The 71,453-nt window shown below is 47.1% G+C and overlaps 1 protein-coding gene across 1 annotated transcript; it reads left to right on the top strand.

Annotated features, from left to right (window-relative positions):
• The first annotated feature begins 26,762 nt into the window (after positions 1–26,762).
• LOC128687264 (zinc finger protein 37) lies at positions 26,763–57,888 on the top strand. The gene is made up of 2 exons (XM_053774609.2): positions 26,763–26,821; positions 55,246–57,888. Exon 2 carries the CDS (start codon positions 55,393–55,395, stop codon positions 57,736–57,738), a length of 2,346 nt encoding a protein of 781 aa, XP_053630584.1. The 5' UTR covers positions 26,763–26,821; positions 55,246–55,392; the 3' UTR covers positions 57,739–57,888.
• The last annotated feature ends 13,565 nt before the right edge of the window (positions 57,889–71,453 follow it).

Here is a 71,453-nt window from a genome sequence, read left to right as displayed (position 1 = left end):
TCTGTATATACAAATATATACATCCACGTATATACCCTTGCTAGTCCAAACTATTCCAAAACGGTCACATCCAATTACTAGCAACGGAAATACACACACAAAAAATTCTATGTAAATTCATACACATTACTACAATAATTGGAATGCAATCAGATACACGAGATTTATTAAAAGATCAATAACTCAAGCAATAGTTGAAAAGGAAGTTGTTGTTGTTCCGGCTGTTGTAGCCGGGTAGTGAAGGTACAGCAGCGACTGTTGTAGCCGGGTAGTGAAGGTACAGCAGCGACTGTTGTAGCCGGGTAGTGAAGGTACAGCAGCGACTGTTGTAGCCGGGTAGTGAAGGTACAGCAGCGACTGTTGTAGCCGGGTAGTGAAGGTACAGCAGCGACTGTTGTAGCCGGGTAGTGAAGGTACAGCAGCGACTGTTGTAGCCGGGTAGTGAAGGTACAGCAGCGACTGTTGTAGCCGGGTAGTGAAGGTACAGCAGCGACTGTTGTAGCCAGGTAGTGAAGGTACAGCAGCGGCTGTTGTAGCCGGGTAGTGAAGGTACAGCAGCGACTGTTGTAGAAGGGTAGTGAAGGTACAGCAGCGACTGTTGTAGCCGGGTAGTGAAGGTACAGCAGCGGCTGTTGTAGCCGGGTAGTGAAGGTACAGCAGCGACTGTTGTAGCCGGGTAGTGAAGGTACAGCAGCGACTGTTGTAGCCAGGTAGTGAAGGTACAGCAGCGACTGTTGTAGCCAGGTAGTGAAGGTACAGCAGCGACTGTTGTAGCCAGGTAGTGAAGGTACAGCAGCGGCTGTTGTAGCCGGGTAGTGAAGGTACAGCAGCGACTGTTGTAGCCAGGTAGTGAAGGTACAGCAGCGACTGTTGTAGCCGGGTAGTGAAGGTACAGCAGCGACTGTTGTTGCCGGGTAGTGAAGGTACAGCAGCGACTGTTGTGGCCGGGTAGTGAAGGTACAGCAGCGACTGTTGTAGCCGGGTAGTGAAGGTACAGCAGCGACTGTTGTAGCCGGGTAGTGAAGGTACAGCAGCGACTGTTGTAGCCGGGTAGTGAAGGTACAGCAGCGACTGTTGTAGCCGGGTAGTGAAGGTACAGCAGCGACTGTTGTAGCCGGGTAGTGAAGGTACAGCAGCGACTGTTGTAGCCGGGTAGTGAAGGTACAGCAGCGACTGTTGTAGCCAGGTAGTGAAGGTACAGCAGCGACTGTTGTAGCCGGGTAGTGAAGGTACAGCAGCGACTGTTGTAGCCGGGTAGTGAAGGTACAGCAGCGACTGTTGTAGCCGGGTAGTGAAGGTACAGCAGCGACTGTTGTGGCCGGGTAGTGAAGGTACAGCAGCGACTGTTGTAGCCGGGTAGTGAAGGTACAGCAGCGACTGTTGTAGCCGGGTAGTGAAGGTACAGCAGCGACTGTTGTAGCCGGGTAGTGAAGGTACAGCAACGACTGTTGTAGCCGGGTAGTGAAGGTACAGCAGCGACTGTTGTAGCCGGGTAGTGAAGGTACAGCAGCGACTGTTGTGGCCGGGTAGTGAAGGTACAGCAGCGACTGTTGTAGCCGGATAGTGAAGGTACAGCAGCGACTGTTGTAGCCAGGTAGTGAAGGTACAGCAGCGACTGTTGTAGCCGGGTAGTGAAGGTACAGCAGCGACTGTTGTGGCCGGGTAGTGAAGGTACAGCAGCGACTGTTGTAGCCAGGTAGTGAAGGTACAGCAGCGACTGTTGTAGCCGGGTAGTGAAGGTACAGCAGCGACTGTTGTAGCCGGGTAGTAAAGGTACAGCAGCGACTGTTGTAGCCGGGTAGTGAAGGTACAGCAGCGACTGTTGTAGCCGGGTAGTGAAGGTACAGCAGCGGCTGTTGTGGCCGGGTAGTGAAGGTACAGCAGCGACTGTTGTAGCCAGGTAGTGAAGGTACAGCAGCGACTGTTGTAGCCGGGTAGTGAAGGTACAGCAGCGACTGTTGTAGCCAGGTAGTGAAGGTACAGCAGCGACTGTTGTAGCCAGGTAGTGAAGGTACAGCAGCGACTGTTGTAGCCAGGTAGTGAAGGTACAGCAGCGACTGTTGTAGCCAGGTAGTGAAGGTACAGCAGCGACTGTTGTAGCCAGGTAGTGAAGGTACAGCAGCGACTGTTGTAGCCAGGTAGTGAAGGTACAGCAGCGACTGTTGTAGCCAGGTAGTGAAGGTACAGCAGCGACTGTTGTAGCCAGGTAGTGAAGGTACAGCAGCGACTGTTGTAGCCAGGTAGTGAAGGTACAGCAGCGACTGTTGTAGCCGTGTAGTGAAGGTACAGCAGCGACTGTTGTAGCCGGGTAGTGAAGGTACAGCAGCGACTGTTGTAGCCGGGTAGTGAAGGTACAGCAGCGACTGTTGTAGCCAGGTAGTGAAGGTACAGCAGCGACTGTTGTAGCCAGGTAGTGAAGGTACAGCAGCGACTGCTGTAGCCAGGTAGTGAAGGTACAGCAGCGACTGTTGTAGCCAGGTAGTGAAGGTACAGCAGCGACTGTTGTAGCCGGGTAGTGAAGGTACAGCAGCGACTGTTGTAGCCAGGTAGTGAAGGTACAGCAGCGACTGTTGTAGCCAGGTAGTGAAGGTACAGCAGCGACTGTTGTAGCCAGGTAGTGAAGGTACAGCAGCGACTGTTGTAGCCAGGTAGTGAAGGTACAGCAGCGACTGTTGTAGCCAGGTAGTGAAGGTACAGCAGCGACTGTTGTAGCCAGGTAGTGAAGGTACAGCAGCGACTGTTGTAGCCAGGTAGTGAAGGTACAGCAGCGACTGTTGTAGCCAGGTAGTGAAGGTACAGCAGCGACTGTTGTAGCCGGGTAGTGAAGGTACAGCAGCGACTGTTGTAGCCAGGTAGTGAAGGTACAGCAGCGACTGTTGTAGCCAGGTAGTGAAGGTACAGCAGCGACTGTTGTAGCCAGGTAGTGAAGGTACAGCAGCGACTGTTGTAGCCAGGTAGTGAAGGTACAGCAGCGACTGTTGTAGCCAGGTAGTGAAGGTACAGCAGCGACTGTTGTAGCCGGGTAGTGAAGGTACAGCAGCGACTGTTGTAGCCAGGTAGTGAAGGTACAGCAGCGACTGTTGTAGCCAGGTAGTGAAGGTACAGCAGCGACTGTTGTAGCCAGGTAGTGAAGGTACAGCAGCGACTGTTGTAGCCAGGTAGTGAAGGTACAGCAGCGACTGTTGTAGCCAGGTAGTGAAGGTACAGCAGCGACTGTTGTAGCCAGGTAGTGAAGGTACAGCAGCGACTGTTGTAGCCAGGTAGTGAAGGTACAGCAGCGACTGTTGTAGCCGGGTAGTGAAGGTACAGCAGCGACTGTTGTAGCCAGGTAGTGAAGGTACAGCAGCGACTGTTGTAGCCAGGTAGTGAAGGTACAGCAGCGACTGTTGTAGCCAGGTAGTGAAGGTACAGCAGCGACTGTTGTAGCCAGGTAGTGAAGGTACAGCAGCGACTGTTGTAGCCAGGTAGTGAAGGTACAGCAGCGACTGTTGTAGCCAGGTAGTGAAGGTACAGCAGCGACTGTTGTAGCCAGGTAGTGAAGGTACAGCAGCGACTGTTGTAGCCAGGTAGTGAAGGTACAGCAGCGACTGTTGTAGCCAGGTAGTGAAGGTACAGCAGCGACTGTTGTAGCCAGGTACTGAAGGTACAGGAGCGACTGTTGTAGCCAGGTAGTGAAGGTATAGGAGCGACTGTTGTAGCCGGGTAGTGAAGGTACAGCAGCGACTGTTGTGGCCGGGTAGTGAAGGTACAGCAGCGACTGTTGTAGCCAGGTAGTGAAGGTACAGCAGCGACTGTTGTAGCCGGGTAGTGAAGGTACAGCAGCGACTGTTGTAGCCGGGTAGTGAAGGTACAGCAGCGACTGTTGTAGCCGGGTAGTGAAGGTACAGCAGCGACTGTTGTAGCCGGGTAGTGAAGGTACAGCAGCGGCTGTTGTGGCCGGGTAGTGAAGGTACAGCAGCGACTGTTGTAGCCAGGTAGTGAAGGTACAGCAGCGACTGTTGTAGCCGGGTAGTGAAGGTACAGCAGCGACTGTTGTAGCCGGGTAGTGAAGGTACAGCAGCGGCTGTTGTAGCCGGGTAGTGAAGGTACAGCAGCGGCTGTTGTAGCCGGGTAGTGAAGGTACAGCAGCGACTGTTGTAGCCGGGTAGTGAAGGTACAGCAGCGACTGTTGTAGCCGGGTAGTGAAGGTACAGCAGCGACTGTTGTAGCCGGGTAGTGAAGGTACAGCAGCGACTGTTGTAGCCGGGTAGTGAAGGTACAGCAGCGACTGTTGTAGCCGGGTAGTGAAGGTACAGCAGCGACTGTTGTAGCCGGGTAGTGAAGGTTCAGCAGCGACTGTTGTAGCCGGGTAGTGAAGGTACAGCAGCGACTGTTGTAGCCAGGTAGTGAAGGTACAGCAGCGACTGTTGTAGCCGGGTAGTGAAGGTACAGCAGCGACTGTTGTAGCCGGGTAGTGAAGGTACAGCAGCGACTGTTGTAGCCGGGTAGTGAAGGTACAGCAGCGACTGTTGTAGCCAGGTAGTGAAGGTACAGCAGCGACTGTTGTAGCCGGGTAGTGAAGGTACAGCAGCGACTGTTGTAGCCAGGTAGTGAAGGTACAGCAGCGACTGTTGTAGCAGCGACTGTAGTGAAGGTACAGCAGCGACTGTTGTAGCCGGGTAGTGAAGGTACAGCAGCGACTGTTGTAGCCGGGTAGTGAAGGTACAGCAGCGACTGTTGTAGCCGGGTAGTGAAGGTACAGCAGCGACTGTTGTAGCCGGGTAGTGAAGGTACAGCAGCGACTGTTGTAGCCGGGTAGTGAAGGTACAGCAGCGACTGTTGTAGCCGGGTAGTGAAGGTGCAGTGACTGTTGTAGCCGGGTAGTGAAGGTACAGCAGCGACTGTTGTAGCCGGGTAGTGAAGGTACAGCAGCGACTGTTGTAGCCGGGTAGTGAAGGTACAGCAGCGACTGTTGTAGCCGGGTAGTGAAGGTACAGCAGCGACTGTTGTAGCCGGGTAGTGAAGGTACAGCAGCGACTGTTGTAGCCGGGTAGTGAAGGTACAGCAGCGACTGTTGTAGCCGGGTAGTGAAGGTACAGCAGCGACTGTTGTAGCCGGGTAGTGAAGGTACAGCAGCGACTGTTGTAGCCGGGTAGTGAAGGTACAGCAGCGACTGTTGTAGCCGGGTAGTGAAGGTACAGCAGCGACTGTTGTAGCCGGGTAGTGAAGGTACAGCAGCGACTGTTGTAGCCGGGTAGTGAAGGTACAGCAGCGACTGTTGTAGCCGGGTAGTGAAGGTACAGCAGCGACTGTTGTAGCCGGGTAGTGAAGGTACAGCAGCGACTGTTGTAGCCGGGTAGTGAAGGTACAGCAGCGACTGTTGTAGCCGGGTAGTGAAGGTACAGCAGCGGCTGTTGTAGCCGGGTAGTGAAGGTACAGCAGCGACTGTTGTAGCCGGGTAGTGAAGGTACAGCAGCGACTGTTGTAGCCGGGTAGTGAAGGTACAGCAGCGACTGTTGTAGCCGGGTAGTGAAGGTACAGCAGCGACTGTTGTAGCCGGGTAGTGAAGGTACAGCAGCGACTGTTGTAGCCGGGTAGGTAGTGTTGTAGCCGGGTAGTGAAGGTACAGCAGCGACTGTTGTAGCCGGGTAGTGAAGGTACAGCAGCAGCGGGTAGTGAAGGTACTGTTGTAGCCGGGTAGTGAAGGTACAGCAGCGACTGTTGTAGCCGGGTAGTGAAGGTACAGCAGCGACTGTTGTAGCCGGGTAGTGAAGGTACAGCAGCGACTGTTGTAGCCGGGTAGTGAAGGTACAGCAGCGACTGTTGTAGCCAGGTAGTGAAGGTACAGCAGCGACTGTTGTAGCCGGGTAGTGAAGGTACAGCAGCGACTGTTGTAGCCGGGTAGTGAAGGTACAGCAGCGACTGTTGTAGCCGGGTAGGTACAGCAGCGACTGAAGTGAAGGTACAGCAGCGACTGTTGTAGCCGGGTAGTGAAGGTACAGCAGCGACTGTTGTAGCCGGGTAGTGAAGGTACAGCAGCGACTGTTGTAGCCGGGTAGTGAAGGTACAGCAGCGACTGTTGTAGCCGGGTAGTGAAGGTACAGCAGCGACTGTTGTAGCCGGGTAGTGAAGGTACAGCAGCGACTGTTGTAGCCGGGTAGTGAAGGTACAGCAGCGACTGTTGTAGCAGGGTAGTGAAGGTACAGCAGCGACTGTTGTAGCCGGGTAGTGAAGGTACAGCAGCGACTGTTGTAGCCGGGTAGTGAAGGTACAGCAGCGACTGTTGTAGCCGGGTAGTGAAGGTACAGCAGCGACTGTTGTAGCCGGGTAGTGAAGGTACAGCAGCGACTGTTGTAGCCGGGTAGTGAAGGTACAGCAGCGACTGTTGTAGCCAGGTAGTGAAGGTACAGCAGCGACTGTTGTAGCCAGGTAGTGAAGGTACAGCAGCGACTGTTGTAGCCGGGTAGTGAAGGTACAGCAGCGACTGTTGTAGCCGGGTAGTGAAGGTACAGCAGCGACTGTTGTAGCCAGGTAGTGAAGGTACAGCAGCGACTGTTGTAGCCAGGTAGTGAAGGTACAGCAGCGACTGTTGTAGCCAGGTAGTGAAGGTACAGCAGCGACTGTTGTAGCCGGGTAGTGAAGGTACAGCAGCGACTGTTGTAGCCAGGTAGTGAAGGTACAGCAGCGACTGTTGTAGCCGGGTAGTGAAGGTACAGCAGCGACTGTTGTAGCCGGGTAGTGAAGGTACAGCAGCGACTGTTGTAGCCGGGTAGTGAAGGTACAGCAGCGACTGTTGTAGCCGGGTAGTGAAGGTACAGCAGCGACTGTTGTAGCCAGGTAGTGAAGGTACAGCAGCGACTGTTGTAGCCAGGTAGTGAAGGTACAGCAGCGACTGTTGTAGCCGGGTAGTGAAGGTACAGCAGCGACTGTTGTAGCCAGGTAGTGAAGGTACAGCAGCGACTGTTGTAGCCAGGTAGTGAAGGTACAGCAGCGACTGTTGTAGCCAGGTAGTGAAGGTACAGCAGCGACTGTTGTAGCCAGGTAGTGAAGGTACAGCAGCGACTGTTGTAGCCAGGTAGTGAAGGTACAGCAGCGACTGTTGTAGCCAGGTAGTGAAGGTACAGCAGCGACTGTTGTAGCCAGGTAGTGAAGGTACAGCAGCGACTGTTGTAGCCAGGTAGTGAAGGTACAGCAGCGACTGTTGTAGCCAGGTAGTGAAGGTACAGCAGCGACTGTTGTAGCCAGGTAGTGAAGGTACAGCAGCGACTGTTGTAGCCAGGTAGTGAAGGTACAGCAGCGACTGTTGTAGCCGGGTAGTGAAGGTACAGCAGCGACTGTTGTAGCCAGGTAGTGAAGGTACAGCAGCGACTGTTGTAGCCAGGTAGTGAAGGTACAGCAGCGACTGTTGTAGCCAGGTAGTGAAGGTACAGCAGCGACTGTTGTAGCCAGGTAGTGAAGGTACAGCAGCGACTGTTGTAGCCAGGTAGTGAAGGTACAGCAGCGACTGTTGTAGCCAGGTAGTGAAGGTACAGCAGCGACTGTTGTAGCCAGGTAGTGAAGGTACAGCAGCGACTGTTGTAGCCAGGTAGTGAAGGTACAGCAGCGACTGTTGTAGCCAGGTAGTGAAGGTACAGCAGCGACTGTTGTAGCCAGGTAGTGAAGGTACAGCAGCGACTGTTGTAGCCAGGTAGTGAAGGTACAGCAGCGACTGTTGTAGCCAGGTAGTGAAGGTACAGCAGCGACTGTTGTAGCCAGGTAGTGAAGGTACAGCAGCGACTGTTGTAGCCGGGTAGTGAAGGTACAGCAGCGACTGTTGTAGCCAGGTAGTGAAGGTACAGCAGCGACTGTTGTAGCCAGGTAGTGAAGGTACAGCAGCGACTGTTGTAGCCAGGTAGTGAAGGTACAGCAGCGACTGTTGTAGCCAGGTAGTGAAGGTACAGCAGCGACTGTTGTAGCCAGGTAGTGAAGGTACAGCAGCGACTGTTGTAGCCGGGTAGTGAAGGTACAGCAGCGACTGTTGTAGCCGGTAGTGAAGGTACAGCAGCGACTGTTGTAGCCGGGTAGTGAAGGTACAGCAGCGACTGTTGTAGCCAGGTAGTGAAGGTACAGCAGCGACTGTTGTAGCCGGGTAGTGAAGGTACAGCAGCGACTGTTGTAGCCGGGTAGTGAAGGTACAGCAGCGACTGTTGTAGCCGGGTAGTGAAGGTACAGCAGCGACTGTTGTAGCCAGGTAGTGAAGGTACAGCAGCGACTGTTGTAGCCGGGTAGTGAAGGTACAGCAGCGACTGTTGTAGCCGGGTAGTGAAGGTACAGCAGCGACTGTTGTAGCCGGGTAGTGAAGGTACAGCAGCGACTGTTGTAGCCGGGTAGTGAAGGTACAGCAGCGACTGTTGTAGCCGGGTAGTGAAGGTACAGCAGCGACTGTTGTAGCCAGGTAGTGAAGGTACAGCAGCGACTGTTGTAGCCGGGTAGTGAAGGTACAGCAGCGACTGTTGTAGCCGGGTAGTGAAGGTACAGCAGCGACTGTTGTAGCCGGGTAGTGAAGGTACAGCAGCGACTGTTGTAGCCGGGTAGTGAAGGTACAGCAGCGACTGTTGTAGCCGGGTAGTGAAGGTACAGCAGCGACTGTTGTAGCCGGGTAGTGAAGGTACAGCAGCGACTGTTGTAGCCGGGTAGTGAAGGTACAGCAGCGACTGTTGTAGCCGGGTAGTGAAGGTACAGCAGCGACTGTTGTAGCCGGGTAGTGAAGGTACAGCAGCGACTGTTGTAGCCGGGTAGTGAAGGTACAGCAGCGACTGTTGTAGCCGGGTAGTGAAGGTACAGCAGCGACTGTTGTAGCCGGGTAGTGAAGGTACAGCAGCGACTGTTGTAGCCGGGTAGTGAAGGTACAGCAGCGACTGTTGTAGCCGGGTAGTGAAGGTACAGCAGCGACTGTTGTAGCCGGGTAGTGAAGGTACAGCAGCGACTGTTGTAGCCGGGTAGTGAAGGTACAGCAGCGACTGTTGTAGCCGGGTAGTGAAGGTACAGCAGCGACTGTTGTAGCCGGGTAGTGAAGGTACAGCAGCGACTGTTGTAGCCGGGTAGTGAAGGTACAGCAGCGACTGTTGTAGCCGGGTAGTGAAGGTACAGCAGCGACTGTTGTAGCCGGGTAGTGAAGGTACAGCAGCGACTGTTGTAGCCGGGTAGTGAAGGTACAGCAGCGACTGTTGTAGCCGGGTAGTGAAGGTACAGCAGCGACTGTTGTAGCCGGGTAGTGAAGGTACAGCAGCGACTGTTGTAGCCGGGTAGTGAAGGTACAGCAGCGACTGTTGTAGCCGGGTAGTGAAGGTACAGCAGCGACTGTTGTAGCCGGGTAGTGAAGGTACAGCAGCGACTGTTGTAGCCGGGTAGTGAAGGTACAGCAGCGACTGTTGTAGCCGGGTAGTGAAGGTACAGCAGCGACTGTTGTAGCCGGGTAGTGAAGGTACAGCAGCGACTGTTGTAGCCGGGTAGTGAAGGTACAGCAGCGACTGTTGTAGCCGGGTAGTGAAGGTACAGCAGCGACTGTTGTAGCCGGGTAGTGAAGGTACAGCAGCGACTGTTGTAGCCGGGTAGTGAAGGTACAGCAGCGACTGTTGTAGCCGGGTAGTGAAGGTACAGCAGCGACTGTTGTAGCCGGGTAGTGAAGGTACAGCAGCGACTGTTGTAGCCGGGTAGTGAAGGTACAGCAGCGACTGTTGTAGCCGGGTAGTGAAGGTACAGCAGCGACTGTTGTAGCCGGGTAGTGAAGGTACAGCAGCGACTGTTGTAGCCGGGTAGTGAAGGTACAGCAGCGACTGTTGTAGCCGGGTAGTGAAGGTACAGCAGCGACTGTTGTAGCCGGGTAGTGAAGGTACAGCAGCGACTGTTGTAGCCGGGTAGTGAAGGTACAGCAGCGACTGTTGTAGCCGGGTAGTGAAGGTACAGCAGCGACTGTTGTAGCCGGGTAGTGAAGGTACAGCAGCAGCGACTGTTGTAGCCGGGTAGTGAAGGTACAGCAGCGCCTGTTGTAGCCGGGTAGTGAAGGTACAGCAGCGACTGTTGTAGCCGGGTAGTGAAGGTACAGCAGCGACTGTTGTAGCCGGGTAGTGAAGGTACAGCAGCGACTGTTGTAGCCGGGTAGTGAAGGTACAGCAGCGACTGTTGTAGCCGGGTAGTGAAGGTACAGCAGCGACTGTTGTAGCCGGGTAGTGAAGGTACAGCAGCGACTGTTGTAGCCGGGTAGTGAAGGTACAGCAGCGACTGTTGTAGCCGGGTAGTGAAGGTACAGCAGCGACTGTTGTAGCCGGGTAGTGAAGGTACAGCAGCGACTGTTGTAGCCGGGTAGTGAAGGTACAGCAGCGAGTGTTGTAGCCGGGTAGTGAAGGTACAGCAGCGACTGTTGTAGCCGGGTAGTGAAGGTACAGCAGCGACTGTTGTAGCCGGGTAGTGAAGGTACAGCAGCGACTGTTGTAGCCGGGTAGTGAAGGTACAGCAGCGACTGTTGTAGCCGGGTAGTGAAGGTACAGCAGCGACTGTTGTAGCCGGGTAGTGAAGGTACAGCAGCGACTGTTGTAGCCGGGTAGTGAAGGTACAGCAGCGACTGTTGTAGCCGGGTAGTGAAGGTACAGCAGCGACTGTTGTAGCCGGGTAGTGAAGGTACAGCAGCGACTGTTGTAGCCGGGTAGTGAAGGTACAGCAGCGACTGTTGTAGCCGGGTAGTGAAGGTACAGCAGCGACTGTTGTAGCCGGGTAGTGAAGGTACAGCAGCGACTGTTGTAGCCGGGTAGTGAAGGTACAGCAGCGACTGTTGTAGCCGGGTAGTGAAGGTACAGCAGCGACTGTTGTAGCCGGGTAGTGAAGGTACAGCAGCGACTGTTGTAGCCGGGTAGTGAAGGTACAGCAGCGACTGTTGTAGCCGGGTAGTGAAGGTACAGCAGCGACTGTTGTAGCCGGGTAGTGAAGGTACAGCAGCGACTGTTGTAGCCGGGTAGTGAAGGTACAGCAGCGACTGTTGTAGCCGGGTAGTGAAGGTACAGCAGCGACTGTTGTAGCCGGGTAGTGAAGGTACAGCAGCGACTGTTGTAGCCGGGTAGTGAAGGTACAGCAGCGACTGTTGTAGCCGGGTAGTGAAGGTACAGCAGCGACTGTTGTAGCCGGGTAGTGAAGGTACAGCAGCGACTGTTGTAGCCGGGTAGTGAAGGTACAGCAGCGACTGTTGTAGCCGGGTAGTGAAGGTACAGCAGCGACTGTTGTAGCCGGGTAGTGAAGGTACAGCAGCGACTGTTGTAGCCGGGTAGTGAAGGTACAGCAGCGACTGTTGTAGCCGGGTAGTGAAGGTACAGCAGCGACTGTTGTAGCCGGGTAGTGAAGGTACAGCAGCGACTGTTGTAGCCGGGTAGTGAAGGTACAGCAGCGACTGTTGTAGCCGGGTAGTGAAGGTACAGCAGCGACTGTTGTAGCCGGGTAGTGAAGGTACAGCAGCGACTGTTGTAGCCGGGTAGTGAAGGTACAGCAGCGACTGTTGTAGCCGGGTAGTGAAGGTACAGCAGCGACTGTTGTAGCCGGGTAGTGAAGGTACAGCAGCGACTGTTGTAGCCGGGTAGTGAGCCGGGTAGTGAAGGTACAGCAGCGACTGTTGTAGCCGGGTAGTGAAGGTACAGCAGCGACTGTTGTAGCCGGGTAGTGAAGGTACAGCAGCGACTGTTGTAGCCGGGTAGTGAAGGTACAGCAGCGACTGTTGTAGCCGGGTAGTGAAGGTACAGCAGCGACTGTTGTAGCCGGGTAGTGAAGGTACAGCAGCCGACTGTTGTAGCCGGTAGTGAAGGTACAGCAGCGACTGTTGTAGCCAGGTAGTGAAGGTACAGCAGCGACTGTTGTAGCCGGGTAGTGAAGGTACAGCAGCGACTGTTGTAGCCAGGGTAGTGAAGGTACAGCAGCGACTGTTGTACAGCAGCAGCGACTGTTGTAGCCGGGTGTGAAGGTACAGTGTTGTAGCCGGGTAGTGAAGGTACAGCAGCGACTGTTGTAGCCGGGTAGTGAAGGTACAGCAGCGACTGTTGTAGCCGGGTAGTGAAGGTACAGCAGCGTCTGTTGTAGCCGGGTAGTGAAGGTACAGCAGCGACTGTTGTAGCCTGGTAGGGAAGGTGTTGTAGCCGGCAGCGACTGTTGTAGCCGGGTAGTGAAGGTACAGCAGCGACTGTTGTAGCCGGGTAGTGAAGGTACAGCAGCGACTGTTGTAGCCGGGTAGTGAAGGTACAGCAGCGACTGTTGTAGCCGGGTAGTGAAGGTACAGCAGCGACTGTTGTAGCCGGGTGAGGTAGTGAAGGTACAGCAGCGACTGTTGTAGCCGGGTGAGGTACAGCAGCGACTGTTGTAGCCGGGTAGTGAAGGTACAGCAGCGACTGTTGTAGCCGGGTAGTGAAGGTACAGCAGCGACTGTTGTAGCCGGGTAGGAAGGTACAGCAGCGACTGTAGTGAAGGTACAGCAGCGACTGTTGTAGCCGGGTAGTGAAGGTACAGCAGCGACTGTTGTAGCCGGGTAGTGAAGGTACAGCAGCGACTGTTGTAGCCGTGTAGTGAAGGTACAGCAGCGACTGTTGTAGCCGGGTAGTGAAGGTACAGCAGCGACTGTTGTAGCCGGGTAGTGAAGGTACAGCAGCGACTGTTGTAGCCGGGTAGTGAAGGTACAGCAGCGACTGTTGTAGCCGGGTAGTGAAGGTACAGTAGCGACTGTTGTAGCCGGGTAGTGAAGGTACAGCAGCGACTGTTGTAGCCGGGTAGTGAAGGTACAGCAGCGACTGTTGTAGCCGGGTAGGAAGGTACAGCAGCGACTGTTGTAGCCGGGTAGTGAAGGTACAGCAGCGACTGTTGTAGCCGGGTAGTGAAGGTACAGCAGCGACTGTTGTAGCCGGGTGAGGTAGTGTTGTAGCCGGGTAGTGAAGGTACAGCAGCGACTGTTGTAGCCGGGTAGTGAAGGTACAGCAGCGACTGTTGTAGCCAGGTAGTAGTGAAGGTAGCAGTGAAGGTACAGCAGCGACTGTTGTAGCCAGGGTAGTGAAGGTACAGCAGCGACTGTTGTAGCCAGGGTAGTGAAGGTACAGCAGCGACTGTTGTAGCCGGGTAGTGAAGGTACAGCAGCGACTGTTGTAGCCGGGTAGTGAAGGTACAGCAGCGACTGTTGTAGCCGGGTAGTGAAGGTACAGCAGCGACTGTTGTAGCCGGGTAGTGAAGGTACAGCAGCGACTGTTGTAGCCGGGTAGTGAAGGTACAGCAGCGACTGTTGTAGCCGGGTAGTGAAGGTACAGCAGCGACTGTTGTAGCCGGGTAGTGAAGGTACAGCAGCGACTGTTGTAGCCGGGTAGTGAAGGTACAGCAGCGACTGTTGTAGCCGGGTAGTGAAGGTACAGCAGCGACTGTTGTAGCCGGGTAGTGAAGGTACAGCAGCGACTGTTGTAGCCGGGTAGTGAAGGTACAGCAGCGACTGTTGTAGCCGGGTAGTGAAGGTACAGCAGCGACTGTTGTAGCCGGGTAGTGAAGGTACAGCAGCGACTGTTGTAGCCGGGTAGTGAAGGTACAGCAGCGACTGTTGTAGCCGGGTAGTGAAGGTACAGCAGCGACTGTTGTAGCCGGGTAGTGAAGGTACAGCAGCGACCGGGTAGTGAAGGTACAGCAGCGACTGTTGTAGCCGGGTAGTGAAGGTACAGCAGCGACTGTTGTAGCCGCGTAGTGAAGGTGTTGTAGCCGGGTAGTGAAGGTACAGCAGCGACTGTTGTAGCCGGGTAGTGAAGGTACAGCAGCGACTGTTGTAGCCGGGTAGTGAAGGTACAGCAGCGAGCCGGGTAGTGAAGGTACAGCAGCGACTGTTGTAGCCGGGTAGTGAAGGTACAGCAGCGACTGTTGTAGCCGGGTAGTGAAGGTACAGCAGCGACTGTTGTAGCCGGGTAGTGAAGGTACAGCAGCGACTGTTGTAGCCGGGTAGTGAAGGTACAGCAGCGACTGTTGTAGCCGGGTAGTGAAGGTACAGCAGCGACTGTTGTAGCCGGGTAGTGAAGGTACAGCAGCGACTGTTGTAGCCAGGACTGTTGTAGTAGTGAAGGTACAGCAGCGACTGTTGTAGCCGGGTTGTGAAGGTACAGCAGCGACTGTTGTAGCCGGGTAGTGAAGGTACAGCAGCGACTGTTGTAGCCGGGTAGTGAAGGTACAGCAGCGACTGTTGTAGCCGGGTAGTGAAGGTACAGCAGCGACTGTTGTAGCCGGGTAGTGAAGGTACAGCAGCGACTGTTGTAGCCGGGTAGTGAAGGTACAGCAGCGACTGTTGTAGCCGGGTAGTGAAGGTACAGCAGCGACTGTTGTAGCCAGGGTAGTGAAGGTACAGTAGCGACTGTTGTAGCCGGGTAGTGAAGGTACAGCAGCGACTGTTGTAGCCGGGTAGTGAAGGTACAGCAGCGACTGTTGTAGCCGGGTAGTGAAGGTACAGCAGCGACTGTTGTAGCCGGGTAGTGAAGGTACAGCAGCGACTGTTGTAGCCGGGTAGTGAAGGTACAGCAGCGACTGTTGTAGCCGGGTAGTGAAGGTACAGCAGCGACTGTTGTAGCCGGGTAGTGAAGGTACAGCAGCGACTGTTGTAGCCGGGTAGTGAAGGTACAGCAGCGACTGTTGTAGCCGGGTAGTGAAGGTACAGCAGCGACTGTTGTAGCCGGGTAGTGAAGGTACAGCAGCGACTGTTGTGGCCGGGTAGTGAAGGTACAGCAGCGACTGTTGTAGCCGGGTAGTGAAGGTAGCAGCGACTGTTGTGGCCGGGTAGTGAAGGTTCAGCAGCGACTGTTGTAGCCGGGTAGTGAAGGTACAGCAGCGACTGTTGTAGCCGGGTAGTGAAGGTACAGCAGCGACCGGGTAGTGAAGGTACAGCAGCGACTGTTGTAGCCGGGTAGTGAAGGTACAGCAGCGACTGTTGTAGCCGGGTAGTGAAGGTACAGCAGCGACTGTTGTGGCCGGGTAGTGAAGGTACAGCAGCGACTGTTGTAGCCGGGTAGTGAAGGTACAGCAGCGACTGTTGTAGCCCGGTAGTGAAGGTAGCAGCAGCGGGTAGTGAAGGTACAGCAGCGACTGTTGTAGCCGGGTAGTGAAGGTACAGCAGCGACTGTTGTAGCCGGGTAGTGAAGGTACAGCAGCGACTGTTGTAGCCGGGTAGTGAAGGTACAGCAGCGACTGTTGTAGCCGGGTAGTGAAGGTACAGCAGCGACTGTTGTAGCCGGGTAGTGAAGGTACAGCAGCGACTGTTGTAGCCGGGTAGTGAAGGTACAGCAGCGACTGTTGTAGCCGGGTAGTGAAGGTACAGCAGCGACTGTTGTAGCCGGGTAGTGAAGGTACAGCAGCGACTGTTGTAGCCGGGTAGGAAGGTAGTGAAGGTACAGCAGCGACTGTTGTAGCCGGGTAGTGAAGGTACAGCAGCGACTGTTGTAGCCGGGTAGTGAAGGTGCAGCAGCGACTGTTGTAGCCGGGTAGTGAAGGTACAGCAGCGACTGTTGTAGCCGGGTAGTGAAGGTACAGCAGCGACTGTTGTAGCCGGGTAGTGAAGGTACAGCAGCGACTGTTGTAGCCGGGTAGTGAAGGTACAGCAGCGACTGTTGTAGCCGGGTAGTGAAGGTACAGCAGCGACTGTTGTAGCCGGGTAGTGAAGGTACAGCAGCGACTGTTGTAGCCGGGTAGTGAAGGTACAGCAGCGACTGTTGTAGCCGGGTAGTGAAGGTACAGCAGCGACTGTTGTAGCCGGGTAGTGAAGGTACAGCAGCGACTGTTGTAGCCGGGTAGTGAAGGTACAGCAGCGACTGTTGTAGCCGGGTAGTGAAGGTACAGCAGCGACTGTTGTAGCCGGGTAGTGAAGGTACAGCAGCGACTGTTGTAGCCGGGTAGTGAAGGTACAGCAGCGACTGTTGTAGCCGGGTAGTGAAGGTACAGCAGCGACTGTTGTAGCCGGGTAGTGAAGGTACAGCAGCGACTGTTGTAGCCGGGTAGTGAAGGTACAGCAGCGACTGTTGTAGCCGGGTAGTGAAGGTACAGCAGCGACTGTTGTAGCCGGGTAGTGAAGGTACAGCAGCGACTGTTGTAGCCGGGTAGTGAAGGTACAGCAGCGACTGTTGTAGCCGGGTAGTGAAGGTACAGCAGCGACTGTTGTAGCCGGGTAGTGAAGGTACAGCAGCGACTGTTGTAGCCGGGTAGTGAAGGTACAGCAGCGACTGTTGTAGCCGCCGCGACTGTAGTGAAGGTACAGCAGCGACTGTTGTAGCCGGGTAGTGAAGGTACAGCAGCGACTGTTGTAGCCGGGTAGTGAAGGTACAGCAGCGACTGTTGTAGCCAGGTAGTGAAGGTACAGCAGCGACTGTTGTAGCCGGGTAGTGAAGGTACAGCAGCGACTGTTGTAGCCGGGTAGTGAAGGTACAGCAGCGACTGTTGTAGCCGGGTAGTGAAGGTACAGCAGCGGCTGTTGTAGCCGGGTAGTGAAGGTACAGCAGCGACTGTTGTAGCCGGGTAGTGAAGGTACAGCAGCGACTGTTGTGGCCAGGTAGTGAAGGTACAGCAGCGACTGTTGTAGCCGGGTAGTGAATGTACAGCAGCGACTGTTGTGGCCAGGTAGTGAAGGTACAGCAGCGGCTGTTGTAGCCGGGTAGTGAAGGTACAGCAGCGACTGTTGTAGCCGGGTAGTGAAGGTACAGCAGCGACTGTTGTAGCCGGGTAGTGAAGGTACAGCAGCGGCTGTTGTAGCCGGGTAGTGAAGGTACAGCAGCGACTGTTGTAGCCGGGTAGTGAAGGTACAGCAGCGACTGTTGTAGCCGGGTAGTGAAGGTACAGCAGCGACTGTTGTAGCCGGGTAGTGAAGGTACAGCAGCGACTGTTGTAGCCGGGTAGTGAAGGTACAGCAGCGACTGTTGTAGCCGGGTAGTGAAGGTTCAGCAGCGACTGTTGTAGCCGGGTAGTGAAGGTACAGCAGCGACTGTGGTAGCCGGGTAGTGAAGGTACAGCAGCGACTGTTGTAGCCGGGTAGTGAAGGTTCAGCAGCGACTGTTGTAGCCAGGTAGTGAAGGTACAGCAGCGACTGTTGTAGCCGGGTAGTGAAGGTTCAGCAGCGACTGTTGTAGCCGGGTAGTGAAGGTACAGCAGCGACTGTTGTAGCCGGGTAGTGAAGGTACAGCAGCGACTGTGGTAGCCGGGTAGTGAAGGTACAGCAGCGACTGTTGTAGCCGGGTAGTGAAGGTACAGCAGCGGCTGTTGTAGCCGGGTAGTGAAGGTACAGCAGCGACTGTTGTAGCCGGGTAGTGAAGGTACAGCAGCGACTGTTGTAGCCGGGTAGTGAAGGTACAGCAGCGACTGTTGTAGCCGGGTAGTGAAGGTACAGCAGCGACTGTTGTAGCCGGGTAGTGAAGGTACAGCAGCGACTGTTGTAGCCGGGTAGTGAATGTTCAGCAGCGACTGTTGTAGCCAGGTAGTGAAGGTTCAGCAGTGACTGTTGTAGCCGGGTAGTGAATGTACAGCAGCGACTGTTGTAGCCAGGTAGTGAAGGTACAGCAGCGACTGTTGTAGCCGGGTAGTGAAGGTACAGCAGCGACTGTTGTGGCCGGGTAGTGAAGGTACAGCAGCGACTGTTGTAGCCGGGTAGTGAAGGTACAGCAGCGACTGTTGTGGCCGGGTAGTGAAGGTACAGCAGCGACTGTGGTAGCCGGGTAGTGAAGGTACAGCAGCGACTGTTGTAGCCGCGTAGTGAAGGTACAGCAGCGACTGTTATATCCGGGTAGTGAAGGTACAGCAGCGACTGTTGTGGCCGGGTAGTGAAGGTACAGCAGCGACTGTTGTAGCCGGGTAGTGAAGGTACAGCAGCGACTGTTGTGGCCGGGTAGTGAAGGTACAGCAGCGACTGTTGTAGCCGGGTAGTGAAGGTACAGCAGCGGCTGTTGTAGCCGGGTAGTGAAGGTACAGCAGCGACTGTTGTAGCCGGGTAGTGAAGGTACAGCAGCGACTGTTGTAGCCGGGTAGTGAAGGTACAGCAGCGACTGTTGTGGCCGGGTAGTGAAGGTACAGCAGCGACTGTTGTAGCCGGGTAGTGAAGGTACAGCAGCGACTGTTGTGGCCGGGTAGTGAAGGTACAGCAGCGACTGTGGTAGCCGGGTAGTGAAGGTACAGCAGCGACTGTTGTAGCCGGGTAGTGAAGGTACAGCAGCGACTGTTGTAGCCGGGTAGTGAAGGTACAGCAGCGACTGTTGTAGCCGGGTAGTGAAGGTACAGCAGCGACTGTTGTAGCCGGGTAGTGAAGGTACAGCAGCGACTGTTGTAGCCGGGTAGTGAAGGTACAGCAGCGACTGTTGTAGCCGGGTAGTGAAGGTACAGCAGCGACTGTTGTAGCCGGGTAGTGAAGGTACAGCAGCGACTGTTGTGGCCGGGTAGTGAAGGTACAGCAGCGACTGTGGTAGCCGGGTAGTGAAGGTACAGCAGCGACTGTTGTAGCCAGGTAGTGAAGGTACAGCAGCGACTGTTGTAGCCGGGTAGTGAAGGTACAGCAGCGACTGTTGTAGCCAGGTAGTGAAGGTTCAGCAGTGACTGTTGTAGCCGGGTAGTGAAGGTACAGCAGCGACTGTTGTAGCCGGGTAGTGAAGGTACAGCAGCGACTGTTGTAGCCGGGTAGTGAAGGTACAGCAGCGACTGTTGTAGCCAGGTAGTGAAGGTACAGCAGCGACTGTTGTAGCCGGGTAGTGAAGGTACAGCAGCGACTGTTGTGGCCGGGTAGTGAAGGTACAGCAGCGACTGTTGTAGCCGGGTAGTGAAGGTACAGCAGCGACTGTGGTAGCCGGGTAGTGAAGGTACAGCAGCGACTGTTTTAGCCGGGTAGTGAAGGTACAGCAGCGACTGTTGTAGCCGGGTAGTGAAGGTACAGCAGCGACTGTTGTAGCCGGGTAGTGAAGGTACAGCAGCGACTGTTGTAGCCGGGTAGTGAAGGTACAGCAGCGACTGTTGTAGCCGGGTAGTGAAGGTACAGCAGCGACTGTTGTAGCCGGGTAGTGAAGGTACAGCAGCGACTGTTGTAGCCAGGTAGTGAAGGTACAGCAGCGGCTGTTGTAGCCAGGTAGTGAAGGTACAGCAGCGACTGTTGTAGCCGGGTAGTGAAGGTACAGCAGCGACTGTTGTAGCCAGGTAGTGAAGGTACAGCAGCGACTGTTGTAGCCGGGTAGTGAAGGTACAGCAGCGACTGTTGTAGCCAGGTAGTGAAGGTACAGCAGCGACTGTTGTAGCCAGGTAGTGAAGGTACAGCAGCGACTGTTGTAGCCGGGTAGTGAAGGTACAGCAGCGACTGTTGTAGCCAGGTAGTGAAGGTACAGCAGCGACTGTTGTAGCCGGGTAGTGAAGGTACAGCAGCGACTGTTGTAGCCAGGTAGTGAAGGTACAGCAGCGACTGTTGTAGCCGGGTAGTGAAGGTACAGCAGCGACTGTTGTAGCCGGGTAGTGAAGGTACAGCAGCGACTGTTGTAGCCAGGTAGTGAAGGTACAGCAGCGACTGTTGTAGCCGGGTAGTGAAGGTACAGCAGCGACTGTTGTAGCCGGGTAGTGAAGGTACAGCAGCGACTGTTGTAGCCGGGTAGTGAAGGTACAGCAGCGACTGTTGTAGCCGGGTAGTGAAGGTACAGCAGCGACTGTTGTGGCCGGGTAGTGAAGGTACAGCAGCGACTGTTGTAGCCAGGTAGTGAAGGTACAGCAGCGGCTGTTGTAGCCGGGTAGTGAAGGTACAGCAGCGACTGTTGTAGCCGGGTAGTGAAGGTACAGCAGCGACTGTTGTAGCCAGGTAGTGAAGGTACAGCAGCGACTGTTGTAGCCGGGTAGTGAAGGTACAGCAGCGACTGTTGTAGCCAGGTAGTGAAGGTACAGCAGCGGCTGTTGTAGCCGGGTAGTGAAGGTACAGCAGCGGCTGTTGTAGCCGGGTAGTGAAGGTACAGCAGCGGCTGTTGTAGCCAGGTAGTGAAGGTACAGCAGCGGCTGTTGTAGCCGGGTAGTGAAGGTACAGCAGCGGCTGTTTGAGCCGGGTAGTGAAGGTACAGCAGCGACTGTTGTAGCCGGGTAGTGAAGGTACAGCAGCGACTGTTGTAGCCGGGTAGTGAAGGTACAGCAGCGACTGTTGTAGCCGGGTAGTGAAGGTACAGCAGCGACTGTTGTAGCCGGGTAGTGAAGGTACAGCAGCGACTGTTGTAGCCGGGTAGTGAAGGTACAGCAGCGACTGTTGTAGCCGGGTAGTGAAGGTACAGCAGCGACTGTTGTAGCCAGGTAGTGAAGGTACAGCAGCGGCTGTTGTGGTTCCCTTGCTACCGTGCTGTTAAAATCTTTCTCCAGTCTGATATTTATTATTATTATTATTATTATTATTATTATTATTATTATTATTATTATTATTATTATTATTATTATTATTATTATTGTGATTATTAATGTTATTATTATTATTATTGTGATTATTATTATTATTATTATTATTATTATTATTATTATTATTATTATTATTATTATTATTATTATTGTTATTATTATTATTATTATTATTATTATTAATATTATTATTATTGTGATTATTATTATTATTATTATTATTATTATTATTATTATTATTATTATTGTTATTATTATTATTGTTATTATTATTATTATTATTATTATTATTATTATTTTGTGATTATTATTATTATTATTTGTATTACTATTATCATTATTATCGTCACAGAATAGCGCTAAACTCTAAGGAATCATGGAGCATTTAGGGTATGGAAGGAGAGCATGGCTCCACTTCCTCGCATCAAGAGCTTAAGCATCAAACGTTAATGGGGTTTAAGGCCTGTCAGCTACACCATGGTTCATAAATATTTCTCCGTCAGACAGGAATACTCCCATGCCTAATATAGGCAACCGGCAGGCGGGTGTGACAGTGGCACAGTGCCAGCTGTCTGCTGTTAGCTACAGATGGCTTATATCCCTTGCAATTATATTGCTATCAGCTGTCAGACTACGGGGTTCGAGGTTGGTGAGGTTCTGGGGTTTAATGTCAGCGAAGCCCGGGGCGTCAGCGGTGCTGATAATCAGTGGTTATGGCTGGTGTCAGCGAAGCCTGGGGGCGTCAGCGGTGCTGATAAGCAGCGGTTATGGCTGGTGTCAGCGAAGCCCGGGGGCGTCAGCGGTGCTGATAAGCAGCGGTTATGGCTGGTGTCAGCGAAGCCCGAGGGCGTCAGCGGTGCTGATAAGCAGCGGTTATGGCTGGTGTCAGCGAAGCCCGGGGGCGTCGGCGGTGCTGATAAGCAGCGGTTATGGCTGGTGTTGCCGTTATCGATCTTCCCAGGGCTGACCATCTGTGTGTAGAGGACCACGTCAGCCTGGGGATGGTGGGCGGTGGTTGTCCGCCCGGGCAGAGGGGGCTGTCACGTCAGCCTGAGAGGAAAGGGTTGTCACGTCAGCCAGGAAGAGAGCTGTACCTGCTACCTCGCTTCCCTTAATAACATTCTATCGGCTGACGTGATATAGTCTTGCCATATATCACTGTCCTGTCTATATAATTTCTTGTGTGTGTATACTCACCTAGTTGTGTGTGTGTGTACTCACCTACTCACCTAGTTGAGGTTGCGGGGGTCGAGTCCGAGCTCCTGGCCCCGCCTCTTCACTGATCGCTACTAGGTCACTCTCCCTGAGCCGTGAGCTTTATCATACCTCTGCTTAAAGCTATGTATGGATCCTGCCTCCACTACATCGCTTCCCAAACTAAAAGAAGCGAACCACTGGACCCAGGTTCTCGAACCAGGGTTAGGACCAACTCCTCCCAGGTGAAGAACGCACCCCAGCTACATTCGTACACCCAGTTCCTCGCCCGGGGCATTGCGAGACACATGTGTCCTAGGACATGGCTGGGATCGAACCCAGGACCACCTCGGTGGTGCGCAGTGTTGTTACCACACAGTGTGTGTGTGTGTGTGTGTGTGTGTGTGTGTGTGTGTGTGTGTGTATCCAGCCACATGCAGCAGTTTTGACGGATATGATCTTTATCATATATCCCTCACCCCTGTCCTCTCACATCCAAACACCTGTCCTTAGTACCGTCAACTGTCATTACCATCATCATCTACTGTTTTTTTAGACTTTCCACATAGATATGGTTGAAAAACTAGGATAGCCGTGAAGCCATGACCTGCCGCTACACTACTGTATATGGGTGACATCCTAGTTGGGTAGACTAGAGGATGTTTAGCTAGTTATTGATTATAATCTTCCTGAGACTGTGTCAGGAGACACTTGTGTTATTTTCACTGGAACGGAAAAGAGAGATACTGTACATGATAATATATATGTGCCAAACCTACACAGTGTCATAACGTACTGGACCGAGAGATATGAGAGAAAGCGGATTAAATCCATTGTAGGTAGGCACACTGTGGGCACAATACGAGAACATTGCATCAACATCCGTGGTCCCAGATTATTTAGCATCTTACCAGAAGATATTAGAAACACTGCTGGAACAAGTATAGAAGTGCAGAAATCTTCAAGAGCAAAGTGGACAATTCCTCCGCTAAGTATCGGGTCAACCAGACTGTCTTGGACATGTTGGCCAGCAGGCTGCCAGCAGCAACAGCCTGGTCGATCAGGCAAGCACCAAACAAGCCTGACCCAGGGCCGGGCTGAGGGCGTAGGAAAACTGGAAAATCAACGGGACACCAAAAGCATAAAAAAAAACAACATATATCAACTTTGATTTAAATAGAGGAACTCAAATAGGCTATTAATTACACATTTCTCAGAATGAAAATTATTTTTCATTTCTGAGTTATCCTGGATAATTTACATATGTTACTTTGTATGGTAATTTATGTAACTGTATTCATGTGTATCTGTACCTACATATATATTACTTAGCATCGTTGCTCATAGGCTATGTAAAGTTTAATGTTTATATATGAAATTAACTCCGTAGGCTTAGGCTGCCTCATACAAATTTTAACTCCTCTTTGGTTGTTTATAGCGACAGTTTATGCTATAAGCCAGTGGAAGGCCTCAGTCAGATGACCAAAAGCTCCAGCTGTTGAGTCATCATATGGCTTAGATCCGAATCAGGAAACACTTGTCCTGTTTCCTGACAAGCCTTACCTAACCTAACCTGAAGACCAGCGTCAGGAAACACTTGTCCTGTTTCCTGACAAACCTTACCTAACCTAACCTGAATACCAGCATCAGGAAACACTTGTCCTGTTTCCTGACAAACCTTACCTAACCTAACCTGAAGACCAGCGTCAGGAAACACTTGTACTGTTTCCTGACAAACCTTACCTAACCTAACCTGAAGACAAGCGTCAGGAAACACTTGTCCTGTTTCCTGACAAACCTTACCTAACCTAACCTGAAGACCAGCGTCAGGAAACACTTGTCCTGTTTCTTGACAAACCTTACCTAACCTAACCTGAAGACCAGCGTCAGGAAACACTTGTCCTGTTTCCTGACAAACCTTACCTAACCTAACCTGAAGACCAGCATCAGGAAACACTTGTCCGGTTTCCTGACAAACCTTACCTAACCTAACCTGAAGACCAGCGTCAGGAAACACTTGACCTGTTTCCTGACAAACCTTACCTAACCTAACCTGAAGACCAGCGTCAGGAAACACTTGTCCTGTTTCCTGACAAACCTTACCTAACCTAACCTGAAGACCAGCGTCAGGAAACACTTGTCCTGTTTCCTGACAAACCTTACCTAACCTAACCTGAAGACCAGCGTCAGGAAACACTTGTCCTGTTTACTGACAAACCTTACCTAACCTAACCTGAAGACCAGCATCAGGAAACACTTGTCCTATTTCCTGACAAACCTTACCTAACCTAACCTGAAGACCAGCGTCAGGAAACACTTGTCCGGTTTCCTGACAAACCTTACCTACCTACCTTGCTAGATGTTTGGGCACTGTGGAACACCGTAGCTAATGGGTGTACGTATGGACTAATGTATACAGTAGTGTATGCCTGTATGTATGAATGAATATACACAATCTGTTAGTCTGTAGACTGCTTATGGATTACTAAGACTGCAGTTTAGCTATACACTGACGATCAGGGGCGCCGGGATACGACCAGCGAATCTACGATAACTGACCATCAGGAATTATCCTAGTCTTGAAATAAAGAATAAAGAAGGTGTGAACAAACTTGAGTTTAAAAGTGGATAAATCTGAGTGTACAAAAGATATAAATCTGAGTGTTCACCCAGTACACTTTACCAGAGGTTTCACAAGGTCTGCTTGTGTTTGGTTACACAGATTAGATTAGTTTCCCTCCCTGAGGCTCCTGGATAAGGTCTTATCACCCTAAGGGTCTTTTTCTCTGTCTTTCACGGTACGTGCCCTGCTGCTGGTGAAGGGCTTTTCATCCAAGGAACTGGAGCTGCCCTCCAGTTCCCCAGATCAGAGTGGATCGACCAATTCTAATTGAATAATAATAAAAATTAATTTAATCAGCTAGCCATTGCATAAACACCCATTAATCTGTTCAATCTTAAATCTGCCCTGAAATACGTTGCTGAAGTATGTTCTACCATATATATACCAGGATATATACAGTGAGGATATATACACAGCGTACATGTAGTAACAACGATAGTAGTAGTAGTAGCAGTAGTAGTAACAACGATACTAATAGCAGTACTAAAAACGGTACTAGTAACAGTAATAGTAACAACGATACTACTTGCAGCAGTAGTAGTAACAACGATACTAATAGCAGTACTAAAAACGGTACTAGTAACAGTAATAGTAACAACGATACTACTTGCAGCAGTAGTAGTAACAACGATACTAATAGCAGTACTAAAAACGGTACTAGTAACAGTAATAGTAACAACGATACTACTTGCAGCAGTAGTAATAACAACGACAATAGTAGCAGTAGACGTACCTCCAGGTGACGGCCATCCTGAGCTCTACGTAGATACAAGTTACCATAAGCTTATATGCTTATTCGCATTGATGTCACTCGTTCATGTACCAGTCAAGGTACCTGACTGCACCTGAGTACTATGCGTCTCAGTTCTATTATTAAACTAGCATTAACTAATTAGGTATCAAGCTTTCAGACGGGAGGTGGGTCATTAAAGGTTCCTAATGACATGTACTCTAACTTTAAAATTATTTTCCCCAAAAATGTGGATTTAATTACACGTATATACAGAGTATATTCACTGAGAAACGAATATATGCGTATATATACACGAGAATATTGACTATTAGCAGTATTAATAATTGTCAGCAATAATAATAATAATAATAATAATAATAATAATAATAATAATAATAATAATAATATTATTATTATTATTATTATTATTATCATTATTATTATTATTATTATTATTATTATTGTTATTGTTATTATTATTATTATTATTATTATTATTATTATTATTATCATTATTATTATTATTATCATTATTATTATTATTATTAGTAGTAGTAGTAGTAATAATAATAACAGTAATAATAATAATAATAATAATAATAATAATAATAATAATAATATTATTATTATTATTATTATTATTATTATTATTATTATCCACACTTAGAATGATAATTAAGGCTTAACTAAGGAAATCAGGGGCCTGGAGTTTACCTGGAGTTTACCTGGAGAGGGTTTCGGGGGTGAACGCCCCCGCGGCTCGGTCTGAGACCAAGTGGGTTTATGGAGAAGAATTGTCCTAAAGTAAAAATTTACGTACTAATGGAAGATATTATTAATAAGCATAAAAATCTGGCGACCTAAGAAAATCTAATGACCTTCCAAAGATTATTGAGTAAAATAAGAAGAGTTACATGCCTAATTTTTTTTAAAAAATTATTAAAACTGCTTTCCACTAGAGCACTAGAGACTACCTATTAAAGAGGCCTAGTCTAAGGCTGGGCCTACATATATATATATATATATATATATATATATATATTAAATATATATATATATATATATATATATATATATATATATATATATATATATAAAGAATTAAGAGTATATATAGCAAGGAGGCTACTATATATATTTATTATATCTTGCTACTATGAATTCTAAATATATCGTTTATCTGAGTAATTTCAATGCTCTTTCTCTTTGATTATTATCTAAAATAGATTCAAATTCCTTTGACAGACTTGGTCTTGTTTAGGAAACTGAGTAATTTCAATGCTCTTTCTCTTTGATTATTATCTAAAATAGATTCAAATTCCTTTGACAGACTTGGTCTTGTTTAGGAAATCCCACGCACTAGAAGATGGTATATACGACCAGAATATATACCACGAGTCTACCAGGGGTCTACTCGGGGTCTACCGGGGATCTACCGGGGGTCTATCAGGGGTCTACCAGGGGTCTACCAGGGGTCTACCAGGAGGGTCGACTATGCAGTAGACTTATAGAGCGGAAAGAGTGATTATTTAAGAATGGGAATCAGTTCCGAGACTCCATTCTGCACGTGGGGGCAATGGTGCCAACTCAAAATTTACAATGGTAGCGGTGGTTATGGTATGGTGGGGTTTAGAGGTTCGTGCTGTGTGTTGGGGCCTGTTGTGGTGGGGTTATTGGAAGGTTGGGCAATGGGGGGTGTTGTTCATGGGAGATGGGGGGTGGTTAACATGTATATGGGGGAGGGGTAGTGGTGATACGTGGCATCCCAGCAGTCTGAGAGATCTCGACGCCTAAGTTTGGATCAATAGCAGGCGAACGCGCTCAGTCTGCCATGGCAGTGAATACTGGGTGGACGTGAGCTTCTCGCTGGCTTTCTTCTACCTTTTTTTCGGGTAAATATCACCCCATTACTGGTGCCTGACTCCTGGAGGAGTGGTGCAGGTGTTGCTGTGACGGTGTGGCGAGTTGTAACAGTGGCGAGACGCTGGCTACAGGAGAGGGACGTATATTTGCGTTGCATTGAAGTCCTTCGCAGCCTCACCCCAGGCTAGACCACAACCAGATCAAGGGGAAGAAGCTTCTGCTGCTGTGTTCGTTTCTGCTTGCCCCTGGGGGTGTGGGGAGAGTCTGTGTGGGGGTGTGGGGAGTGTGGGAGAGTGTGGGGGAAGGTAGAGTTAGGGGAGTATTTATAGACGAGGTGAGGGAGGTGGTAGGTGCCTTGGCTCCTGTGTCGGTCTGAGGTGGCACCCCTACTGGCACCTCCCCCACCAGTGCCACTCTGGCAGCCGCTAACTTCAAATTGACACACACTCCTCCCTCCTTTCATTCTTCCTTCGCTCTTTCACGTTCCTTGTGTCCCTTAAAGGACCCCAGTGGGAACAAATCACCGTGTCTAAGCTTTTGTTTGGATTATCCTGGGTTCTCTACACACATGATGCTATGTATGATAATCTGTGACTGTATTTATGTATACCTGAATAAACTTACTTATTCTTTCATTCATGTTTGTCTACTCACGTCTCTTCCCTCATTCACGTTCCTTTACTCATATCTTTGCCCTTATTCACGTTCCTTCTCACGTCTTCTTGTGACAATTTTCGGGGTTATGGTGGGTAATTTACACTGTATGATAACTGGACGTGTATTTATACATAAACTTCTAGACTTTCTTGTGTAAATGATTTTTACACAGTTAAGGCGCTGGTGGCTAAAGTTCTCGCTTCACACGGCGAGGGTCTGGGTTCGATTCCCAGCCAGGGTAGAAACATTGGGCGCGTTTCTTTACACCTGTTGTCTGTGTTCACCCATCATTGAAATGGGTACCTGGGTGTTAGTGGACTGATGTGGGTCGCATCCTGGGATAAAACTGACCTAATTTCCTCAACTTAACAAGGAGCTTTCTATATAGTAATATGTCGCTGATGTCAGCTATGGTCTGTATACCTTGTACATGTACTGGTAGTAAGTAAAGACATTATTACTTAAATAATTTTAGTTATAAACATGATTGATTTCAACTGTAACTTACTGCTAGGCTTTAAATAATAAGATATTACAAGGACTCCATAGAAATAAGTCACTTTGACTTTTTTTGGGGTTATCTGGTGGGTAATTTACATATATGTTAGTGTATGATAATTGTGGCCTTGTACTTATATCAGATTACTTGTTTTTATGTCTCTCGTTCGAGTCTCCCTCGCTTAAAAAAAGTACAGTACCCTGACTGGGACAATATACAAACAACCAGCACCGGACTGGACCTTTCAGGTGGTGAAAAATGGTATAGTGTTAAGACAAGATGTGGAAAATGACGCTTACATACCGCTCAGGACATTAGCACCAGAGAGAGACCTGGCCTGGCCGTCGCCGTGGCCGTGGCCTGGCTGGCAAAGCTCTCTTCACATGCGGAGGGCCCGGGTTCGATTCCCGGCGGGTGGGAACATTTCGACGCGTTTCCTTACACCTGTTCACCTAGCAGTAAATAGGTACCTGGGTGTTAGTCGACTGGTATGGGTGGCATCCTGGGACAAAACTGACCTAATTCGCGGGAAATGCTCAGCATAACAAGCGGCTTGCTACATAGCAGTATATCATTGATGTCAGCTAGGCCACTGTATACCATGTACATGTACTTGTAAAAATTAAAAGATGTTAGATATAATAGAAGTATTCCTGGCATTCCAAGAGCTGGTGGGATGATGTAAGTACTGTATCCCTTACCACACAGTTCTGCCTGGCCTCCGTATCAATAGTTCTGGATGTCAATGTTTATTTCAGCTTAACCTGTCTACATTGGTATTCCAATCCCAGATTGTTTCTATATTAGTTATCGGTTTATTCTAGGTTAATTTACAGATATGTTACTGCATAAGTTGTTGGGCTAGTCTAGGTTAATTTACGGTTATTGCAAAAGTTATTGGGTTATCCTGGGTTAGTTTACACATGTAATTAGTTATGGGGTTATCCTAGGGTTATTTACATATTGTTACATATGTTTATAGGTTATCCTAGGTTAATTTACATTTATGTTATTTAATAGTTATAATAATCCAAATTTGCATAACGTTCCTGAATAAGAACTTGCATACAATTGAAGCTAAATTAAATTCAAGAGGAATTGAGAATGTGTCATCGTCAACTTTACCAAAAAAGTGCATGAATATATCAGTTTTTGAAGGGATGGAGTGGTAAGCCCGTGGAAGGCCTCTGTCAGATGACCAAAAGCTCCAGCTGTGGGTCCACCTGGGGGGTATTCCGGGGATCAACGCCCCCGCGGCCCGGTCCACGACCAGACCTCCCGGTGGATCAGGGCCTGATCAACTAGGCTGTTACTGCTGGCTGCACGTAGTCCAACGTACGAACCACAGCCCGGCTGATCCGGCACTGACGTGAGGTATCTGTCCAGCTCCCTCTGGAAGACTAAGACCAGCGTCAGGAAATATTTGTCCTGTTTACTGACGATTATTTCCTAACCTAACTTTACCATCGGGTCATTTATATGATTAAGACCCCTGTTAGCCGTCACTTGTCCTGTCTCCTGACGAGTCGATATTAATTTTTAAAGGGGTGGACGGGTAAGCCAGTGGAAGGCCTCGGCCAGATGACCAGAAGCTCCAACTGCGGGCCCCTCAAGGAAGGTTCCTTGATGTTGGTGAGGGGCTCTTGATTTAGGGAATTGGATCTGTGCTCCAGTTCCCCAAATTAAGCCTGAATGCCTTCCACATCCCCCCCCCCCCAGGCGCTGTATAATCCTCCGGGTTTAGCGCTTCCCCCTTGATTATAATAATAATAATCCAACTGCGGGTCATCATATAAGACCCACGTCAGGAAACACTTGTCCTGTTAATGAATACAACAACAACATGGATAATCATTATGTACCAGAAAGAACCTGGGCATTAGCATTAAAATCAGTGAGTTATATAGAAGTTACGATTTTTTTATTAACAGTTAAAAAAATTACTTTCAAAATAAAATAACACGTACTAAGGTCTTTTAATTCATTTTTAGTTTTTGGGGGCACGTTTTTAATTGGATTTACAAAAAAAAAGTCTTAATACATTGAGGAACTTTAAAAAGAGAGCTTATTATGTTAAGGTGTCCCGTAGCTGGATCGGTAGCGCACTCAGCTCGCACCCTGAGATCCGGAGATCGAATCTCCTCCGGTACGGCTGGAAAACATTAGGGACGTGTTTCCATAAGACACCTGCTGTCCCTGCTCGTCCATCAGTTTAAAATGGGTACCTGGGTGTTAGTGGACTGGTGAGGGTCGCATCCTGGGACAAAACTAACCTAATATGCGGGAAATACTCAGCGTAACAAGGGGCCTTCTATATAGTAGTATGTCATTGATGTCAGCTATGGTCTGTATGCCTTGTACATGTACTTGTAGTAAGTAAAGACATTATTATATTGTATTCTGGAAGTCAGATTACCGCGTTAGAGGTTTCACAGTCAGGCCGTGAGTAGCCTGAGTCATGTTCCTGGCTAGGGAGATTAATATTATTGAGTCGTCCTTACATTAAGGTATATACACCGAGAGTTATATCTCTCTCAGTGTATATACGCTGAAAGTTTTATACACTTGTAAGGGAGAACAGTAATTTTAACTGGTGGGGAGCAGGTGACATGCAACCTTAATGACCTTCGTGTAATCGATAGGCTTTAAACCCCTTTAAAAACCCGTTCGTACAGCTGAGAACCAACGGCAGAGAAAGAAAAATGTAATTGTGTTACTAGGTATGTATATTATGCGCACGATTTCATAATAATAGTAAAAATAATAATAATAATAATAATATTATTATTATTATTATTATTATTATTATTATTATTATTATTATTATTATTATTATGCAATACCGTGTTGCATCGCTTATTTCTCTGTTGCTTATTTGGCCTTGTTAGAGTGACTTGCTTTCTGTGCATTAGTTTTGTAATGTGCGGAGAGGTATCGCACACTTAAGCTTTCATTTTACGCAATGTTTCGTGTATTAGTGAGTTTTTTCAAGTTAAAAAGTCTGGTCTGAGACCTGACCGGTCTCAGACCTGACCGGTCTCAGACCTACCTACTTGGAGTCTACCTGGAGGGTGATCCGGGGGTCAACGCCCCCGTGGCCCAGTCTTTGATCAGGTCTCCCGGTGGATCAGGGACTGATCAACCAGGCTGTGGGGAAGGTAATCTCCAGAAGGTCAGTCCTGGGCGAAACGTTTGCTTCTTGCTCTACCAAAATATCGTGAGTTAAAAATGGCTGGCTAACTCCCCCCCCCCACGGTGAAAAGTAAGGGCGCCACTGGTACACTAATAGAAAACACAATAAGTGTCCGGGGCCCAAGACTGCTCAATAGCCTCCCACAAGCCGTAAGGGGAATTACCAATAGACCCCTGGTTGTCTTCAAGAGGGAGCTGGACAGATACCTGAAGTCAGTACCAGATCAGCCGGGCTGCGGTTCGTATGTTGGACTACGTGCGGCCAGCAGTAACAGCCTCGTTGAACAGGCCCTGATCCACCAGGAGGCCTGGTCGTGGACCGGGCCACGGGGGCGTTGATCCCCGGAATGCCCTCCAGGTACACTCAAATTGATTCAAGCGCAAAAATTGCAGCATTAGTTAATGACCCTAAGATAGTCGACAGGATTCAAACCCTAATTAACTAACCATCCTTGGTCAAACATTCACCAATATCGTAAATAAAAACCATGTCGTCTACTAATCACCAATATTTCAATCCTAGCAAACATTATACATAAGTTTCTTACACAACCTTATCATCATTAGTCTTAAAAATCGATTTAAATATCGACGTAAACTTTATCATAGTTACCCTTGAAATAATTTAATTAAAAAAAGTTCGATAAATTTGTTAGGTGAAAAAGTCCACTTATTTCTCTAGTGTAATTACTACAAATCTAAAATTATAGTGAAACGAACTATACAGCGTCACGCATTATTATTTTTATAACGAAATTATTTAACATGTTAAACCGGTGTTAAATACGATAAATTCCATGACGTGTGATAACCATTTCCTGTGGTATTTGACAATTTGATAGTGTGGTAGCTGCTTCCATTGTTGTGTGTATTGTTACAAGTGTGGTAGTTGTTACCCTTGTTGTGTGTATTGTTACAAGTGTGGTAGTTGTTACCCTTGCTGTGTGTATTGTTACAAGTGTGGTAGCTGCTTCCCTTGTTGTGCGTATTGTTACAAGTGTGGTAGTTGTTACCCTTGTTGTGTGTATTGTTACAAGTGTGGTAGCTGCTTCCCTTGTTGTGTGTATTGTTACAAGTGTGGTAGTTGTTACCCTTGTTGTGTGTATTGTTACAAGTGTGGTAGCTGCTTCCCTTGTTGTGTGTATTGTTACAAGTGTGGTAGTTGTTACCCTTGTTGTGTGTATTGTTACAAGTGTGGTAGTTGTTACCCTTGCTGTGTGTATTGTTACAAGTGTGGTAGCTGCTTCCCTTGTTGTGCGTATTGTTACAAGTGTGGTAGTTGTTACCCTTGTTGTGTGTATTGTTACAAGTGTGGTAGCTGCTTCCCTTGTTGTGTGTATTGTTACAAGTGTGGTAGCTGCTTCCCTTGTTGTGTGTATTGTTACAAGTGTGGTAGTTGTTACCCTTGTTGTGTGTATTGTTACAAGTGTGGTAGCTGCTTCCATTGTTGTGTGTATTGTTACAAGTGTGGTAGCTGCTTCCATTGTTGTGTGTATTGTTACAAGTGTGGTAGTTGTTACCCTTGTTGTGTGTATTGTTACAAGTGTGGTAGCTGCTTCCCTTGTTGTGTGTATTGTTACAAGTGTGGTAGTTGTTACCCTTGCTGTGTGTATTGTTACAAGTGTGGTAGTTGCTTCCCTTGTTGTGTGTATTGTTACAAGTGTGGTAGTTGTTACCCTTGTTGTGTGTATTGTTACAAGTGTGGTAGCTGCTTCCATTGTTGTGTGTATTGTTACAAGTGTGGTAGCTGCTTCCATTGTTGTGTGTATTGTTACAAGTGTGGTAGCTGCTTCCTTTGTTGTGTGTATTGTTACAAGTGTGGTAGTTGTTACCCTTGTTGTGTGTATTGTTACAAGTGTGGCAGTTGTTACCCTTGTTGTGTATATTGTTACAAGTGTGGCAGTTGTTACCCTTGTTGTGTGTATTGTTACAAGTGTGGCAGTTGTTACCCTTGTTGTGTGTATTGTTACAAGTGTGGCAGTTGTTACCCTTGTTGTGTATATTGTTACAAGTGTGGTAGCTGCTTCCCTTGTGTGTATTGTTACAAGTGTGGTACTTGTTACCCTTGTTGTGTGTATTGTTACAAGTGTGGTAGCTGCTTCCCTTGTTGTGTGTATTGTTACAAGTGTGGTACTTGTTACCCTTGTTGTGTGTATTGTTACAAGTGTTGCAGTTGTTACCCTTGTTGTGTGTATTGTTACAAGTGTGGTAGCTGCTTCCCTTGTTGTGTGTATTGTTACAAGTGTGGTACTTGTTACCCTTGTTGTGTGTATTGTTACAACTGTGGTAGCTGCTTCCCTTGCTGTGTATATTGTTACAAGTGTGGTAGTTGTTACCCTTGTTGTGTGTATTGTTACAAGTGTGGTAGCTGCTACCCTTGTTGTGTGTATTGTTACAAGTGTGGTAGTTGTTACCCTTGTTGTGTGTATTGTTACAAGTGTGGCAGTTGTTACCCTTGTGTGTATTGTTACAAGTGTGGCAGTTGTTACCCTCGTTGTGTGTATTGTTTCAAGTGTGGTAGTTGTTACCCTTGTTGTGTGTATTGTTACAACTGTGGTAGTTGTTACCCTCGTTGTGTGTATTGTTACAAGTGTGGTAGTTGTTACCCTCGTTGTGTGTATTGTTACAAGTGTGGTAGTTGTTACCCTCGTTGTGTGTATTGTTACAAGTGTGGCAGTTGTTACCCTTGTTGTGTGTATTGTTACAAGTGTGGCAGTTGTTACCCTTGTTGTGTGTATTGTTACAACTGTGGTAGTTGTTACCCTCGTTGTGTGTATTGTTACAAGTGTGGCAGTTGTTACCCTTGTTGTGTGTATTGTTACAAGTGTGGCAGTTGTTACCCTTGTTGTGTGTATTGTTACAACTGTGGTAGTTGTTACCCTCGTTGTGTGTATTGTTACAAGTGTGGCAGTTGTTACCCTCGTTGTGTGTATTGTTACAAGTGTGGTAGTTGTTACCCTCGTTGTGTGTATTGTTACAAGTGTGGCAGTTGTTACCCTTGTTGTGTGTATTGTTACAACTGTGGTAGCTGCTTCCCTTGTGTGTATTGTTACAAATGTGGCAGTTGTTACCCTTGCTGTGTGTATTGTTACAAGTGTGGTAGTTGTTACCCTTGTTGTGTGTATTGTTGCAAGTGTGGCAGTTGTTACCCTTGTTGTGTGTATTGTTACAAGTGTGGTAGTTGTTACCCTTGTTGTGTGTATTGTTACAAGTGTGGTAGTTGTTACCCTTGTTGTGTGTATTGTTACAAGTGTGGTAGTTGTTACCCTTGTTGTGTGTATTGTTACAAGTGTGGTAGTTGCTTCCCTTGTTGTGTGTATTGTTACAAGTGTGGTAGTTGTTACCCTTGTTGTGTGTATTGTTACAAGTGTGGTAGCTGCTTCCCTTGTTGTGTGTATTGTTACAAGTGTGGTAGTTGTTACCCTTGCTGTGTGTATTGTTACAAGTGTGGTAGCTGCTTCCCTTGTTGTGTGTATTGTTACAAGTGTGGTAGTTGTTACCCTTGTTGTGTGTATTGTTACAAGTGTGGTAGTTGTTACCCTTGTTGTGTGTATTGTTACAAGTGTGGTAGTTGTTACCCTTGCTGTGTGTATTGTTACAAGTGTGGTAGCTGCTTCCCTTGTTGTGTGTATTGTTACAAGTGTGGTAGTTGTTACCCTTGCTGTGTGTATTGTTACAAGTGTGGTAGTTGTTACCCTTGCTGTGTGTATTGTTACAAGTGTTGTAGTTGCTTCCCTTGTTGTGTGTATTGTTACAAGTGTGGTAGTTGTTACCCTTGCTGTGTGTATTGTTAGAAGTGTGGTAGCTGCTTCCCTTGCTGTGTGTATTGTTACAAGTGTGGTAGCTGCTTCCCTTGCTGTGTGTATTGTTACAAGTGTGGTAGTTGTTACCCTTGTTGTGTGTATTGTTACAAGTGTGGTAGCTGCTTCCCTTGCTGTGTGTATTGTTGCAAGTGTGGTAGTTGTTACCCTTGTTGTGTGTATTGTTACAAGTGTGGTAGTTGTTACCCTTGTGTGTATTGTTACAAGTGTGGTAGTTGTTACCCTTGCTGTGTGTATTGTTACAAGTGTGGTAGCTGCTTCCCTTGCTGTGTGTATTGTTACAAGTGTGGTAGTTGTTACCCTTGCTGTGTGTATTGTTACAAGTGTGGTAGCTGCTTCCCTTGCTGTGTGTATTGTTACAAGTGTGGTAGCTGCTTCCCTTGCTGTGTGTATTGTTACAAGTGTGGTAGTTGTTACCCTTGCTGTGTGTATTGTTACAAGTGTGGTAGCTGCTTCCCTTGCTGTGTGTATTGTTACAAGTGTGGTAGCTGCTTCCCTTGCTGTGTGTATTCTTACAAGTGTGGTAGCTGCTTCCCTTGCTGTGTGTATTGTTAGAAGTGTGGTAGCTGCTTCCCTTGCTGTGTGTATTGTTACAAGTGTGGTAGCTGCTTCCCTTGCTGTGTGTATTGTTACAAGTGTGGTAGCTGCTTCCCTTGCTGTGTGTATTGTTACAACTGTGGTTGCTGCTTCCCTTGCTGTGTGTATTGTTGCAACTGTGGTAGCTGCTTCCCTTGCTGTGTGTATTGTTACAAGTGTGGTAGTTGTTACCCTTGCTGTGTGTATTGTTAGAAGTGTGGTAGCTGCTTCCCTTGCTGTGTGTATTGTTACAAGTGTGGTAGTTGTTACCCTTGCTGTGTGTATTGTTAGAAGTGTGGTAGCTGCTTCCCTTGCTGTGTGTATTGTTACAAGTGTGGTAGTTGTTACCCGTGTTGTGTGTATTGTTACAAGTGTGGTAGTTGTTACCCTTGCTGTGTGTATTGTTACAAGTGTGGTAGCTGCTTCCCTTGCTGTGTGTATTGTTACAAGTGTGGTAGTTGTTACCCTTGCTGTGTGTATTGTTACAAGTGTGGTAGTTGTTACCCGTGTTGTGTGTATTGTTACAAGTGTGGTAGTTGTTACCCTTGCTGTGTGTATTGTTAGAAGTGTGGTAGCTGCTTCCCTTGCTGTGTGTATTGTTACAAGTGTGGTAGTTGTTACCCGTGTTGTGTGTATTGTTACAAGTGTGGTAGTTGTTACCCTTGTTGTGTGTATTGTTACAAGTGTGGTAGTTGTTACCCTCGTTGTGTGTATTGTTACAAGTGTGGTAGTTGTTACCCTTGTTGTGTGTATTGTTACAAGTGTGGTAGTTGTTACCCTTGTTGTGTGTATTGTTACAAGTGTGGTAGTTGTTACCCTTGTTGTGTGTATTATTACAAGTGTGGTAGTTGTTACCCTTGTTGTGTGTATTGTTACAAGTGTGGTAGTTGTTACCCTTGTTGTGTGTATTGTTACAAGTGTGGTAGTTGTTACCCTTGTTGTGTGTATTGTTACAAGTGTGGTAGTTGTTACCCTTGTTGTGTGTATTGTTACAAGTGTGGTAGTTGTTACCCTTGTTGTGTGTATTATTACAAGTGTGGTAGTTGTTACCCTTGTTGTGTGTATTGTTACAAGTGTGGTAGTTGTTACCCTTGTTGTGTGTATTGTTACAAGTGTGGTAGTTGTTACCCTTGTTGTGTGTATTGTTACAAGTGTGGTAGTTGTTACCCTTGTTGTGTGTATTATTACAAGTGTGGTAGTTGTTACCCTTGTTGTGTGTATTGTTACAAGTGTGGCAGTTGTTACCCTTGTTGTGTGTATTGTTACAACTGTGGTAGCTGCTTCCCTTGTTGTGTGCATTGTTACAAGTGTGGCAGTTGTTACCCTTGCTGTGTGTATTGTTACAAGTGTGGTAGCTGCTTCCCTTGTTGTGTGTATTGTTACAAATGTGGCAGTTGTTACCCTTGTTGTGTGTATTGTTACAAGTGTGGTAGTTGTTACCTTTGTTGTGTGTATTGTTACAAGTGTGGTAGCTGCTTCCCTTGTTGTGTGTATTGTTACAAGTGTGGTAGTTGTTACCCTTTCTGTGTGTATTGTTACAAGTGTGGTAGTTGTTACCCTTGCTGTGTGTATTGTTACAAGTGTGGTAGTTGCTTCCCTTGTTGTGTGTATTGTTACAAGTGTGGTAGCTGCTTCCCTTGCTGTGTGTATTGTTACAAGTGTGGTAGTTGTTACCCTTGCTGTGTGTATTGTTAGAAGTGTGGTAGCTGCTTCCCTTGCTGTGTGTATTGTTACAAGTGTGGTAGCTGCTTCCCTTGCTGTGTGTATTGTTACAAGTGTGGTAGTTGTTACCCTTGCTGTGTGTATTGTTAGAAGTGTGGTAGCTGCTTCCCTTGCTGTGTGTATTGTTACAAGTGTGGTAGCTGCTTCCCTTGCTGTGTGTATTGTTACAAGTGTGGTAGTTGTTACCCTTGTTGTGTGTATTGTTACAAGTGTGGTAGTTGTTACCCTTGCTGTGTGTATTGTTAGAAGTGTGGTAGCTGCTTCCCTTGCTGTGTGTATTGTTACAAGTGTGGTAGTTGTTACCCTTGTTGTGTGTATTGTTACAAGTGTGGTAGCTGCTTCCCTTGTTGTGTGTATTGTTACAAGTGTGGTAGTTGTTACCCTTGCTGTGTGTATTGTTAGAAGTGTGGTAGTTGCTTCCCTTGTTGTGTGTATTGTTACAAGTGTGGTAGTTGTTACCCATGTTGTGTGTATTGTTACAAGTGTGGTAGTTGTTACCCTTGCTGTGTGTATTGTTACAAGTGTGGTAGCTGCTTCCCTTGCTGTGTGTATTGTTACAAGTGTGGTAGCTGCTTCCCTTGCTGTGTGTATTGTTACAAGTGTGGTAGCTGCTTCCCTTGCTGTGTGTATTGTTAGAAGTGTGGTAGCTGCTTCCCTTGCTGTGTGTATTGTTACAAGTGTGGTAGCTGCTTCCCTTGCTGTGTGTATTGTTACAAGTGTGGTAGCTGCTTCCCTTGCTGTGTGTATTGTTACAACTGTGGTTGCTGCTTCCCTTGCTGTGTGTATTGTTGCAACTGTGGTAGCTGCTTCCCTTGCTGTGTGTATTGTTACAAGTGTGGTAGTTGTTACCCTTGCTGTGTGTATTGTTAGAAGTGTGGTAGCTGCTTCCCTTGCTGTGTGTATTGTTACAAGTGTGGTAGTTGTTACCCTTGCTGTGTGTATTGTTAGAAGTGTGGTAGTTGTTACCCGTGTTGTGTGTATTGTTACGAGTGTGGTAGCTGCTTCCCTTGCTGTGTGTATTGTTACAACTGTGGTTGCTGCTTCCCTTGCTGTGTGTATTGTTGCAACTGTGGTAGCTGCTTCCCTTGCTGTGTGTATTGTTACAAGTGTGGTAGTTGTTACCCTTGCTGTGTGTATTGTTAGAAGTGTGGTAGCTGCTTCCCTTGCTGTGTGTATTGTTACAAGTGTGGTAGTTGTTACTCTTGCTGTGTGTATTGTTACAAGTGTGGTAGTTGCTTCGCTTGTTGTGTGTATTGTTACAAGTGTGGTAGTTGTTACCCTTGTTGTGTGTATTGTTACAAGTGTGGCAGTTGTTACCCTTGTTGTGTGTATTGTTAGAAGTGTGGTAGTTGTTACCCTTGTTGTGTGTATTGTTACAACTGTGGTAGCTGCTTCCCTTGTTGTGTGCATTGTTGCAAGTGTGGTAGTTGTTACCCTTGCTGTGTGTATTGTTACAAGTGTGGTAGCTGCTTCCCTTGTTGTGTGTATTGTTACAAGTGTGGCAGTTGTTACGCTTGTTGTGTGTATTATTACAAGTGTGGTAGTTGTTACCCTTGTTGTGTGTATTGTTACAAGTGTGGTAGTTGTTACCCTTGTTGTGTGCATTGTTACAAGTGTGGCAGTTGTTACCCTTGCTGTGTGTATTGTTACAAGTGTGGTAGCTGCTTCCCTTGTTGTGTGTATTGTTACAAGTGTGGCAGTTGTTACGCTTGTTGTGTGTATTGTTACAAGTGTGGTAGTTGTTACCCTTGTTGTGTGTATTGTTACAAGTGTGGTAGCTGCTTCCCTTGTTGTGTGTATTGTTACAAGTGTGGTAGTTGTTACCCTTGCTGTGTGTATTGTTACAAGTGTGGTAGTTGTTACCCTTGCTGTGTGTATTGTTACAAGTGTGGTAGTTGTTACCCTTGCTGTGTGTATTGTTACAAGTGTGGTAGTTGCTTCCCTTGTTGTGTGTATTGTTACAAGTGTGGTAGCTGCTTCCCTTGTTGTGTGTATTGTTACAAGTGTGGTAGTTGTTACCCTTTCTGTGTGTATTGTTAGAAGTGTGGTAGCTGCTTCCCTTGTTGTGTGTATTGTTACAAGTGTGGCAGTTGTTACGCTTGTTGTGTGTATTATTACAAGTGTGGTAGTTGTTACCCTTGTTGTGTGTATTGTTACAAGTGTGGTAGTTGTTACCCTTGTTGTGTGCATTGTTACAAGTGTGGCAGTTGTTACCCTTGCTGTGTGTATTGTTACAAGTGTGGTAGCTGCTTCCCTTGTTGTGTGTATTGTTACAAGTGTGGCAGTTGTTACGCTTGTTGTGTGTATTGTTACAAGTGTGGTAGTTGTTACCCTTGTTGTGTGTATTGTTACAAGTGTGGTAGCTGCTTCCCTTGTTGTGTGTATTGTTACAAGTGTGGTAGTTGTTACCCTTGCTGTGTGTATTGTTACAAGTGTGGTAGTTGTTACCCTTGCTGTGTGTATTGTTACAAGTGTGGTAGTTGTTACCCTTGCTGTGTGTATTGTTACAAGTGTGGTAGTTGCTTCCCTTGTTGTGTGTATTGTTACAAGTGTGGTAGCTGCTTCCCTTGTTGTGTGTATTGTTACAAGTGTGGTAGTTGTTACCCTTTCTGTGTGTATTGTTAGAAGTGTGGTAGCTGCTTCCCTTGTTGTGTGTATTGTTACAAGTGTGGTAGTTGCTTCCCTTGCTGTGTGTATTGTTACAAGTGTGGTAGTTGTTACCCTTGCTGTGTGTATTGTTACAAGTGTGGTAGTTGCTTCCCTTGTTGTGTGTATTGTTACAAGTGTGGTAGTTGTTACCCTTTCTGTGTGTATTGTTAGAAGTGTGGTAGCTGCTTCCCTTGCTGTGTGTATTGTTACAAGTGTGGTAGCTGCTTCCCTTGCTGTGTGTATTGTTACAAGTGTGGTAGTTGTTACCCTTGCTGTGTGTATTGTTACAAGTGTGGTAGCTGCTTCCCTTGCTGTGTGTATTGTTACAAGTGTGGTAGTTGTTACCCTTGCTGTGTGTATTGTTACAACTGTGGTAGCTGCTTCCCTTGCTGTGTGTATTGTTACAAGTGTGGTAGTTGTTACCCTTGTTGTGTGTATTGTTACAAGTGTGGTAGCTGCTTCCCTTGCTGTGTGTATTGTTACAAGTGTGGTAGCTGCTTCCCTTGCTGTGTGTATTGTTACAAGTGTGGTAGCTGCTTCCCTTGCTGTGTGTATTGTTAGAAGTGTGGTAGCTGCTTCCCTTGCTGTGTGTATTGTTACAAGTGTGGTAGCTGCTTCCCTTGCTGTGTGTATTGTTACAACTGTGGTTGCTGCTTCCCTTGCTGTGTGTATTGTTGCAACTGTGGTAGCTGCTTCCCTTGCTGTGTGTATTGTTACAAGTGTGGTAGTTGTTACCCTTGCTGTGTGTATTGTTAGAAGTGTGGTAGTTGTTACCCTTGCTGTGTGTATTGTTACAAGTGTGGTAGTTGTTACCCTTGTTGTGTGTATTGTTACAAGTGTGGTAGTTGTTACCCTTGCTGTGTGTATTGTTACAAGTGTAGTAGCTGCTTCCCTTGATGTGTGTATTGTTACAAGTGTGGTAGTTGTTACCCTTGCTGTGTGTATTGTTAGAAGTGTGGTAGCTGCTTCCCTTGCTGTGTGTATTGTTACAAGTGTGGTAGTTGTTACCCTTGTTGTGTGTATTGTTACAAGTGTGGTAGTTGTTACCCTTGTTGTGTGTATTGTTACAAGTGTGGTAGTTGCTACCCTTGTGTGTGTATTGTTACAAGTGTGGTAGTTTCTACCCTTGTTGTGTGCATTGTTACAAGTGTGGTAGTTGCTTCCCTTGCTATGTGTATTGTTTCAAGTGGGGTCCTACTTATTTTCATTGGTGTCCTACTTATTTTCTTTGGTGTCCTACTTATTTCCACTGGGGTCCTTCTTATTACCACTTTCGTCCTATTTGTCTCTACTGGGGTCCTACTTATTTTCCTACTGGGGTGACGGACTGACCACCTATGTGCTTTACTACTACTGTTTTCACCTGTATCCAACAGAAGAAGCCTATTGCGCATGCCAGACGCTTTGATAACGATATCCAAAACTTTGTAAATGTGTCTTGTTCATCAAAGTTATTTACGTTTTGCGTATATGAGTAAAAAAATATTTTAGAATAGACATAAATGCTCTGGAAAATATACACAGAAGGGTGAGGAAGTTGATTCCACTTATCAGAAACCTTTCCTACGAAGACAAACTAAAAACAATGAACTTATACTCTATGGACAGACGTAGAATTAGAGAGGGGAGATATATTTAAAGTGGTTTATGTAGCGTGTTGATAATATTCAGGCAAGACAAGACTCGCAGCAATGGTTTCAAGTCAGAGAAATTTAGATTAAGACAGGATATAGGGAGGGCCTAGTTTGGCATTAAGAGTTGTGGATGAGTGGAACGAACTCTCATATAGCGTCGCTAACACATGTGGTTGTTGTATGAGTGGAACAAACACCCAGGTAGCGTCCCTGACACAGATGTGATCGTTGTATGAGTGGAACAAACACCCAGGTAGCGTCGCTGACACAGATGTGATCGTTGTATGAGTGGAACAAACACCCAGGTAGCGTCCCTGACACAGATGTGATCGTTGTATGAATGGAACAAACACCCAGGTAGCGTCCCTGACACAGATGTGATCGTTGTATGAGTGGAACAAACACCCAGGTAGCGTCCCTGACACAGATGTGGTCGTTGTATGAGTGGAACAAACACCCAGGAAGCGTCCCTGACACAGATGTGATCGTTGTATGAGTGGAACAAACACCCAGGTAGCGTCCCTGACACAGATGTGATCGTTGTATGAGTGGAACAAACACCCAGGTAGCGTCCCTGACACAGATGTGATCGTTGTATGAGTGGAACAAACACCCAGGTAGCGTCCCTGACACAGATGTGATCGTTGTATGAGTGGAACAAACACCCAGGTAGCGTCCCTGACACAGATGTGATCGTTGTATGAGTGGAACAAACACCCAGGTAGCGTCCCTGACACAGATGTGATCGTTGGATGAGTGGAACAAACACCCAGGTAGCGTCCCTGACACAGATGTGGTCGTTGTATGAGTGGAACAAACACCCAGGTAGCGTCCCTGACACAGATGTGATCGTTGTATGAGTGGAACAAACACCCAGGTAGCGTCCCTGACACAGATGTGATCGTTGTATGAGTGGAACAAACACCCAGGTAGCGTCCCTGACACAGATGTGATCGTTGTATGAGTGGAACAAACACCCAGGTAGCGTCCCTGACACAGATGTGGTCGTTGTATGAGTGGAACAAACACCCAGGTAGCGTCCCTGACACGGATGTGATCGTTGTATGAGTGGAACAAACACCCAGGTAGCATCCCTGACACAGATGTGATCGTTGTATGAGTGGAACAAACACCCAGGTAGCGTCCCTGACACAGATGTGATCGTTGTATGAGTGGAACAAACACCCAGGTAGCGTCCCTGACACAGGTTACCTACCTGGAGGTTATTCCGGGGATCAACGCCCCCGCGGCCCGGTCCATGACCAGGCCTCCCGATGGATCAGGGCCTGATCAACTAGGCTGTTACTGCTGGCCGCACGCAGTCCAACGTACGAGCCACAGCCCGGCTGATCCGGCACTGACTTTAGGTATCTGTCCAGCTCTCTCTTGAAGGCAGCCAGGGGTTTATTGGTAATTCCCCTAATGCTTGATGGGAGGCTGTTGAACAGTTTTGGGTCCTGGACACTTATGGTGTTTTCCCTTAGTGTACCAATGGCGCCCCTACTTTTTATTGGGGGCATTTTGCATCGCCTGCCCAGTCTTTTACTTTCGTAGGGAGTGATTTCTGTGTGCAGATTTGGGACCATTCCTTCCAAGATTTTCCGAGTGTAGATTATGATATATCTCTCCCTCCTGCATTCCAACGAGTACAAGTCAAGTGCTTCCAAGCGTTCCCAGTAGTTAAGGTGCTTGACAGAACTTATACGTGCAGTAAAGGATCTCTGTACACTCTCTAGATCTGCGATTTCACCTGCTTTGAATGGAGATGTTAATGTACAGCAGTATTCTAGCCTAGAGAGAACAAGTGATTTGAAAAGGATCATCATGGGCTTGGCATCTCTCGTTTTGAAAGTTCTCATTATCCATCCTATCATTTTCTTTGCACGTGCGATCGTGGCACTGCTGTGATCCTTGAAAGTGAGATCCTCAGACATTACTACTCCCAGGTCCCTTACATTATTTTTCCGCTCTATTGTATGGCCGGAGTCAGTAGTATACTCTGTTCTAGACAGGTGTGGTCGTATGAGTGGAACAAACACCCAGGTAGCGTCCCTGACACGGATGTGGTCGTATGAGTGGAACAAACACCCAGGTAGCGTCCCTGACACGGATGTGGTCGTATGAGTGGAACAAACACCCAGGTAGCGTCCCTGACACGGATGTGGTCGTATGAGTGGAACAAACACCCAGATAGCGTCCCTGACACGGATGTGGTCGTATGAGTGGAACAAACACCCAGGTAGCGTCCCTGACACGGATGTGGTCGTATGAGTGGAACAAACACCCAGGTAGCGTCCCTGACACGGATGTGGTCGTATGAGTGGAACAAACACCCAGGTAGCGTCCCTGACACGGATGTGGTCGTATGAGTGGAACAAACACCCAGGTAGCGTCCCTGACACCGATGTGGTCGTATGAGTGGAACAAACACCCAGGTAGCGTCCCTGACACGGATGTGGTCGTATGAGTGGAACAAACACCCAGGTAGCGTCCCTGACACGGATGTGGTCGTATGAGTGGAACAAACACCCAGGTAGCGTCCCTGACACGGATGTGGTCGTATGAGTGGAACAAACACCCAGGTAGCGTCCCTGACACGGATGTGATCGTATGAGTGGAACAAACACCCAGGTAGCGTCCCTGACACGGATGTGATCGTATGAGTGGAACAAACACCCAGGTAGCGTCCCTGACACGGATGTGATCGTATGAGTGGAACAAACACCCAGGTAGCGTCCCTGACACGGATGTGGTCGTATGAGTGGAACAAACACCCAGGTAGCGTCCCTGACACGGATGTGGTCGTATGAGTGGAACAAACACCCAGGTAGCGTCCCTGACACGGATGTGGTCGTATGAGTGGAACAAACACCCAGGTAGCGTCCCTGACACGGATGTGATCGTATGAGTGGAACAAACACCCAGGTAGCGTCCCTGACACGGATGTGGTCGTATGAGTGGAACAAACACCCAGGTAGCGTCCCTGACACGGATGTGGTCGTATGAGTGGAACAAACACCCAGGTAGCGTCCCTGACACGGATGTGATCGTATGAGTGGAACAAACACCCAGGTAGCGTCCCTGACACGGATGTGATCGTATGAGTGGAACAAACACCCAGGTAGCGTCCCTGACACGGATGTGGTCGTATGAGTGGAACAAACACCCAGGTAGCGTCCCTGACACGGATGTGGTCATATGAGTGGAACAAACACCCAGGTAGCGTCCCTGACACGGATGTGGTCGTATGAGTGGAACAAACACCCAGGTAGCGTCCCTGACACGGATGTGGTCGTATGAGTGGAACAAACACCCAGGTAGCGTCCCTGACACGGATGTGGTCGTATGAGTGGAACAAACACCCAGGTAGCGTCCCTGACACGGATGTGGTCGTATGAGTGGAACAAACACCCAGGTAGCGTCCCTGACACGGATGTGGTCGTATGAGTGGAACAAACACCCAGGTAGCGTCCCTGACACGGATGTGATCGCTGCATCATGCATGTCAGGCCTAAAACTCGTAGCTCGTAGGCCAGTGTACTAACCACTGGTCCATGCCGGCATGTCAACATTACACTAAGTTATCAATAATTATTCCTTGGGTGACGTTGAAAATGGGTTGGGCAGATATTTTTATTAGTGGGTTTGGGTTTGAGAGAGACCTGCCTACCTCACGATTGCAAACATGCCATACCTCGGGTGGGGTTAGAACCCGCGATCAGGCACCAGTGGTGCCTATGCTAACCTTCCTATGGTGTATAAATATACCTAGTTGGATGAATCGTATTGTGGCTAGCTGGCCCAGTGACTAACGCGTCGGTCTAGAGTTTTACGACTCTGGTCGCGGGTTCTAACCCCGCCCGTAGTACTTTTTTTTTGACCTGCCTAGTATGGGCCGGTAGGCCTGCTGCAGTGTTCCTTTGTGAGCACAAATGCAGGTTTTCCAGGCGAATCCCACACCAGCCTGACTGGGGGACTTAAGCTAGATCACGACACAGCCACGCTGGTGTGGGATTCATCTGTAAAAACCCGCATTTGTGGTCACAGTGGTGGCCTATGCTAACCTCCCTGTAGTGTCCCGTAGCTCTAGTGGTAGCACACTCAGTTTTCACATTGAGGTCTGTGGTTCAATCCCCAGTACGGGAGGAAATATTAGGAAGTATTTGCATAAGACACCTGCTGTCCATGCTCACCTAGCAGTAAAATAGGTACCTGGGTGTTAGTCGACTGGTGTGGGTCGCATCCTAGTATGTCAGTGATGTCAGCTATGGTCTGTATACCTTGTACATGTACTTGTAGAAATAAAGATTATTATTATTATTATTATTATTATTATTATTATTATTATTATTATTATTATTATATATGTCGGGGTCGTCCTTATACATTAGCTCAGTTATCTGTTTAATACATTTCATTTATTCACTAAAGCACATTAAGAACCTTTATTCGTATTGACTCTGAAATTTCAACTCGCATGTTTGTGTTGGAGGGAGAGTTGGAGAGGAGGGCCGGTTGGAGGGAGCAAAGGGAGGGAGGAAAGGTCAGGTGGAGGGTTGGATAGAAGGAGGGCAAGTTGGAGAGAGGGAGGGAGGGAGCATCTCTTGCAGTTGCGGTGTGAGATTCTTTTGAGGCAGTGATCAATGTTATTGTGTCACACCTCCAACACTCTGCTTTCAGTGTGTGTGTGTACTCACCTATTTGTGGTTGCAGGGGTCGAGTCTTAGCTCCTGGCCCCGCCTCTTCACTGGTTGCTACTGGGTCCTCTCTCTCCCTGCTCAATGTGTGTGTGTGTGTGTGTGTGTGTGTGTGTGTGTGTGTGTGTGTGTGTGTGTGTGTGTGTGTGTGTGTGTGTGTGTGTGTGTGTGTTTTATCCCCGATAAAGTCTTCCTGTGGAACAATACCACAGCAGTTATCTCTCTCTCTCTCTCTCTCTCTCTCTCTCTCTCTCTCTCTCTCTCTCTCTCTCTCTCTCTCTCTCTCTCTCTCTCTCTCTCTCTCTCTCTCTCTGTCTATCTATCTATCTATCTATCTATCTATCTATCTATCTATCTATCTATCTATCTGTCTATCTATTTATCTATCGGACGATTAAGACACGTGTTAGCAGGGAAAACTTTAACACACACTTGGGAAACTAAGGTTGGCCCAGCCTGACGAGTATCCATCACGCTGACGCATGATGACGCGCATCACAGCCTGACGGAACAGTACACAAATAACCCACACACAGAAGCGACCAGCTGACCACGACGCTTGGGACCGACTTCGTCAAGTCCGTCCCAAACATCGTCGTACGCTCCTCTCTTCTGTATGCTAGTGATTCGTGTATTGTTCCAGTCACGGAACAATACAGAAAAGACAGAGACATATAGAAAAGACACAAGACTTTCGCCACTGGAGGGCGAAACGTCTACAATAATGTTGCCTGTGTATCACATCCTACACTGTTAATGTACAACTTTGGTATACTGGTTATCGAATGGTATACAATACCGACAGGTTGGTATACTCTTGATGACTTTCTAGTTTTTTCCTGCCACTCCCCTCTAGCCCTGTCCTGGGCCAGGCTTGTCTAGTGCTTTCCTGGTCAACCAGGCTGTTGTTGCTGGCGACTCGCTGTCCCATGCATATACATCACTGACTGGTTGATCCAGCACTTAGCACAGGTGCTTATTGAGTTTTGAAGACTTGTCTACTACTACTACTACTACTACTACTACTACTGCTGCTGCTGCTGCTGCTGCTGCTGCTGCTGCTGCTGCTGCTGCTGCTGCTGCTGCTGCTGCTGCTGCTGCTGCTGCTAATAATAATAATAATAATAATAATAATAATAATAATAATAATAATGTTTGTTTCTACAAGTATTTGTTCCGGCAGTGTGCCTGGTATCTTCTGGTAAGATGTGGAAAAAGTCTGAGACTACGGATGTTGACACAGTGTCCTCCCATATCTCTCACTCCAGTATGTTGTTATGGCAACTTGTAAAAATTGGAACGGTCGACAGCGCACTCGCCTCACACACTGAGTGTCCGTGGTTCGATCCCCGAACCACTGTTCGCCTAGCAGTAAGTAGGTACCTGGGTGTTAGTCACCTTACACCTGCTGTCTCTATTCACCTAGCAATAAGCAGGTGCCTAAGTGTTAGTGGACTGGTGTGGGTGGCATCCTGGGGGACAAGATTGAAGGGCTACAATGGAAATAAGACAGACAATTCTCGGTATCGCACCGACTTCATTAACCCTCTGGGTTAAAAATTCGAAAAAACTCTTATCTTATCATGTTTCTCTTCGCTCCAGTGAATACATATTTAATACCTTGATAAAGCGAAACACCAACAAGAGCGGTACACGCTATTCCAGTAAGACTTTTTAATTACAAATTACGTTTAGGGTTTATGGAAATCGTTATAAGTTCACACATTCTGAACACACGGTACGTTTAACCAAACCGTACCTCGGGTGGGGTTAGAACCCTCGATCAGAGTCATAGAACTCCAGCTACCTGGCATAGTGGCTAACGCGTCGGTCTGGAGTTTTAAGACACTCTGATCGCGGGTTCTAACCCCACCCGTGGTGTGGTTTGCGATCGTGTCATTACGATCTCGTGAGTCATTGTACGTTCACCTGCTGTTATATCGAGAGAACGTACTCCCATTAATTTCCGGACGCTCGTCTTAGTCATATGATGACCCACAGCTGGAGCTTTTGGTGACAGAGGCCTTCCACTGGCATCTTTAAAAATTATAGTTATAACTATAATCATTTGATATTCATCTCCCAAGCTCCATATTCGCTAAATATCGCATACGATTCACTATGGCCTTTCTGCCGGCACAAGTGTCACCATCTCTGTACAACATTGTATCATGCTGAAATATTATTATTATTATTATTATTATTATTATTATTATTATTATTATTATTATTATTATACATTGGGGAAACTCATGTAAATCTCCCTCGAACGGGTAACTTAAGTAGTTTCTTGACAGTGTTTATGGAGTGAGGAAGCAGGATAAGACATTGATATAATATAGCTAAATTAATTCTTATCTCTTGAATCTCAGAAGCACCATGACAGGCATTGTAAAAATAATATTAGTAGGAACAGCAACAATAATAATAACAACGATAATCTTTATTAGTCTAAGTACATGATATAACTGTTATAGACCATAGCTGACATCATTGTCCTCCAGGATGCCACCCACAACAGTCACCTAACACCCAGGTTACTTACGGACTGCTAGGTGAACAGGGACAGCAGGTGTAAGGAAACATGCCCGACGATTCACTGTGCCGGGAATCAATTCGTGACCCCTTAGCGTGTGAGCTGACGACGCTACCAACCAAGCCACGGTTTACTGTACAGAGTAAAAATTAGAAGCCGCATCGTAGAATGAGCTTATGTTGGGAAAACGTTTCGCCATCTGTAGAGCTTTATCAAGGCATGTTTCGCTGTGTAGAGCTTTATCAGTTGATGTTTCACTCAGTGTAGAGCTGTATCAGTTCATGTTTCACTCAATGTAGAGCTGTATCAGTTCATGTTTCACTCAGTGTAGAGCTGTATCAGTTGATGTTTCACTCAGTGTAGAGCTGTATCATTTGATGTTTCACTCAGTGTAGAGCTGTATCAGTTGATGTTTCACTCAATGTAGAGCTGTATCAGTTGATGTTTCACTCAGTGTAGAGCTGTACCAGTTGATGTTTCACTCAGTGTAGAGCTGTATCAGTTGATGTTTCACTCAATGTAGAGCTGTATCAGTTCATGTTTCACTCAATGTAGAGCTGTATCAGTTGATGTTTCACTCAGTGTAGAGCTGTATCAGTTCATGTTTCACTCAGTGTAGAGCTGTATCAGTTGATGTTTCACTCAGTGTAGAGCTGTATCAGTTCAAGTTTCACTCAGTGTAGAGCTGTATCTGTTCAAGTTTCACTCTGTAGAGCTGTATCAGTTGATGTTTCACTCAGTGTAGAGCTGTATCAGTTCATGTTTCACTCAGTGTAGAGCTGTATCAGTTGATGTTTCACTCAGTGTAGAGCTGTATCAGTTCAAGTTTCACTCAGTGTAGAGCTGTATCAGTTCAAGTTTCACTCAGTGTAGAGCTGTATCAGTTGATGTTTCACTCAGTGTAGAGCTGTATCAGTTCAAGTTTCACTCAGTGTAGAGCTGTTTAAGTTGATGTTTCACTCAGTGTAGAGCTGTATCAGTTGATGTTTCACTCAGTGTAGAGCTGTATCAGTTGATGTTTCACTCAGTGTAGAGCTGTATCAGTTCAAGTTTCACTCAGTGTAGAGCTGTATCAGTTCAAGTTTCACTCAGTGTAGAGCTGTATCAGTTGATGTTTCACTCAGTGTAGAGCTGTATCAGTTGATGTTTCACTCAGTGTAGAGCTGTATCAGTTGATGTTTCACTCAGTGTAGAGCTGTATCAGTTGATGTTTCACTCAGTGTAGAGCTGTATCAGTTGATGTTTCACTCAGTGTAGAGCTGTATCAGTTGATGTTTCACTCAGTGTAGAGCTGTATCAGTTGATGTTTCATTCAGTGTAGAGCTGTATCAGTTGATGTTTCACTCAATGTAGAGCTGTATCAGTTGATGTTTCACTCAGTGTAGAGCTGTATCAGTTGATGTTTCACTCAGTGTAGAGCTGTATCAGTTGATGTTTCACTCAGTGTAGAGCTGTATCAGTTGATGTTTCACTCAGTGTAGCGCTGTATCAGTTGATGTTTCACTCAGTGTAGAGCTGTATCAGTTGATGTTTCACTCAGTGTAGAGCTGTATCAGTTGATGTTTCACTCAGTGTAGAGCTGTATCAGTTGATGTTTCACTCAGTGTAGAGCTGTATCAGTTGATGTTTCACTCAGTGTAGAGCTGTATCAGTTGATGTTTCACTCAGTGTAGAGCTGTATCAGTTGATGTTTCACTCAGTGTAGAGCTGTATCAGTTGATGTTTCACTCAATGTAGAGCTGTATCAGTTCATGTTTCACTCAATGTAGAGCTGTATCAGTTGATGTTTCACTCAGTGTAGAGCTGTATCAGTTCATGTTTCACTCAGTGTAGAGCTGTATCAGTTGATGTTTCACTCAGTGTAGAGCTGTATCAGTTCAAGTTTCACTCAGTGTAGAGCTGTATCTGTTCAAGTTTCACTCAGTGTAGAGCTGTATCAGTTGATGTTTCACTCAGTGTAGAGCTGTATCAGTTCATGTTTCACTCAGTGTAGAGCTGTATCAGTTGATGTTTCACTCAGTGTAGAGCTGTATCAGTTCAAGTTTCACTCAGTGTAGAGCTGTATCAGTTCAAGTTTCACTCAGTGTAGAGCTGTATCAGTTGATGTTTCACTCAGTGTAGAGCTGTATCAGTTCAAGTTTCACTCAGTGTAGAGCTGTTTAAGTTGATGTTTCACTCAGTGTAGAGCTGTATCAGTTGATGTTTCACTCAGTGTAGAGCTGTATCAGTTGATGTTTCACTCAGTGTAGAGCTGTATCAGTTCAAGTTTCACTCAGTGTAGAGCTGTATCAGTTCAAGTTTCACTCAGTGTAGAGCTGTATCAGTTGATGTTTCACTCAGTGTAGAGCTGTATCAGTTGATGTTTCACTCAGTGTAGAGCTGTATCAGTTGATGTTTCACTCAGTGTAGAGCTGTATCAGTTGATGTTTCACTCAGTGTAGAGCTGTATCAGTTGATGTTTCACTCAGTGTAGAGCTGTATCAGTTGATGTTTCACTCAGTGTAGAGCTGTATCAGTTGATGTTTCACTCAGTGTAGAGCTGTATCAGTTGATGTTTCACTCAATGTAGAGCTGTATCAGTTGATGTTTCACTCAGTGTAGAGCTGTATCAGTTGATGTTTCACTCAGTGTAGAGCTGTATCAGTTGATGTTTCACTCAGTGTAGAGCTGTATCAGTTGATGTTTCACTCAGTGTAGCGCTGTATCAGTTGATGTTTCACTCAGTGTAGAGCTGTATCAGTTGATGTTTCACTCAGTGTAGAGCTGTATCAGTTGATGTTTCACTCAGTGTAGAGCTGTATCAGTTGATGTTTCACTCAGTGTAGAGCTGTATCAGTTGATGTTTCACTCAGTGTAGAGCTGTATCAGTTGATGTTTCACTCAGTGTAGAGCTGTATCAGTTGATGTTTCACTCAGTGTAGAGCTGTATCAGTTGATGTTTCACTCAATGTAGAGCTGTATCAGTTCATGTTTCACTCAATGTAGAGCTGTATCAGTTGATGTTTCACTCAGTGTAGAGCTGTATCAGTTCATGTTTCACTCAGTGTAGAGCTGTATCAGTTCATGTTTCACTCAGTGTAGAGCTGTATCAGTTCAAGTTTCACTCAAAGTAGAGCTGTATCAGTTCAAGTTTCACTCAATGTAGAGCTGTATCAGTTCAAGTTTCACTCAATGTAGAGCTGTATCAGTTCAAGTTTCACTCAGTGTAGAGCTGTATCAGTTCAAGTTTCACTCAATGTAGAGCTGTATCAGTTCAAGTTTCACTCAGTGTAGAGCTGTATCAGTTCAAGTTTCACTCAGTGTAGAGCTGTGTCACTTCAAGTTTCACTCAGTGTAGAGCTGTATCATAACAAAGGGGGAAACTGTCCCATTATCATCTCGGCCTCAACAAACGCTACGTCTCTACAATATAAACTGATATAGGCTGCATCAGGCTACAGGAGAGATTTATTTACATCTACAGTAAGTCCATTGATTTTTGTTCAGCCTGGAAAGCCTCGTCTCAGTCAGAAGGTTGATCACAGTATGTATATATCCTGGTATGTATATATCCTGGTATGTATATATCCTGGTATGTATATATCCTGGTATGTATATATCCTGGTATGTATATATCCTGGTAAGTGTATCTTTGGCAGGGGCGGATCTACTCTTAACTTACGAGGTTTAAGCTTGAGGACCTCTACAAGCGACTTAATTCCACATTGTTTAAAAAATTTGGGTCTAATCTATGAGAAGGGTTTTTTTAAAAATAATAATATTAATAACATAGTATAATTTGGTACAGAATAATAGATAAAATAAAAATTCTAGAATTATTGAAGTGTAATGCTGTATAATCCTCCGGGTTTAGCGCTTCCCCCTTGATTATAATAATAATAATAATTGAAGTGTAATGTAGGCGAGCCGTTGCTGGTTGCCAAGGTGACTCCATAACAGTTCAAGCTTCAGGGTCCCCATAACAGTTCAAGCTTCAGGGTCCCCATAACAGTTCAAGCTTCAGGGTCCCCATAACAGTTCAAGCTTCAGGGTCCCCATAACAGTTCAAGCTTCAGGGTCCCCATAACAGTTCAAGCTTCAGGGTCCCCATAACAGTTCAACTTTCAAATTCCCAAAAATGTAGGTCCGCCCCTGATCTCTGGATTATAGTATTCTCGACTGGTGGTGAACAGTGCAGCCTGCAGCCTTAATGACCCTTGTGTGTGGAAAGTCTTTAACCCCTGTTAACCTGCCAGCCAAGGTAGTATGTATCCCTCCTGTGAACTGACAAGTTACGTATTCTCTGTATTTTTTGATGCATGATATTTACAGAGACTTTTAATATATTAAAAGTAGCTTTTTGAGGCAGCAAGTATAGCTCTTAGTGTCTGTATTATTGGGTTTAAGGAAAACCAACCAGATTGGTTTAAAAACCTGCATGAATTATGGGTAGAATATTGTACCCTGCATGTCAAAGATTGTTGGGTGGTAGATGGTATAAAATACCGACACGGTGGAAGAATGGATATAAATGTAGTATATTTCTATCCTTTATTGACTACGTTTCCCCATACAGTAGGCTTTATCAAGTTACAAATAGATCTACGTGAGCAGAGAATACCTATAAATATATAGTGACGTGAAGAGTCAGGTGGGTAATGCACATACGTGCAGATCCTGAGATCCAACTTCTCAGTATTCCCCCACCTAACTCTCCACGTCACTACGCTCCTTCTATATATACACATGAAGAAGACTCGACCCAGGACCCGTCCTGGCGAGCCTACCTGTAATATCTACTGTGTGGGGAACCGTAGTCATAAAGGATCGTATTATGCTACATTTGTGGCTATTTTTCCATTCTTGGGTGGCAGGGACCTCTCATTATTATGTAACATATTTGTGAAATGATTTCTTTCTCCGGAATGAATTCCTGAGCAAGGAAAAGGGCTATAGAATAGTGGAGTCACTGTAATGGTTAAATATTGGTGTTGGTTTTCCCCCTCACGTTCATGACTCATAGATGAATATCATAAACCATACCCCCGGCCGGGATTGAACCCGCGGTCATAGAGTCTCAAAACTCCAACCGCGGGTTCAATCCCGGCCGGGGGTATGGTTTATTTGCAATCGTGTCATTACGATTTCTTAAGTCATGAATATCATAGGGGTGAATAAAGTCACAATTCACTGACTGTAACAATACACAGACAACCCACAATTTGCTGAGAGAATTTAGACGATGTTTGGCTCCGTTCTAGACTGTTATTAAGGTTGATGATTAAGACGCATGTACAGCAGTTGGGTATCTTTATTGTTGAAACGTTTATCCTACACAGTAGGCTTCTTCAGTCATATACAGAGGCAGCAGGTGTAGTAGTGAAATGAAGATGATGTAATCAGTCCAACATCCTTGGAGAAATGGTGTTTGAGGTGGTCAGTCCCTCAGCCTGGAGGGACTGACCACATCAAATTGCATTTCTCATGCTATACCTGACTCCTGTATATGACTGAGGAAGCCTACTGTGTAGGCGAAACGTTGAACCAATAAAAATACCCAACTGCTGCACATATGTCTAAATCACCAATTAATTAGCTGTAGTCGCTTCCAGAGGTCACCGCTCAGCCTCTTCCCAGGGGACCCGGTCCTAGACCAGGCCTCCTGATTACTAATATGATCGATCAGACTGTTATCATACTTGAAGACTGAGACACTTGTGGAACATTTGGCAATCTGTATTTAGGAAACGCTCCACCACACAGTGCCTTCATCGGCCCAATGCAAAGAACGGTGGAAAAAGAGAAGGAGTTCGAGGTAATTAGTCCCTGTGTGGCGAAGTATTTCCTAATTAAAGACGCCCATATATTGTTTAAGTGTTTCATTATCATACTTGTCCCGGTTGAGTCCAAACGCCGTCTAAAGTTTTCTCTAAATTGTAGGTTAGTTGTGATTCATTGGGATGTTATTTTAATGGTCAAGGGTTCTCCATGCTGTAGACTAGTAGTTAGAATGCCTAAAATATGGGTGTGGTTTATCTTCACACTAATAGATACCGATAGATTGGTTTGGAAAGATACGAGAGCAAATGCTAGGACATATTTATCAAAAAACGTTTGGGTCCTTGAACCTTGATCACTTCTAACACATGGAAACTACTGGCAACTACAAAATTTCCAAAACATTAGCATACATGACGGTCAACCAGGCACAGCATCACACACCTAACAACATAGGAGTCACGTGAACTCACTCTCTACCTGTCCTCATTCCAACATGGTATTCTTTAGGTCGCCTGCGTCACTCATACCTCACTCTCCGACTGTATTTATACAGTTGAAGTGATCAAGGTCCTTGGACCGAAGCGTTTTCTATTAAATATGTCCTAGTGTTTGCTTACCTGTCTTTTTAAGCTAGTACAAGAGTTATCTGGCCTAGTGCAGTAGTGTACATGATGCTTATAGTGGTTGTGGTCTCTTTCTTTATCTTGCAGGTGCTATCACACTTGTCTGATGGTGGCGGGTGTCTTAACCTTCCTTCAGAACTAACTCTCACTCCTCACCACAACTCGCTCATCAGCTTCAACACATCTCTACGAAACATCTAGATTTCATTTGCTGTATCGTTAGTGTTATTGCACATGGTGTCCCGACTCGTGAGGGCAGCAACCACCATGGGCTCCAACCAAAATCCCAAATCTCAGTCTAAAAGCAAAGTTATTATCAAAGCTGTGGCTACCAAAAGCAGGAAGCAAGGATCCACCGGTGCTGCCACCAAGAACAACCATGCCAAACATCTAATCATTAAGACCAGTACTGGGGAAGTAGACAACTCCCTCGGGATCGACGTGCCACTGATCGACACCAGCGAGGGGGATGTGACCATAACGCCAGCACTCGTTGAAAGTGAAATCGACAATGAGGGTGCGACCACTACTCTCAACGGATGGAAACTGGCAAAGCGAAAAGCAAAAAATCACATAGGCAGCCTCCAAGACGGGGGAACTAGTGAGAACGGGGTTAATGTCGTTACGAAAAGTGTGGCTCGGAACACTACCAAGATGATCAGCTCAACGAGGACGAAAACAAGCAAATCTAATACTAAAAAGGGAAGATCCGTTGAAAAAATTACTATAACTACGAACACGGGAAAGGGGAAAGCACAACTCCTTAACGAAGTTCAGAATCCGATGAAGGAAGACAGTAAGATCGTCATCACTTCAGGACTGGGAAAGGAAGAAGCATCACAAAAGGTCACAGCAGCAGCAGCATCCACGCCACCGGTGGACAAAGCTGTCGAACTAACAGGCGAGACTTTAAAACTGACAGGAAGAGGCGAAAAGAAACAAACTGTAACGAAGAAAGAGACAAAGAGAGCTTCCAAATCATCCAAAAAGACGCTAGAAACTGATACTAACAAAAAGTCCGGAATCCAGAAAGCTAAAAAGAACTCCATTTTTACTGACAAAATCCAAGACATACCCGAAGAAAAGAACGCTGATAAAGCGGGTGGAATACCTGCAAAGAAATCTAGTGCCAAGGATAAGCTAGATAAGGACGGGGGCGGGGGTGAGAGCTCGGACGACGGGATGGATATAGATATTCAAAACATTGACGATGATGATGAAGCCAGTTCAGACGCCACTGACTTCGACTCGAGAGACCCCAACGAAGAACACGTCATCGTCCTCAAGGAATGTGAATCAGAAGTTGACGAGAATAATAAACGCAAAAAGTTTAAGTGTGCGATTTGTGGGAAATTCTCAACAGCAAAGGCCGACCTTTTAAAGCACGTGCGCATACATACCGGCGAGAGACCGTTTAAGTGCAAGATCTGCAACGCCACCTTCGTCCAGATCACTGCACTTCGAGGTCATGAAACTATTCATACAGGAGAAAAGCCCTTCACGTGTGATATATGCATGAAGAGCTTCGCCCTGAAAGATCGCCTGAGGCTCCACATGAGAGTCCATACCGGAGAAAAGCCACACAAATGCAATAAGTGCAACCAGGCGTTCGCTCGCCGCAGCCAGGTGACCCAACACTTGCGGGTTCACACAGGTGAGAAGGCCTACGAGTGCGCTGAGTGCGGGGCTCGCTTTACCTCCTACCACACCCTCAAGGGACACCTGATGGCACATCGGGGTGTCAAGGAGTTCCAGTGTGGCGCCTGTGGTAAGAAGTTCATTCGTGTGGAAGGTCTGTACAAACACATTCGCATGGTACATCGCGGTTCTCGCCCCTATTATTGCAACCTGTGTGGCAAAGCTTTCAAAGGTCACTTGCAACAACACATGAGACTTCATCTTGGCGTGCGGCCTTTCGAGTGTTCGACGTGCAAAGCTACCTTCACACAGAACTCCCAGTTGACTGTCCACATGCGGATCCACACTGGTGAGAGACCATACAAGTGTCAGATTTGCGGTGCCGCGTTTGCACATTCCTCAGCTTGCAAAATCCACATGCGATCTCACACAGGAGAGAAGCCATTCCAGTGTGTATTGTGTTCGGCCGCCTTCTCTCAGCTCCCCCACCTGAAGAAACACATGAAGTGCGTCCATAATGCCGTGAAGCCGTACCTCTGCACCATTTGCAAAGATTTCTTCCAGACGCAGAGCGAGTTGGACGGCCACGAGCGGACTGACCACGGCATGGACAAGTCTGCCGAACAGGAAGCAGAGGAAATGGTGGAAGAATCTACACTGGCGCGTCTGCGGAACCGTCTGGCTGTCCTCCTGTACCGCATTTCCTCCGAAGAACGCCGCTGCAAATTTGGCTTCGGCCATAGGCTGGTGGACGAAGTCCTAAAGCTCTCGCTGGAGTCGTCAGGTCATGTCCCCATTAACGACAAGTCGCTCTCGAGGCTGGATGAGCTGCGCAAGAATGTCCTCCTACTGCTGAAATGGACCATACCCAAGGACACGCTGGAGGAGTACCACAAAAATAACATGACTGTTGATGAAGTGCTCGACATGCTGACCACTTAATGCCGGTGAGATTAGGCAAGCAATAGTTCTTTATCCTCGTCAAAACGATAACCAAAACAGGCAGAAAAAAAAAGTATTTAAATGCCCACAGGCTTATAGTTTCCAACTGAAAGATTTTTATATCCCCTTTTCTAACGCTTCTCCTTTATCATTATTTATCATATCGGCTTTATATAAAATACAGCACAGTACTGTGCTGTTGATGTGTTCTATTTAAATGGGTGAAAATGTGCAATGTAGCTCTTAATATTTGTGAAAAGCATTTTATTATTACTAGTATAAAAATTGTTAAATGTCACACACAAACCCACATGGAGAAAATAAAACAAAGATTGCTGTTTGAAGTGCATATACACCTAGAGTTGTGTATACCTCAATGCATATACACTGAGAGTTTACATATATACCTCTTTTAAGGATTAAAGTATGCTTGACCTGGTGGTGTAAAGGTGATATACAACCTTAATGAGCCTCATGTAGTCGATTGGCTTTCAGCCGCAACAAGTGCTAAGTGAAGTAGGTTTAAACCCTATCGACTACACGAGGGCCTTCAAGACTGCGTGGGTTTAGCACTCAAGTTATGATTATAATAATTCAAGACTGCGTGTAAGCTACTCACCACCAGTCAATATTGCTTTAATTCATAAAACAGGAATTACTAAGTTTTCAAAGTATATACGCTGAGAGACACATCATAGTGTGTATATTCCAAGTACTGAATATTTCCTCAGCCATCAGCTGAAGTATAATCATTATACCTTTACCTTTGGATTTCATATGATGTTCACATATGTGCAAATATCGCACATGTGTCTCATTTATCATAGTGTCGGTTTTTTAAACCATTTGTCGGATTTTTAAACCATTTATCCACTTTTCCTCTGCTTCGAAGCACAAGTGCAAAGCTCTCAGCCTCGTCTCAGTGCCGGATTATAGCATAGGCTTTAAGGGCTGCAGCCCAAGGTCATCCGCCAGCTGGAGGGCCTCTGCTAGCTGGAGGGCCTCCGCCAGCTGGAGGGCCTCTGCTAGCTGGAGGGCCTCCGCCAGCTGGAGGGCCTCCGCCAGCTGGAGGGCCTCCGCCAGCTGGAGGGCCTCCGCCAGCTGGAGGGCCTCCGCCAGCTGGAGGGCCTCCGCCAGCTGGAGGGCCTCCGCCAGCTGGAGGGCCTCCGCCAGCTGGAGGGCCTCCGCCAGCTGGAGGGCCTCCGCCAGCTGGAGGGCCTCCAGACACGTTTCCAATTAATTAAACAAAGAAAATGATTGAATTTTGGTTGTGTTTTGTCTTCTAAAATATGTAATATTTCTTTAAATTTTTTCACTTTTGAAATATCACTGGGACCCCTCACAGTACCTGTGGCCCAGGGGCCCCCTCACAGTACCTGTGGCCCAGGGGCCCCCCTCACAGTACCTGTGGCCCAGGGGCCCCCTCAGTACCTGTGGCCCAGGGGCCCCCCTCACAGTACCTGTGGTCCAGGGACCCCCCTCACAGTACCTGTGGCCAAGGGGCCCCCTCACAGTACCTGTGGCCCAGGGGCCCCTCACAGTACCTGTGGCCCAGGGGCCCCCTCAGTACCTGTGGCCCAGGGGCCCCCCTCAAAGTACCTGTGGTCCAGGGGCCCCCCTCACAGTACCTGTGGCCCAGGGGCCCCCTCAGTACCTGTGGCCCAGGGGCCCCTCACAGTACCTGTAGCCCAGAGGCCCCTCACAGTACCTGTGGCCCAGGGGCCCCCTCACAGTACCTGTGGCCCAGGGGCCCCTCACAGTACCTGTGGCCCAGGGTCCCCCTCACAGTACCTGTGGCCCAGGGTCCCCCTCACAGTACCTGTGGCCCAGGGGCCCCCTCACAGTACCTGTAGCCCAGGGGCCCCCCTCACAGTACCTGTGGCCCAGGGGCCCCTCACAGTACCTGTAGCCCAGGGGCCTCACAGTAACTAGCCCAGGGGCCCCCTCACAATACCTGTAGCCCAGGGGTCTCAGTACCTGTAGCTCAGGGACCTCAGTACCTGTAGCCCAGGGGTCTCACAGTACCTGTAGCCCAGGGGTCTCACAGTACCTGTAGCCCAGGGGTCTCAGTACCTGTAACCCAGGGGCCTCACAGTACCTGTAACCCAAGGGCCTCACAGTACCTGTAACCCAGGGGCCTCACAGTACCTGTAGCCCAGGGGCCTCACAGTACCTGTAGCCCAGGGGTCTCACAGTACCTGTAACCCAGGGGCCTCACAGTACCTGTAACCCAGGGGCCTCACAGTACCTGTAGCCCAGGGGCCTCACAGTACCTGTAACCCAGGGGCCTCACAGTACTTGTAGCCCAGGTACCTCACAGTACCTGTTGCCCAGGGGCCTCACAGTACCTGTAGCCCAGGGGCCTCACAGTACCTGTAGCCCAGGGGCCTCACAGTACCTGTAGCCCAGGGGCCTCACAGTACCTGTAGCCCAGGGGCCTCACAGTACCTGTAGCCCAGGGGCCTGACAGTACCTGTAGCCCAGGGGCCTGACAGTACCTGTAGCCCAGGGGCCTCACAGTACCTGTAGCCCAGGGGCCTCACAGTACCTGTAGCCCAGGGGCCTCACAGTACCTGTAGCCCAGGAGCCTCACAGTACCTGTAGCCCAGGAACCTCACAGTACCTGTAGCCCAGGGGCCTCACAGTACCTGTAGCCCAGGGGCCTCACAGTACCTGTAGCCCAGGGGCCTCACAGTACCTGTAGCCCAGGGGCCTCACAGTACCTGTAGCCCAGGAGCCTCACAGTACCTGTAGCCCAGGGGCCTCACAGTACCTGTAGCCCAGGAGCCTCACAGTACCTGTAGCCCAGGAGCCTCACAGTACCTGTAGCCCAGGAGCCTCACAGTATCTGTAGCCCAGGGGCCTCACAGTACCTGTAGCCCAGGGGCCTCACAGTACCTGTAGCCCAGGGGCCTCACAGTACCTGTAGCCCAGGGGCCTCACAGTACCTGTAGCCCAGGGGCCTCACAGTACCTGTAGCCCAGGGGCCTCACAGTACCTGTAGCCCAGGGGCCTCACAGTACCTGTAGCCCAGGGGCCTCACAGTACCTGTAGCCCAGGGGCCTCACAGTACCTGTAGCCCAGGGGTCTCACAGTACCTGTAGCCCAGGAGCCTCACAATATCTGTAGCCCAGGGGCCTCACAGTACCTGTAGCCCAGGGGCCTCACAGTACCTGTAGCCCAGGGGCCTCACAGTACCTGTAGCCCAGGGGCCTCACAGTACCTGTAGCCCAGGGGCCTCACAGTACCTGTAGCCCAGGGGCCTCACAGTACCTGTAGCCCAGGGGCCTCACAGTACCTGTAGCCCAGGGGCCTCACAGTACCTGTAGCCCAGTGGTCTCACAGTACCTGTAGCCCAGGAGCCTCACAGTACCTGTAGCCCAGGGGTCTCACAGTACCTGTAGCCCAGGAGCCTCACAGTACCTGTAGCCCAGGGGCCTCACAGTACCTGTAGCCCAGGGGCCTCACAGTACCTGTAGCCCAGGGGCCTCACAGTACCTGTAGCCCAGGTGCCTCACAGTACCTGTAGCCCAGGAGCCTCACAGTACCTGTAGCCCAGGGGCATCACAGTACCTGTAGCCCAGGGGCCTCACAGTACCTGTAGCCCAGGGGCCTCACAGTACCTGTAGCCCAGGGGCCTCACAGTACCTGTAGCCCAGGTGCCTCACAGTACCTGTAGCCCAGGAGCCTCACAGTACCTGTAGCCCAGGGGCCTCACAGTACCTGTAGCCCAGGGGCCTCACAGTACCTGTAGCCCAGGGGCCTCACAGTACCTGTAGCCCAGGGGCCTCACAGTACCTGTAGCCCAGGGGCCTCACAGTACCTGTAGCCCAGGGGCCTCACAGTACCTGTAGCCCAGGGGCCTCACAGTATCTGTAGCCCAGGGGCCTCACAGTACCTGTAGCCCAGGAGCCTCACAGTACCTGTAGCCCAGGAGCCTCACAGTACCTGTAGCCCAGGGGCCTACAAACTCTTAATCCGGCTCTGCCTTATCTCCTAAATACAAAAATGCTCTGAAATACTCTACAGTTGCTTAAATACTGATGATTTGTTTTCTTAAATTATTTAAAAAATTATTTTTTTTGCGTACGGTAATGTGTATACTATGTACATGTAGTTTGTATTATGTACTAAATACTGTGTTTATATGTGTTAAATCTTGTCATTTCATTGTGTTTATATAGTGCATTTACGTCATTTTTCACACTGTTTTTATATAATTTCTTTACATTACATATTTATATTATTTGGTATATTTAATGTATTTACATCATGTATTAAAACGTGCTTTCAGATTTTCACATGCTGTTTATATAATGGATTTTCACGTGTTTGTATAATTTTAAACCATATAAACTATTTAAAAATGTATTATTCGATTGATGTGCCAGTAAACTGTGTCATATTACAGTGTGTATAGATATTTTTAAGATTAATTTACTGTAATAAGAAAAAAAAAAACAGCCCTGAATTCACTGTTGCCATATGTAGGACCCTGGCCACTGATGTTCTTTTCTAGTCGTCTTGTGTTCTAAAGGACATGGTAGGGTTCTATTATTATCTAGTTTAAGGATATGTATATGTATATGCGAGGAAACCGTGGTTGATACATTGTTTTTGTGTTTAAGTCGTGGCTACTCCCTTATATCAAATATGATTATCCCTCAGAAGTTATGTAATGTTTATTTCTTTAGGGTCTCCAAGGTATGTACACCGAGAAGTGTATGTCTTGGTATGAATATTTGCTAAGAGTGTAATTTCTGTACTATGTATTAAGGTATTCTTGACTGGTGGTGAACAGGTGACCTGCAGCCTTAATGACCCTCGTGTGGTCAGTAGGATTTATACCCCATTGAACAGCCATCCCCATGCTTATAGTAATAATAATTTTGTGTTCTACAGTGACAGGCACGAAGCTAGTGTAGATCTAACCTATCTTGGTTGTGGATTTTCAACCGTATCCCGTCCTGGCTGTGGATTTTTGGGTCTCCAACCCCTGTCTGTGCATTTTCAAGCCTATCCAGGGCGAATTGCCATGATAATTTTCTCATTTTCCTCGTCTATACGCGACAAAGAGAATGTACCAACCATCTAGTTAAGGGAATAAATATATATATATATATATATATATATATATATATATATATATATATATATATATATATATATATATATATATATATATATATATATATATATATATATATATATATACTATGTGTTTATAATGTCATGTGTGTAGGTAAAGACTCTTGGAGTGTCATACAAAGTGCAATAACTGTGTTCTGAATCCCAAAGTTTTTTACTGATGTAAGCCAAGCATTTCAACCCCATCCATCGTTCTAGTCGAAGTTGGTGCCAAGAAAGAACCCACCGGATGCGAACGAGCGAGAAACAATGTGTGTGTGTGTGTGTGTGTGTACTCACCTAATTGCGGTTGCAAAGGTCGATTCATAGCTCCTGGCCCTGCCTCTTTACTGGTCGTTACTGTAATCACCTAATTGTGCTTACAGAGGTCGTTTCATAGCTCCTGGCCCTGTGTGTTGTGTGTATGTACTTCCTTGTATGTGGTTGCAGGGATCGTGTGTGTGTGTGTGTAGTGTCCTAGTGTTTTTGATGGTGCTACGTGTTATTTGCAAGTTAATTTCTGTTAATATTTGTGTCTGTTTAATGTTTTTGCAACCTAGGCTGAATATTTAACGATAATTGCATTTTTTTTCTTTTATCTACGTTTTATCATCTGTAATTTTTTCTTCGTGTTTTTTTAAGTACAGTAGATTTGTTTTTGTATCTAATTTGACTGTGCAATTTAAATCAGTTTGTGCTCTAAGAGTGCTATAATTTATCGCTATGTTTAATGTTCGCTATATTTCTAGGTTCTGTATTTTCCTTATTTTTCCCATTAGCATTATCACAAAGAATTCTCTCTCTCTCTCTCTCTCTCTCTCTCTCTCTCTCTCTCTCTCTCTCTCTCTCTCTCTCTCTCTCTATCTCTCTCTCTCTCTCTCTCTCTCTCTCTCTCTCTCTCTCTCTCTCTCTCTCTCTATGTTGCATGTGCTCCTACAGCTAGTTAAGAGGAAATTAGACTGTGGTTTGGTACTGAATGTCATTGGTGATTGTGGTAGGAATTGTAGTTGTTTTAGACCAGTGCATGACAGGGGTGGTGATAGTTGAGGTAGTGCTTGTAGTAGTAGTAGTAGTAGTGGTGGTGGTAGTGGTACTTGCTACGGTGGTGGTGATGGTGGTGGTTCCTAACACAGGTATTGTTTCGAGTATATATCCCTGGCAGTTACCAGTTATGCGTCTCTTAATTTCCTTAGCCTCACCACTCAGAGTGATCACACCCCTCAAGGGAGGTTCCTTGACGTTGGTGAGGGGCTCTTGATCTAGGGAATTGGATCTGTGCTCCAGTTCCCTGAATTGAGCCTGAATACCTTCCATCCCTCCCCCCCCCCCACATGCGTCGTATAATCCTAAGGGTTTAGCGCTCCCACATGATTATGATAAGAGTGATCACAAATTGCCCAACCTTTCCCTATCCCATCCCCTCTGTAAACGTTTCTCGCCCATAAACGTCTACTTACAAACGTATCCACAGTCTTATTTCTAGTAAAAACAAGTAATATTACATCACATCTTCGTAATTTGGGTAGACTAATATAAATTCTCTTGTGTACTGATTTACTTATAGCTAATATAAACTAATTCGTGAGTCTATGGATAGTGAATATTTCTGATTTATATAGCAAATGTCATTGGATTACAAAAGCTAATCAGAATTTTAGGTAATTTGCTTCGAGAGAAACTCATTTGTGGAGGGGGACCTTTCCTTATCTCGAATTAAAACCAATTCCCATGTTCCCCGGCGCTGTATGCCTTTCCTTGCGGGTTTAGCACCTCCCCATGAATAAGGTTGTTTGCCCGAAATGCTCAACATACAAAGGGGCTTTTGGCATGTACAACCAACTATTATATTCCACTGTACAACCATGTACAACGTCAAAATAAACATCTTAATTATGGTAACCGCCATGGGTATATAGGCTTCTAAATCAATTTTGTCTTGTTCTCTGAAGAGTAATATTTCTGTACGAAAGTTTACACCATTTACATTTTCATTATTATTTTTTTTTTTTTTTGAGATGGGAGCTTTCCTGTCATATTTATTTTCTGTTGTGTAAAGACAAGTTGGAATGTACTCATTTAAATCTACTTAATTTGTAACGACATTAATGTAATTTTGTTGTTAATAAAAATTGAAAAGTGTTTGCATTATTATTATTATTATTATAAATTATTATTATTAGTATTATTATTATTATGAGAAACTGTTATAAATTTCTGATACAGGAGACATACTCGAGACGCGTGAAATTGCTTACTGTTTCGTTGTCTCATTATAATCTTTAAAGGGGTGAAGGGGTAAGCCAGATGAAGGCCTCGATCAGATGACCAAAAGCTCCAGCTGTTGGTCATCATATGACTAAGACCAGCGTCAGGAAACACTTGTCCTGTTTCCTGACAAACCTTACCTAACCTAACCTGAAGACCAGCGTCAGGAAACACTTGTCCTGTTTCCTGACAAACCTTACCTAACCTAACCTGAAGACCAGCGTCAGGAAACACTTGTCCTGTTTCCTGACAAACCTTACCTAACCTAACCTGAAGACCAGCGTCAGGAAACACTTGTCCTGTTTCCTGACAAACCTTACCTAACCTAACCTGAAGACCAGCGTCAGGAAACACTTGTCCTGTTTCCTGACAAACCTTACCTAACCTAACCTGACCAGCGTCAGGAAATACCGGGCCTGTTTCCTGACAAACCTTACCTAACCTCACCTGAAGACCAGCGTCAGGAAACACTTGTCCTGTTTCCTGACAAACCTTACCTAACCTAACCTGAAGACCAGCGTCAGGAAACACTTGTCCTGTTTCCTGACAAACCTTACCTAACCTAACCTAAAGACCAGCGTCAGGAAACACTTGACCTGTTTCCTGACAAACCTTACCTAACCTAACCTGAAGACCAGCGTCAGGAAACACTTGACCTGTTTCCTGACAAACCTTACCTAACCTAACCTGAAGACCAGCGTCAGGAAACACTTGACCTGTTTCCTGACAAACCTTACCTAATCTAACCTGAAGACCAGCGTCAGGAAACACTTGACCTGTTTCCTGACAAACCTTACCTAACCTAACCTGAAGACCGGCGTCAGGAAACACTTGTCCTGTTTCCTGACAAACATTACATAACCTAACCTGAAGACCAGCGTCAGGAAACACATGTCCTGTTTACTGACAAACCGTACTTAACCTAACCTGAAGACCAGCGTCAGGAAACACTTGTCCTGTTTCCTGACAAACCTTACCTAACCTAACCTGAAGACCAGCGTCAGGAAACACTTGTCCTGTTTCCTGACAAACCTTACCTAACCTAACCTGAAGACCAGCGTCAGGAAACACTTGTCCTGTTTCCTGACAAACCTTACCTAACCTAACCTGAAGACCAGCGACAGGAAACACTTGTCCTGTTTCCTGACAAACATTACCTAACCTAACCTGAAGACCAGCGTTAGAAAACACTTGTCCTGTTTCCTGACAAACCTTACCTAACCTAACCTGAAGACCAGCGTCAGGAAACACTTGTCCTGTTTCCTGACAAACATTACCAAACCTAACCTGTTTGTCCTGACAAAACATTACATAACCTAACCTGAAGACCCGCGTCAGGAAACACTTGTCCTGTTTCCTGACAAACCTTACTTAACCTAACCTGAAGACCAGCGTCAGGAAACACTTGTCCTGTTTCCTGACAAACCTTACCTAACCTAACCTGAAGACCAGCGTCAGGAAACATTTGACCTGTTTCCTGACAAACCTTACCTAACCTAACCTGAAGACCGGCGTCAGGAAACACTTGTCCTGTCCCCTGACAAACCTTAACCAACCTAACCTGAAGACCAGCGTCAGGAAACACTTGTCCTGTTTCCTGACAAACATTACCTAACCTAACCTGAAGACAAACCTTACCTAACCTAACCTGAAGACCAGCGTCAGGAAACACTTGTCCTGTTTCCTGACAAACCTCACCTAACCTAACCTGAAGACCAGCGTCAGGAAACACTTGTCCTGTTTCCTGACAAAGGAAACATTACCTAACCTAACCTGAAGACCAGCGTCAGGAAACACTTGTCCTGTTTCCTGACAAACATTACCTAGCCTAACCTGAAGACCAGCGTCAGGAAACACTTGTCCTGTTTCCTGACAAACCTGACCTAACCTAACCTGAAGACCAGCGTCAGGAAACACTTGTCCTGTTTCCTGACAAACCTTACCTAACCTAACATGAAGACCAGCGTCAGGAAACACTTGTCCTGTTTCCTGACAAACCTTACCTAACCTAACCTGAAGACCAGCGTCAGGAAACACCTGTCCTGTTTCCTGACAAACCTTACCTAACCTAACCTGAAGACCAGCGTCAGGAAACACTTGTCCTGTTTCCTGACAAACCTTACCTAACCTAACCTAAAGATCAGCGTCAGGAAACACCTGTCCTGTTTCCTGACAAACCTTACCTAACCTAACCTGAAGACCAGCGTCAGGAAACACTTGTCCTGTTTCCTGACAAACATTACCTAACCTAACCTGAAGACCAGCGTCAGGAAACACTTGTCTTGTTTCCTGACAAACCTTACCTAACCTAACCTGAAGACCAGCGTCAGGAAACACTTGTCCTGTTTCCTGACAAACCTTACCTAACCTAACCTGAAGACCAGCGTCAGGAAACACTTGTCCTGTTTCCTGACAAACCTTACCTAACCTAACCTGAAGACCAGCGTCAGGAAACACTTGTCCTGTTTCCTGACAAACCTTACCTAACCTAACCTGAAGACCAGCGTCAGGAAACACTTGTCCTGTTTCCTGACAAACCTTACCTAACCTAACCTGAAGACCAGCGTCAGGAAACACTTGTCCTGTTTCCTGACAAACCTTACCTAACCTAACCTGAAGACCAGCGTCAGGAAACACTTGTCCTGTTTCCTGACAAACCTTACCTAACCTAACCTGAAGACCAGCGTCAGGAAACACTTGTCCTGTTTCCTGACAAACATTACCTAACCTAACCTGAAGACCAGCGTCAGGAAACACTTGTCCTGTTTCCTGACAAACCTTACCTAACCTAACCTGAAGACCAGCGTCAGGAAACACTTGTCCTGTTTCCTGACAAACCTTACCTAACCTAACCTGAAGACCAGCGTCAGGAAACACTTGTCCTGTTTCCTGACAAACCTTACCTAACCTAACCTGAAGACCAGCGTCAGGAAACACTTGTCCTGTTTCCTGACAAACCTTACCTAACCTAACCTGAAGACCAGCGTCAGGAAACACTTGTCCTGTTTCCTGACAAACCTTACCTAACCTAACCTGAAGACCAGCGTCAGGAAACACTTGTCCTGTTTCCTGACAAACCTTACCTAACCTAACCTGAAGACCAGCGTCAGGAAACACTTGTCCTGTTTCCTGACAAACCTTACCTAACCTAACCTGAAGACCAGCGTCAGGAAACACTTGTCCTGTTTCCTGACAAACCTTACCTAACCTAACCTGAAGACCAGCGTCAGGAAACACTTGTCCTGTTTCCTGACAAACCTTACCTAACCTAACCTGAAGACCAGCGTCAGGAAACACTTGTCCTGTTTCCTGACAAACCTTACCTAACCTAACCTGAAGACCAGCGTCAGGAAACACTTGTCCTGTTTCCTGACAAACCTTACCTAACCTAACCTGAAGACCAGCGTCAGGAAACACTTGTCCTGTTTCCTGACAAACCTTACCTAACCTAACCTGAAGACCAGCGTCAGGAAACACTTGTCCTGTTTCCTGACAAACCTTACCTAACCTAACCTGAAGACCAGCGTCAGGAAACACTTGTCCTGTTTCCTGACAAACCTTACCTAACCTAACCTGAAGACCAGCGTCAGGAAACACTTGTCCTGTTTCCTGACAAACCTTACCTAACCTAACCTGAAGACCAGCGTCAGGAAACACTTGTCCTGTTTCCTGACAAACCTTACCTAACCTAACCTGAAGACCAGCGTCAGGAAACACTTGTCCTGTTTCCTGACAAACCTTACCTAACCTAACCTGAAGACCAGCGTCAGGAAACACTTGTCCTGTTTCCTGACAAACCTTACCTAACCTAACCTGAAGACCAGCGTCAGGAAACACTTGTCCTGTTTCCTGACAAACCTTACCTAACCTAACCTGAAGACCAGCGTCAGGAAACACTTGTCTTGTTTCCTGACAAACCTTACATAACCTAACCTGAAGACCAGCGTCAGGAAACACTTGTCATGTTTCCTGACAAACCTGACCTAACCTAACCTGAAGACCAGCGTCAGGAAACACTTGTCATGTTTCCTGACAAACCTTACCTAACCTAACCTGAAGACCAGCGTCAGGAAACACTTGTCATGTTTCCTGACAAACCTTACCTAACCTAACCTGAAGACCAGCGTCAGGAAACACTTGTCCTGTTTCCTGACAAACCTTACCTAACCTAACCTGAAGACCTGCGTCAGGAAACACTTGTCCTGTTTCCTGACAAACCTTACCTAACCTAACCTGAAGACCAGCGTCAGGAAACACTTGTCCTGTTTCCTGACAAACCTTACCTAACCTAACCTGAAGACCAGCGTCAGGAAACACTTGTCCTGTTTCCTGACAAACCTTACCTAACCTAACCTGAAGACCAGCGTCAGGAAACACTTGTCCTGTTTCCTGACAAACCTTACCTAACCTAACCTGAAGACCAGCGTCAGGAAACACTTGTCCTGTTTCCTGACAAACCTTACCTAACCTAACCTGACCTGCGTCAGAAAACACTTGTCCTGTTTCCTGACAAACCTACCTAACCTAACCTGAAGACCAGCGTCAGGAAACACTTGTCCTGTTTCCTGACAAACCTTACCTAACCTAACCTGAAGACCTGCGTCAGGAAACACTTGTCCTGTTTCCTGACAAACCTTACCTAACCTAACCTGAAGACCAGCGTCAGGAAACACTTGTCCTGTTTCCTGACAAACCTTACCTAACCTAACCTGAAGACCAGCGTCAGGAAACACTTGTCCTGTTTCCTGACAAACCTTACCTAACCTAACCTGAAGACCAGCGTCAGGAAACACTTGTCCTGTTTCCTGACAAACCTTACCTAACCTAACCTGAAGACCAGCGTCAGGAAACACTTGTCTTGTTTCCTGACAAACCTTACCTAACCTAACCTGAAGACCAGCGTCAGGAAACACTTGTCCTGTTTCCTGACAAACCTTACCTAACCTAACCTGAAGACCAGCGTCAGGAAACACTTGTCCTGTTTCCTGACAAACCTTACCTAACCTAACCTGAAGACCTGCGTCAGGAAACACTTGTCCTGTTTCCTGACAAACCTTACCTAACCTAACCTGAAGACCAGCGTCAGGAAACACTTGTCCTGTTTCCTGACAAACCTTACCTAACCTAACCTGAAGACCAGCGTCAGGAAACACTTGTCCTGTTTCCTGACAAACCTTACCTAACCTAACCTGAAGACCAGCGTCAGGAAACACTTGTCCTGTTTCCTGACAAACCTTACCTAACCTAACCTGAAGACCAGCGTCAGGAAACACTTGTCCTGTTTCCTGACAAACCTTACCTAACCTAACCTGAAGACCAGCGTCAGGAAACACTTGTCCTGTTTCCTGACAAACCTTACCTAACCTAACCTGAAGACCAGCGTCAGGAAACACTTGTCCTGTTTCCTGACAAACCTTACCTAACCTAACCTGAAGACCAGCGTCAGGAAACACTTGTCCTGTTTCCTGACAAACCTTACCTAACCTAACCTGAAGACCTGCGTCAGGAAACACTTGTCCTGTTTCCTGACAAACCTTACCTAACCTAACCTGAAGACCAGCGTCAGGAAACACTTGTCCTGTTTCCTGACAAACCTTACCTAACCTAACCTGAAGACCAGCGTCAGGAAACACTTGTCCTGTTTCCTGACAAACCTTACCTAACCTAACCTGAAGACCAGCGTCAGGAAACACTTGTCCTGTTTCCTGACAAACCTTACCTAACCTAACCTGAAGACCAGCGTCAGGAAACACTTGTCTTGTTTCCTGACAAACCTTACCTAACCTAACCTGAAGACCAGCGTCAGGAAACACTTGTCCTGTTTCCTGACAAACATTACCTAACCTAACCTGAAGACCAGCGTCAGGAAACACTTGTCCTGTTTCCTGACAAACCTTACCTAACCTAACCTGAAGACCTGCGTCAGGAAACACTTGTCCTGTTTCCTGACAAACCTTACCTAACCTAACCTGAAGACCAGCGTCAGGAAACACTTGTCCTGTTTCCTGACAAACCTTACCTAACCTAACCTGAAGACCAGCGTCAGGAAACACTTGTCTGTTTCTGACAAACCTTTAACCTAACCTGACCAAAGGAAACCTTACAAACCTTACCTAACCTAACCTAAAACCTCAGGAAGACCAGCGTCAGGAAACACTTGTCCTGTTTCCTGACAAACATTACCTAACCTAACCTGAACCTCAGGAAACCTTGACAAACCTTACCTAACCTAACCTGAAGACCAGCGTCAGGAAACACTTGTCTTGTTTCCTGACAAACCTTACCTAACCTAACCTGAAGACCAGCGTCAGGAAACACTTGTC

This window comes from Cherax quadricarinatus, chromosome 62 (genome assembly GCF_038502225.1).
Source record: "Cherax quadricarinatus isolate ZL_2023a chromosome 62, ASM3850222v1, whole genome shotgun sequence".
In the NCBI taxonomy this organism is placed as follows: Eukaryota; Metazoa; Arthropoda; class Malacostraca; order Decapoda; family Parastacidae; genus Cherax; species Cherax quadricarinatus.
Note: the sequence above shows the minus strand (reverse complement) of the source record. Positions and strands in the feature narration are given on the sequence as shown.

Coding starts and splice junctions, on each gene's coding strand:
- LOC128687264 (XM_053774609.2), top strand. CDS start 55,393: ATGGTGTCCCGACTCGTGAGGGCAGCAACCACCATGGGCTCCAACCAA.